The sequence below is a fragment of the Haliotis rufescens genome, unplaced genomic scaffold, assembly GCF_023055435.1.
Source record: "Haliotis rufescens isolate VD_foot unplaced genomic scaffold, xgHalRufe1.0.p SCAF_1, whole genome shotgun sequence".
In the NCBI taxonomy this organism is placed as follows: domain Eukaryota; kingdom Metazoa; phylum Mollusca; class Gastropoda; order Lepetellida; family Haliotidae; genus Haliotis; species Haliotis rufescens.
Genome location: NW_025963779.1, coordinates 63,954,176 through 64,015,123, shown reverse-complemented (window position 1 = coordinate 64,015,123; position 60,948 = coordinate 63,954,176). Strand labels below are relative to the sequence as shown.

Below are 60,948 nucleotides of genomic sequence, written 5' to 3'. Positions count from 1 at the left end.
GACATGGGACAATCTATTTTTTCGATAAAACCACAGGGGTCAACCCGTCCCTAGAATATCAAATGGTTGGACCCTAAGTGTTAATACACTCTTCAAGTGCTGTTTTATGTGTTGTTGGCAATGCACCTAAATGCAATCAGTGTGTCCTATCATTTATTTATTTACTGTTACGAGTGTGTACTTAACAATCTTTGACAATTACAAGTCGTTTCTCTGTGGGTGAGGCATCGAAATCGTTTGTACAGCACCGGGACAACTGTAAGTTAATGATGGGTTATTGATCAATCTACTCTAATATATCATTAGCAATGGTGGTTTGCCGACCTTTTTTAACAACTTGTTTTATTGTTGCCATTCAAATGAGGCAGGAGGAATGTAATGAACAATTACTGTTTTGTGGTTAATGAAGGCCTGATACACCCATTTCCAGGTTTTGAACCAAGTATTAATATTTTAACATGTCTTATAGTATTTAATTCTTGTAGAATATATGTTACTGTTCAGCCACTCCTTGTTTCTTACACAATCATTTCAGTGCTAAACAAGTGTGTTGGAATTGACTATTGATCATTCTGAGAGAAGGTTATATGTTTAAGCAATTAAATTCTAAAAAAAACGTGGAAAACATTGTTATCATTAAAATTAGACACATCATTATTTGCCCGAAGTTACCTGCAAAGTAATAAGCATTGATCCGACAATGAAGGTCTATACTATGACTTAACAAACACATGACGGTTTAATTGCTTTATAAAATTTAAATGTGATGGATGAACACAACAAAAGCGAGTATTTCTCATACCTAAACCTGCTTCACCACACATCTGCCGTATCCGAACAGCTACTCTCCGGTTTGTAAGTAATATTATAGATATACACTTGGACGTACTTGTACATGACTGACACTTGAACCAGAGTGTACATAAAACACTAACTGCAATATGTGTTTACTCATGTAGAGATAGGTATTTGAATTATACAGAGGTTGAACAGAGGTAGTAATCAAACTTTGCATGTTCTACTGTATTTACTATACTCTTCTTGGTAGAAACAGGTAACATGTTCAGTTGTACGTACAGAACGTGTCTGTTTCAAGAACGTAGGCGTATCTGAATACCATGCACGAGTTCAGCACGAAACATGTCATAGAGCAAGGGGAATATGAAATCTGCTGATTGCTTTGTTTATGTTATTGATTTTGAAACATGGATGCATAGAGACTCGATATTTAAATATGGAACTACATCAGTTGGCTATTTTCCGTCTAGGCTACATGAAGCAATGATAGGTTTGCTCTTTCCCGCGCGGACGTTCTTCTTAAAACCTAACCTTTATCACTGTAAATGACAAAATATTTAAAAACAGTATATGCTTATGCTTACTACATTTTCATCGTGTTCGTTGAATTCCGGGTGCATTCTGACATATGAAAGAAACAGAACCCAAACAAAGTGAAATATAATATAATGTCAGGTGTGGGATTCGTGGAGAAAAGCAAATAACATATTTTTACTTCTATTAATTTCATGTTGACCAACATGAATACACTCGACATAAATAGGATTGTGTTGGTTAGTATGAACGTTAATATGCTAAATCGATTAGAATTATATGTCAACATAATCTACTCGAAATTGCTAAATTCTTCCAACATGGTTTATTGAGCCTAGCCTTTAGTATATGATGGAAGAACACTGCTTATATCACAGCAGGCTGACGTCAGATATCCATAAACCAGTTACCCTCAATTTAGTATCTCGTTTTATATTTACGCATGATAGGCGGTTCAATATAAACGGTTAAAAGAACAGGAAATTGAATCCAAATTTTTTGTATGGTAGAGATAATTATACAAAAGATCACCATTTTAATATATTAAATGATCAGCGAAGCTCCAACCTATAGTATGCAGTATTCAGAGAGAAAAGAACGTTTCTGAAAACGATATATATTGATATATTGATAAGAGCCTACATATGTCATCTGAAACTCATAATCTGTCACTTTTCTCAATACAGCCTGAGATTTTGAAAATATAATGAACAACAAAAGTTCCTGTAACATTGAATAAGATTTAATCCAAAGTAATGTTTTTTACCAAATCTGAAACAATTTCGGTTTGCAACAGATGAAAGACTCTTGTAAGTGTTCAAATGGTTTAATTTGCAATACTGACTTCAGAAAATGCCCCATTTCATAAAAAAAACACCATGAACATGCCAAAATGTCAATTTACAAATAAATAGCGTGTGTGACCACCTCTGGTTGCGATGCAAGGAACACATCTTCGTCTCATGGAATGGACCAGGCGTCGCACAATGTTCTGAGGGTTATCTGTCCATATCTGCTGGGGCATGTTTCGAAGTTCCTGGAGTGTCTGTGGAACACGTGGTTGACGTCGAAGGCGCCGATCAATCTCATTCCACATGTGCTGGAGTGGTGAGAGATCAGGGGAGCGAGCCGGCCAGGGGATGACATTCACGTTGTTTTGTTGAAGAGAATCCTGAACAAGTCGAGCAATATGAGGTCGGGCGTTGTCATGTTGAAAGGTAATGCCTTTGCCATGACGATGCAAAAACGGTAAAACAACAGGGCCGATGATCTCGTCGCGGTAGCGCTGTCCATTGATATTTCCCTCTACCACCAACAAACGGGTCCTCTAACCTGCTGTAATCCCACCCCATACCATAAGGCTGCCGCCCCCGAACCGATCTTCTTCCATGACACAATGATTGACGCAACGTTCACCTCGACGTCGGTACACTCGAATCCGTCCATCGCTGTGGCTGAGGTGAAAACGAGACTCGTCAGTGAATAGAACTTGTCCCCACTGAATGGCCGTCCAGCGTAGACGCTGTCTGCACCACTGTAGACGTGCTTGACGGTGGTTTCCTGTCAAAATGGGACGTCTGGCGGGTCTTCTGGTGACAATCCCTGCCCATCTGAGGCGACGACGTACGGTTTGTGAAGGTATTCGTAGAAGGCCAGGGATGCTTCTTGCAGTCACTGTTGCTGGCTGGAATCGATTTCGTAGGTGTGTAGTTCGAATCTAGTTGTCTTTTTGTCGATTATTGGTTGCGCGTGGCCTACCACTCCGAGGATGGTCTCTGACTTCATTCCTCTGTTGCCAACGTTGCCATAAACACAAAATGGTGTTTCTGTGGACGTTAAATTGTCTTGCAACATCACGTTGACTCGATCCTGCTTCAAGCATACCAATGGCTCGCAGACGCTAATTTTCGGACAGGCGTGGCATTTCGTAATGTTGAATAATTGCGTAATTGTGTTGTTTTTCTGAGTGGTGGTTGTCAGCACGATGCTAAACAATGCATATGGAATCCCATTAACGCACATGTCTTTTTACCCATTCTTGGGTAGTGAAATGCATGGGGCTTGCATAAAAGTCAACTTTTGCATGGAATGCATGCTTTTCTGTAGCAGTTGCGTTTTTGTGACTTGATTCCATACATGTACTACATAATGAAAACCAAACTTTACTTGTTTGAAAAATACACTAAAATAGTGGTGTCAGAGGAACTGTTGTTGTTGAGTTTATAAATACTGTTTTGAGCTAACATATTTCCTCTGAAACTCAAAGCCTGCCACCTTTGTCCAAACAGCCTGATATTGCTTCATGGCGCTCGTGAGACTTCAGCTGCATCTGTCTCTGCTGCACTTCCTCCCCTCGGACATATCCCCGCCAGGAAGTGTGGAGAATGTGCTTGACTGCTTCAACTCCTGTCTGAAAAACCAGGAGTGTGTCTCCCTGATTTACGACAGGTACAACAAACAGTGCTACGCCTACCCAGGCAGGCTTGAGGTTCCCTTCTGGGGAAGTGACACCAATGCCGACCTCGACATCTACAACACCGACAGAGGTAAGTTGGAAATTGTTTTGTCTTAGCAATCATAAGGTCAAGGACAATCTTACGCTTGACCGTCTCATGTTGAAGTAACACACATCCACATGTTAAGAGTAACGCCACCTAATGGACTGCGTTATATCTAATTCTACTGTGCCACTAAAGAACGCTCGCTTCTGACTTGTCAACAAAAATAAAAAATCAGGTCTCTCATTCCATTAGATATATCATAATTAACAAGACTTTTCACACGAACATCTTGTGTGCGAATAGCAGGTTATAACATCATTTTGACCAAACAGCATCGATATCGACAATGTCATGGTAGACTATTGATTAATCCGGATTTCACTGGAAACGGTACTGCCTGGGTTAAAAGCCACACGCACTAAGTGTGTCATTTCCTTTTGTGAAATAAATTTGTTTCGGAAGGTTGTGGCCACTTAATGTTTCCTTATGAAAACATTGGTTGGTTGGTTTGTTGTTTAACGCCGCACTCAGCAATATTCCAGCTATATGACGGCGGTCTGTAAATAATCGAGTCTGGACCAGACAATCCAGTGATTAATGTCATGAGCATCGATCCACGCAATTGGGATCGATGACATGCATCAACCAAATCAGTGAGCCTGACCACCCGATCCCGTTATTCGCCTTTTACGACAAGCATAGTCACCTATTACGGCAAGCATGGGTTGCTAAAGACCTATTCTACCCCGGAATCTTCACGGGTCTCTTATGAAAAAAGATGAGAGTACGATTTGAGAGTATGTTAACACATGTTATGTTTCAATCACATTTCCATTCAGGCGTGCCTATTTCGAGTTGCCATAGCTGTAGAGAATGTTTATTTCAGATGGATATGGCTGTCCAAGTCATCTTGGATATAATTATAATTCCACGGTGAATGTGTGTTTCAAAATACACGGTGACACCTACACGTCTCACAATGAAGCTGCAAGCACCTGTGTCTCCGAGGGAGGTCATCTTATCAGAATCACTTCAAGTGCAAAGGATGAATTTGTGTCTGTCATTTTGCCAAAGAGTTCCTCCAGTAAGTAGTCACACGAAAAGTCTCGCATAAGTAGTTGTCCTTTGCCTTTATTTTCCTCCTTTGAATGCATACATCATCTCCAATATATACACAAAGAAAAAAGTATCGCAACACGCAGATATGTAAGCTGTCAAGTGACCGTGTTGACATATATATACAGAGGCAATCTTGAAATGAAAATTATGGCATGTCATGACCTCCATACCAGTCATGATGAGATGCATGTCGAGCACGTGTCCGGTCTACGGCACAAGGAAAGCATGCACCCCTTCCAACGTGAAAATCATGTTTTGGAGATCTGTCACTGTATTGAGTAAAGGTTACAAGTCATTGTTTCCTCTGTCAGAATTTAGCAATGGGTCCTCGACAACTCAGTTCGGAAAAAAGATGGCAAGTTATTGGCATGAGCAATGCCGGTATGTCAATGAGAGAGATTGCAAGGCAGTTGGGTCACCATCCTTCAACCATTAGTCGATTGTTACGAAAGCATCATCAGACTAATGATGTCAAGGATCGCCATCGTCCTGGTAGACCTCGCTGTACGTCAGCAAGAGAGGATGCAGCTCTTATAAGGATTGTACGGCGGTTTCCGTTTGCACCAAGCTCTGTTCTGAAAAGGGAGTGGTTACCTCACCGTCGCATATGCCACAGAACTGTCCGTAATCGACTTAAAGATGCTGGCTATCGTGCCAGGAGACCTGTCAGAAGACCTCTGTTGTCACGTGAACACAAGGCAGCTCGATTGGCATGGTGTCGAACACGTAATCACTGGAATATTGCGTCATGGCGGAAAATCCATTGGTCTGACGAGAGTCGCTTTCTGTTGTTCAAGTCAGGTGGTAGAGCACGTGTTTGGCGACGTAATAAGATGGCATATGCTGAGAGGAAAATTCTGAAACATGTTCCATTTGGCGGCGGCTCTGTTATGATCTGGGGTTGCTTGTCATATGACTGCAAGCTGCCACTGGTAACAGTGAGAGGCAACCTTAATGGCCAACGATACCAAACAGAAATCCTTGACAGGGTTGTAGTGCCTCATTTTGACAATCATGCTCTAAACACAAGGCCAGTCTTCATGGATGATAACGCGCGACCACACCGTGCGCGTGCTTTTGTGGATTTTCGGCGTCAAGAGGCTGTCACTACCCTACCTTGGCCAGCCAGAAGCCCAGACCTCAATCCCATCGAGCATATCTGGGGCATTCTTTGACGTAAAATCCGCCAGAGGGGGCCACCAGTGCAGAATGTTGATGAATTGGAACAGGCACTACACCAGGACTGGAACATTCTCACACAGGAACAGATCAGACGAGTCATTAGTTGCGAGTTGCGATACTTATTTCTCTGTGTATATTATATGTCTACACATTTGTCACTTGTTGCGAGTCACTGAGCCTGTATTATCTGTATTACCACATGATGCATGTGATGAATAATTACCAATAAACTAACTACATTAAATAGCATACTCTTAAAAAAATGAAACACACGGCCAGATTTGTGTGAGGTAGAAAAATACAATGTATTGAGCCAAAGTGTTGTGGAGAGAACGTCAGTCATCTCAGTTATCGGTACAAAGGAAAAGTCCACGGTGAAGGTCAGCTACCATCAATAACGTGTATGTCCCCCGTTGGAATCGATAGCGGCCTGACATCTTCTGCCCATGGAAGAGACGAATATGCGAATCACATCCTGGGGAATGGTAGCCCACTCGGCCTGCAACGCAAAAGCCAACTGCTGTAACGTCTGGGGTTGTGGTTGACCTCGGCGAAGCCATCTATTCAATTCATCCCACAGGTGTTCTATCGGTTTTAAATCCGGGGAGCTTGAGGGCTAGGGGAGAACATCAACGTTGTCGTTGTGTAGACAGGCTCTTGTGATCCCTGATCCTTTTAATACCGACCATAGTGCTGCTGCGCGTGCAGTACTTGCAGCTCCAGTACCTTTTTGTTAATGCAATGGGTGCGTTTTTCCGAATGGTGCGTGTTTCCCAACTAATGGTCCTTGTTGTGATCATTTTGATCCGGGAAGATTGTCACTGACACTACAACACATTAATCCTCTTCATTCTGCACCTCTTGGTCAGCTAATTTTGATTTTATGGCCAAAAATATCCGTATTGCGTTTCTTTTCTTGAAGAGTATATTTAATCGAAGCCACTCAGCAACACATTCAGCCACGATACATCCATGATCTTCTAGCAGCAAATTATAACCTTACAGCAGATTAGGGCAGATGTTATAGTATCAATACGATACACCAAGAAGTGTACATATTGTAATAATCCTCTCTTTTCCATCTTTCTCTATGACAACTTTCAGATATTACATTCATTAAACGCGACAAAACACATTTCCATAATCGTAAGAAATCTTTACTTGAAGCTGAGTCCATTGCACGATTCCGACTATATAATACACATGTGTTTATAAATCACGACACAATAGTGGTGGTGCCAGGTGTTCACGAAGAGATCAGCATATCCTGTCCCACCAGTAACACCCGTCACAAACAGTTGTTCACCTTACTAGAAAATGTTCAAAATTGTCTGAATCTGTCTACGTTATTGAATTTAGAATTGTGCAGAAAGCTCAAGGCTGTTTCCAAATAGATTATCAAAACCGAACTCGGCAAGTAGATCAGAAGCAAGTCATGTCGAAAAGGGCCCCGAATTGCCACCTTGGCCTTACAGAAACTGTCCAATCCCGAAACGTGTAGAAGGATCAATGAAAGCTCCATTCGTTTCTGTTGACTGCTGTTCTAATCTGGCCATGAAAGCACATACCCAAGTAGTTCAATCACCTTTTGTCACTGACAATTACGATGAATATATTTACAACAGTTTCTTCTGCCACTACACATACTTACACATACCAATGTAGAGAATAGTTATCAATATAAAATCGCCATTGAGGCATATGGGGTTGATGTAAATATGAAACCCCATCGAATGTAATAGTATTTATCCTCACTTTGTCATCTGTCTCTTTGATACATTTTCGTATTACTCAACCCACTGATAGAAATTCAAAGCCACAAAAACATTTCCATAATAATTAGAAATCTTTACGAAAAGCATGGTCAATTTTACGATTCCGACTATATCATAAGCCTTTCTTTATAAATCACTATTAAATAGACTAGGGGCGATCATACAAGATATTCCCGAAAAGGTCCACCACATGTCTACCACAGAACTTTCTTTGAAAGCTCTATAAAGACCCTAACTACTGTAACCCTGATAAGATTCATTTATTGTTTTTTGAAATCTTCGTAATACACGTTTGATATCTTTCCACAAAAATGTGTCTAAGTCGCTATGAATGGCAAAACTATACATTATGTATCAACTGCCCACACCCAATTCAAATAAACGTCATGTAACCATTTAACAGGTGGAGTGAAAGAGCGAAAATAACGTTACCATCTTGGTACAATCTAATCGTCTGACCCATAACTCGTACTCCAGTAGCCTGATGAAAATTTCCAGCAATTTGATTCGCCGTTTGAGCTCGATTTCGCATAGCCTGGTTTCGGATCAATCGATCTTGTACTCTTTTCGTTGACCAGGGACGCCCTGAACGGGGGAAGATCGTTAACGTTTTGGTTTGTTGGCACCTTTTGCGATTGTCACAGACTGTGAAGCATTGGACGTTTTGGCCATTGCATGCCTCCTTCCAGCATGCTAACAGCAGGAAGTGGCTCAGCGCGTTGCAGACGCAGCATTGCTAGTTCACACACAAACAATGAAGAAAATGAAGTAAATCTCATCTGTATCATAAGCAGAATCAGTACGATTGACAGAAATCATGGTCAACAGAGACTAATCGACCTTCCTTGAAAGTGTCAAAATCAGGAATGACACCCTACAGACAGCGTTCTTGAGAAGGATGTTTGTCGTCAACCCTTTTCTGTGTTCTCATACATAGTCTTAACATTTATATTTCATTATCCCCTATTTGTGTAAGAGTATATATTCCGTATAGCCTTTTTAGAGTAATTTTTTTCAGATCCATAACTGTACGGGTACAGCACTACAATGTACGATGGTATATAATGATTGGAAATGTTTTTTGAGGAAATGTTTTCTTTTTTTTGCAGAACCAGAAATCTTATAAAAGTAGATGTAAAAATGATATATGTCATATTATATTGGAGAAAGCTAAAATAGACGACCTAATTGACTCATAATTTCAGTTCACACCGATGGCACGTGTAATGTGGTAGGCGGCTGGAAGTACTCGAATGGAGACAATGTAACCTACTTCAGATGGATGCCGAATCAACCCAACAGCAACTGTGGGAATGGATGGGGAAAGTGTCTCGTCACAGCTGTGTCTGGGTGTAACGACATCGTCTGCTGGTATCGACTTCCCTTCATATGTGAATTCGATATATAAAGCCGCGCAAAGCAAAAAATAAAGAACGTTTCTTGGGAGTGGTAAATACCCTGTTTTAGGAATAAACATTGTTTTTCTTGTGTTCATTCCTAATACAGGATATTAACCATCCTACATCACACAAGAGTGATGACGTCTTTAAATGTCATTCGTAAATCTGCCGTCGTAAAACCTGTTCTTAAAAACAATACCTAAACATTGCAGGTTTTCCTGGAATGTGCGCATTAATATATACTTTCACGCAAAAGAAACGCAAGTGGTTTTAAGCAAATAGGTAACAAACACGGAACCATAAATTGATACGAGTTTTAGCATGTAGTGAAGCCTGATGGTGTTATCAATAATTTTGGTTGCAATTTGGAAGCCCCGAGTAAAAACGCAACATAAAAAACGAATCCCTAAAACGCACCATTTCAATGAGTATGTGGGTATCATGCATCCATTTCTCGCGAAATCGAAAATGCACGAACTGTCACGAACTGTAGTGGGTATAATACTGTGGCCGATTCTTGGACCTACCACTCCTTGGTCAATCGGACGTTTGGAAGCTGGAGAGTCTGTCCAAGATGTTGCCCGTCATTTCAACGTTAACATAACAACAATTTACCGTCCCCTGCATCGATACAATGCTCCACAGACCACAGATGACCTTCCTTGGAGCGGTCGTCCTAGGGTCACCACACCTCGACAAGATCGGCAGATTACCCGTCAACACCAGCGACATCCCTTCCTAACTGCAAGTGAAAGTGCTCGACAGACCATAGCACACATAATCGACACATTAGCCGGGACACTGGGATCCGACGTCTCCGTTCCAACAACCTCAGCTGTCGCCGACCAGCACGTCGTCCTGTTCTCCAACCACGGCATCGACAAGCACGACTTCAGTGGGCACAGGGTCATCACAATTGGCGTCATCGTGAGTGGAGGCTTGTCATCTTCTCTGATGAAAATTGCTTTTGTGTCTCCCATGCAGACGGAAGAGTCAGAATTTCGTTTCGCTGACAGAAACGTTGTGGAAAGGGATCCATGGGGTGGACCTAGCGCCATGATATGGGCAGGGATTGGACTTAATGCGAGACTTGGACCCATGTGCTTTCTGAATGTTGGTCAAGGTCGGGGACACAGCGTCTTTGCTCAGCGGTACATCGACCAAGTGACCAGACCCCACGTTGTTCCATTTTTTGCAAAACATCAACAACACATTTTCCAGCAGGACAACGCTCGTCCCCATGTTGCCAGAGCTACCATGGCCTTTCTGCAACAACACAACATCCGTGTTCTACCGTGGCCAGCCCTCAGCCCCGATCTGAACCCCATCGAGCACTTGTGGGATGAGGTTCAAAGGTGTCTGCACAATGTGCGCCCAGTCCCTACAACTGCCGATGAACTACGCACAGCTGCTCTGGATGTGTGCAGGAGGATCCCTAGGGCCTTCACAAATCGTCTCATCCACTCAATGTACAGGAGATGTGTGGCAGTGACCAATGCTAATGGTGGTCACACCAGGTATTGTCTGACATTTTGGGTATTGACCCGACACTGTGTAAACCCTTAACATTTGGAAAAACAATTATGTCATCTGCCTTTTAATCAATTAAATTGTCTTCAGTCAATTTTTTGTCAATCTTGCCCTATTAGAATTTCTTGTCTTTACTGTTGAAAATAAATAACATGTATACTGCATACTCGACCTGCGTTTCTTTTGCGTGTGAGTATATATTACGTCAGACGATCGGCTATTAACATTTTTTGTCAGACGGCCACTGACAACAGTCAATATAGTTCCAACTGAAACCTGTTTCCTAGACAGGGGCGCAACTACATATAGGCAAAATAACAATTGCCTTCACATATTGTTTCTACTTGCCTTTCACAACCATCCATCGTTTCTCCCGTTAGAGTAACTGCACTTTATTAAAGTGAAGCTAATCTAACACAAGTCTATGAAACGTCAAGTTTGCTGAGTGTCTGCCTAATAGTGTTATAACGTTAGGAAGTGAAGAGTTAGATGTACACACAATTCGGACACATTTCGGCCAAATCCAACTTCTTAAAGTAACGGAAAGGGCCCCAAGCCGCAAAAGTGGAACAGATATGGAAACTGATCCCGCCAGGCTGGTGTGTTCACTAAATTGTTTCGCAATTTATATTTCCAAAGTTGTCATAACTTGTAAAATACCTAAGCTTTGTCCCAGTAGAAACAGGTTTTCAGTATCTGAGACTATTTTTTTGATAATGATAACAATGATCCCAGAAGCTTTTCCACATCCCCGATGGTTTATTCTGACTCGATCGCCGATTGACAACAACGCCATGTTTGTTTGTAAACACTGAAAGTAGTATCTAACTGACCTTTCACATTTGCATCTTTATCCATATAGGACCCTAACGCACATCGTTTAAATCCTTTGGCTTTATCCTGCCAGGAAACCTTTACATTATATGATAAGTATATGTTTCTTAGTTGTGAGTTATTTACATCATTATGAGCATCGAATATATCACCTTCTGTCATCCGATACAAATGTAATCATACTAGTAAATTCAATGAAACCCACAATCGATTACAAATGCATTTGTTATTTCAAAGAGCAATGAAGTTAGTTGTCCGGATGTTCTCGTCAATAGATTTCAATTGCTTTGGTGTATTTTTCCCATGTCAGATTTTCTTGTACGCAAAGTTTTCTTTAGATTCAATAAAGAATAAAACAAATTGCTACTTACTTATTTGCAATTCTTCAGGTCGAAGATATCGCATGGTATAAAAAGCCCGGTAAGTGCACTGTGAAATCGAGCTGTAAATGTGTGACGTAATAGTATACTTTTTATTTTTATATAACTTCTTCATGGGTATATACATTAACAGATTCTTATACTAACTCTCATTTATAAACTGTTTACATAATTCCTTTACAGTCCCTTTCTGTATAAAGTGAATATTTCTTACACTAAAATTGTTGTATTGTTATTACACATACTTCATTAATTAAGTGGATCATTTACGTGACGACAAACGTGACGGCAAACGTGACGGCGGTGTTGTAGCACTAACCTACCTACCACGTGGACTACGAACACGATGTGCTATATACAATAATGGAAAAACTTGAACAAAGGCGTTCTCCCCCATATTCAACCCTAACACGTGCACACAGTAGACGCACCTGCTGAAGCTAGGGTCTAAACACACGGAACTGGTATAAGATGAAATAGTACAGGACGTTTGCGACAGAAACAGTTGTCATCAAAGTCCGATTATTATTATTTTTTTGAAAGTGAAACTTACTTTTAGGCATATCCTTTTGGGTGTATACAGGCAGGTATTTACACAACTCACATGTTGTTATGTCACTGTCAACTTGATGATTGATGTTGGTCGCATAATAGGCATTGATCATGAATGTTCATTACACAGTTGTTTCACTCGATTCACTATTGATTATAATGACAATGAACAGTCAACGGAAACATACATTCGAAATATTATTCTATGCTAGCACTGGAATCATTTGTAAGACAGTTGCCAATGTTTTTCGATATTTAATATTTGCATTTAAATAACAGAGACAAAAACCATTTCGTTAACTACATAATGACACCCGTCAATGATAATTTCCATAGTTACATGGTCACCAATGATAATGTCCATATGTATGCACAAACTGTAACACATTCAATAGAGTCTTTTTATCATATGTGTCCTTGGCATATTTTACTTGATAAACTATGTATCTAGTTAAGTACCTATTTTCCATATCCATATTGAGATTTGCTTTGATAACAATTGAGGCTCAAGGACTATTTTTCTACTCATACAATGTTCAAAGTGGTCAGTGGTCAAAGTTCTTAGTGACCACATATTTGTATTTTTTTTACATTTCTCAGTATAATTAAGTTCTGCCATTGTTTCCATATCCACAAATTCTATTTTAAATAATTCAATTTTACTTGTGAAAATTTAGTTTCACGACTCCATGGTCTAGTGGTAGATTGTCCGCCAGGAGAGTGGAAGGTCCGGGGTTCGATCCCCGGCCGCATCAAACCAAAAGACGTTAAAACATGGTACTTGTTGTTACCCTGCCTGGCGCTCGACATTAAGGGGCTAAAACAAGGACTGGTCTGCTCTGAGTGGGGTATTCATGTTAAACTGCGACATGGTATCTCAGTGGGCTAGCACTATACATCGGCATCAGTCCGGACTAGTACAAGCACACACACGTGCATGCAGTAGGAGTTGTAAGTAGTTCACGGGACTTCGCGAGACCTTACGTTATTTGGTACTTCCGGTGACAAACAACGTCTCGCGGCAAACGCGCCAGCAGTGTTACGTCGGACAGGGCCCGGCGAATCATATTCGGAACACGCTGGTGTAACTTAGGAAAACATGACATTGTCACAGTCATTAAAACACTCGAGTCAGGTAGCATGAATAGCAAGTGTTGGCTTGTCAAAGCAGTTGCAGTGTTGTCAAGACGTCCAATGGTCGATGTCAAACTGGCCGCTACCCATTCATTAATATTGAGGTACGTTTTCACTTTTCGCACACTTCTTATAAGCTGGTATAATTGTCAGTGTAAATAAGTCAATACTGATCGGTTAATCATCACACGTACAGTGATGATGGCGTTGAAATATGAACATGAACAGTCGTGCTGTGACTCGTTTCATTGAATTTGTTATTTATTGTCAAAAAGACAGAGGGTACTTGCAATTGTAATCTGCTCCCGGTTTATGCATCATACAATGTTATGGCAAATTTCCATTACATCTATCCTGAGCCTTTTCCAATAATAAATGTTCAGCACTGATAAGGAACGTCACAGAATTATATTTGTAGGGGAGATTACACAAACTATAGTCATAAGAAGGCCTATTATGTGCATGTTGGCAATGTAATTTGAAATTGTTGTGAATTTTTGTCAAAACTTGTAATATCAAGTCTTTGAAAGGCATTAAGAAGTGATACACATGAGGTAGAGAATATATGGATGTCAACTTATTAATTGTGAAGTTATAATAATAAAGAAGTTGACATCCATATATTCTCTTCCTTACTTGTAATATCACTGAGTAATAATGTTGTGCAAAGAGACTTATGGGGGGGGGGGGGGGGGGGGGGGGGCTGTGTTTATGAATGAGGATATGTGCCAATATCATAATGATAATGTTATGTGCACTGAAAAATCAGGTTTTATTCACACACAAAATATTAATCTAATTTGTAAATAATGATGATTAAGTGACCTCACTTAAAAATATTCTGTATGATGTGAATAGACTGGATCATTACAACCCCATTTAGCATTTGTTTAACATATTCAATTGAAGATACATTGCACATGCTTAATTAATTAATTATATCTTGATGTAGGCATTGTAAGAAATTGTTGGTATTTTAGAAGTATATATTATATGTTCTCATTAGTGTTATTTATCTTTTGCAGTTGGACCAGATTTCCGCGTTTGAGGGGAGAAAGATTTCCTAATGATACTGACGAGTAGATCCATATGTATCACCAGAATTACCTTTGATGCCAAGCATAACTGCTCCTCAAGAGCATCTCGGACTGTAACAGATCTTCAGATTTCTTGGCATTACATTGCCTATCAAAGAGTGAGTGAGTGAGTGAGTGAGTATGGTTTTACGCCGCTTTTAGCAATATTCCAGAAATATCACGGCGGGGGACACCGTAAATGGGCTTGCCACGTTGTACCCATGTCGGGAATCGAACCCGGGTCTTCGGCGTGACGAGCGAACGCTTTAACCACTAGGCTACCCGACCGCCCCGCCTATCAAAGAACAACTCTTGTTATACAGTTGTTAACATATTAAAGTCCTATCTGAAGTACTTGTTCTGTAATGATGTCTGTGACAATCAGAATACACTTGCTGGAATACGACCTGATTGTCATCAACGTGGTGTTGCATAAAGTCCAGTGGGAATCCAGATACTGACACCTGTCAGTGCAGGCTGTAGGAAATATTCCAGTTCACACTGGCACAGTTATTTGTTCAGGCTTAGCATTTGGGAATATTTTCCATTAATATTTAATATTTTGAGAGTTATCATGACTTTGGAAAAAAATTACTGAATAAATCTGAAGCTAATTTATGTTTTTTTGTCTGGGGTAATGCCATACAAAAGAAAGTTTTTTAAAAATATTTCTTGTATCAGCCTTGATACTGAATTGATATTGAATATAATATCATAACAATGCACATTGAATGTATGATAACAGATTTTCAGTTTATGGGTCAAAAGTTTCCTAGAAAATAAAACAGATGCTTACCGATGAGAACTTAACCTAAGCAATGGCATAGCAGTTGTAGCTTTATGAAATTAATTCTTTGTTGACATATCAACATGTCTTGCTTTAAATTTGCATCCCTGTTTTAGAGTTCAGCATGCAAATACACTGATTCAAAGGACAATAGCCAATAAACATATACAACATATATTCATTGGTTTGGAAGATCCGGGGTAGAATAGATCTTCAGCAACCCATGCATGCCGTAAATGGCGTCTATGCTTGTCCTAAGAGGAGACTTAACGGGATCGGGTGGTCAGGCTCGCTGACTTGGTTGATGCATGTCATCGTATCCCAAATGCGTGGATCGATGGGCAAGATATCAATCACTGGATTGTCTGGTCCAGACTCGATTATTTACAGACTTCCGTCATATAGCTGGAGTGCGGCGTTAAATAACAAATAAACAAACACAATTTTCTTGGAGGCAACATTTCGTGAAATATCTCTTAATCGCTATTGTTTAATCTTTTACCACGCCCGACTGAATAAATATACACACACACACATGTTTATACGTAAATACGTAAATCTTGTTTGTAGTATTGTTTCAAATCGCATTACTTTAACTGTTTGCGCACATAAAATTTAACGCCGTTTCATATGTTGACTAATAGCATTGTGACATGCAGTTCATTCCGAAATAATTTTGCAGAAATTATTGTAAATACTTCCTACACGAAGATGTAGTGGAAGAAACATCTGTACACAAGTTGCTCTTCGAGGATATCAGTTTCATTCTTTACAGTGATAGCTGGTGTTACACTACAACCTGATATTGTCTTGGGGTGTATGGTCTTCATTGTCAACAAATGTGATGTATCTATTAGGGCCTGTGTCACCGGGTCCTAAAACTAGTCTAGTGACAACCTGGTGACCGCACCGGTCCCCCGCTTTAACTTTCTGGCGATCGTCTTGTACAGTGTCTCTGACTCTTTGTTAAAGAATCAGTGACCCGACTGTTTCATTTTCTTGTGATTTAATAGCACACTCTTTCCATGTATGGACTTGATGTATATTATCTCATATTTGTTTTCTACCTTAATCATGTATTGAAAATGTTTTAATGATTTTCATTAGACGCCAAAGAGCGAAATTACCAAGTACGTTCAGATATTTGTGATGTATTTTCTATGGCTTTTCCCTCGTCCATAACTGGACATTTAGCTTGTTTTAAATCGTTATTGATACCGTTGGATAGCTCTGATAGCTCTGATTGTATTAAGCTTAACTTAGTAGTTAGGGTTTGCAATCTAGTAATTTTTTTCTAGTAATCCGTGGATAACCAACCTTCCCCTGATTGTATAATTTTAGTATTTCGTTGCTCAGCCAAAGTGGCTGAGTCTTTATTCTATTAGACTACTTTGATATTCTGAAGTTCTTGTCTATTTTACTGTCAAAGGGACTTATTTAAGGTATAGATCCTCTGTGTTTATTTCCCGTTGATGAACCCAGGCGAGGTTATTCACTCATTAGAGTGTTGAGTTAACTAACTCCGGTGTTAATTGGTCACAGCCGACCTAATTGGCTGTCTACGCATCAATTTATTACTGAAATACAGTTGCTCAGCTGGGGCGCTTGTGTATTTTCCCTGATTTATTTAATCAGAGATCATTATCAGTATTGACTGTTTTTTATCTTTTCTTTCATCTATTGGTACTGTAAACTGCTTGTAATAAACCTGTGAAACTTTTACAACGTTTACGTTATCACTTTATTTTTGTTTAATGACACCCCTGATCATTGGATCACAGTTTCGTGACAGCCTGATTACCTTGTAAATTATAGTGACTTGATCATCCTACTTCATAGGACAAGCATTTAAACAGTACATTCACCGCTAAATGAGATAGAATAGTGACCGATGTTTTTTTCTGGCCATACTGAGGGCAGTGTTTTCACAGCAAGAATATTCCTTCCAGCACATGTATCACATTGATTTGAAGGTTGCATAATCTACTGACCTCCTTTTGTTGATGTTAGACTCTCTGCATGACAAAGGCTAATGTTGCCATTTCATCAGAATCAGTGAAACCTGGCCATAAGTGCAACCACAAATAAAGGTCCAGCAATATGTCATTATATTTACAATATGTTTTATCAGTTATTCCCAGAACTTAGAGTACATAAAACAACCTTGATAGACCATGTTTTCACAGGAGACACCTAGTGGAACCAGACTGTTTGTACAAACTTACACAGAAGGAGTGAACGATCGCGTTTGTGGCCGTGATGATTTTCTTTTACTTTGAATAGACAATGTTGAGACGAAAACTGTTTGAGCACATACACGATTATCAATATGAAGAACGTGCCTGTCTATTTGACATGAAAACAGACAAACGTGTATCCATGGTGGTTCGTACTTTTGAACTCCTGACTGTGATAACCTATTCAAATTGTCCTTTTCATTGCCACTGGCAACCTCTACATCAACAATGTTTTGAATCAGTTTGTGTTGAAGAAAACCTTGATAAAATTATACCAGTATTGTCAAGTCCGAAATAGTTACCAAACCGAGATTGTGTATTCATCTCCTGTAAACGCTGATGACTGGAACAGGAAAATGATTGAAATATCTTAAATGGCACAAATGCGTGAATGCTTTTAGTTTTTTAAATGTCTCAACAGACTATATCTATCGTAGGCACAGAGGTGATCGGACCCAATATCCTGACTATGTCGATGATTTGCACAAATTATTTTTGATCTCAAGAGTTATCACAGCTGTGTTAAACTCAACTGTTGAAAGCACAACTGAATACTTCAATATATTTCAGGCTGTTAAAATGACAGGAGACAAAATTGGTTCAGAGCTATCCAGAACGATTCGTTCAAGTATGATCATTGCCATCTGGTGTAGTTGCCACTTCTGTTGGCTTCACGGACGGTCGGCTTGGCAAGATACTATTCTTAATGACGTTGTTAGTGGATGTTCAGGGTGTAAGGAATGCATTGTTGTTTGCCTTGTACCATCGACTTATGATAGCACATTGAAACTAAATTTGTGAAAGTGTTTGCACGGAATATCTATGAAACAGATGACCCTGCTTTATTCATGTTCGGGGAATCAAAGCATTGTGTGTTACTGCATCATTCACATGTAAGCGAGAGACAGTACTTGCAAGGCTCTTGTGTGCCAGGCCTATTTGTAATGCATCAAACACGTCTGCCAAGATGAAAATGCCAGACCACATTGTGCCCTTGCGTCACCGATTATCTCCAATGAAAAGGCATACGGAAATTAGACTGGCTTAGTCCTCTGACATGTCCCCAATAGAGCATCTGCGGGATGTTGTCGGGCGGAGAAAGTTCGTGAAAGGCATTATAACGTATCTCAACATCGTCCTTAAGTTTGGAAATGTACCTCGCCTGCTTGTCCTTGGCCCCGGCGATTGTGGCCTGGACTTCTTTAGGCGACCTTGGCCTTGCTGTCTCCCTTGGCTTTGAGATCTGCCCTGACTGATGTTGGTTGTTCTTCGTCCTCGGAAGTTTGTGTTTCTTCTGAATGCACAGTTCTGTGTTCAAGGACCTCTGCTCCAGTGTGAACTTGCGCGAGTTATTTTCACAGAATGCGGTTCCCATCAGTTCTTGGATTTTTATAAGTAAGGATTTTCTACTTTTGAGTTGACTTTTAAGGCAGAGTTTGTATGCCATTTCTTGATTCTCAAGTCGCTTGTTAGAGATTTCCCTTCAATCTGGCATACTCTGTCCCATTCAACAAATCAAGATTTTTCCCCTCTGTAGTTTTCACAAGTATTTCAATGATATCTGCATCCATTTGTTTGAATTATAGTTAATGGGACTCAGTAGTAAATGTTCAATTTCAGTTTTCATGGAGAATCTGATTATTATTATTATAATAAGTGCAAAATGAACAGGCAAACTTTATTGCACCCTTAGTGAACACACCAACGTGGTAAGCTAAACATTAAAGCCTAAATATTATATGAACGTTATGTAATCAAACAGTTCACAAAAAGATTCCAAGGCAGATATTTGAGTTGTTCGTTAAAGTAAGCCTTACACACGTTCGTGTTCATTTGCATTTGACGCACAGCGTTTCGTTCATAATATTTCTTCGTCACATGATCCACTGTCATAATCTTACAAACAAGCAAAGGCTTTATCTTCCCTTTGGCCACTTGCAATTAAATATTCCTTGCTTATGTACTGAGCATCATTTGTCCAACTTAGCGAGCTGTGACGTTATTTGCATACTCTGCAGGGATACCGAACGCCTGACGAGACGGAATTATTTAATTGCCCTTATATTTCCAATGTATTTAATTAGGTTTGATTGAACATAGATGCCTGTACATATGGTCATGAAAGGAAACAAAATGACACATAAATAATTGATTCGGCTTGTATTTCTATCTAAAAAAGGCCAAACGTGCGTACCATCTATGAAATTGTACAATTTCATAACAATTTCCGTACCAGTAAATTTCTAACGTCTGAAAAAATATTTGAAATTGTAAACTGTCCACACATTCCAAAAGCAGGCATACATGTAAATATAGCCAAATGATTTGGAATCCTTGAAAATGTGTGCATTTACATGAATACCAACGCTATTCCAAATAGGAAATGGGCGTTTTGTGTCGTGAGCCAGGGTGGGAGAACATGGCTTTTATAAAAACTGACTTTCATGAGAAAGTATACGGATCAGTTTTTCAAAATTGCAAAAAAACAAACACAAATCACAAACTTTGATGAAAATGTTGTGTTACGAAAGTATAAATAAACTGAAAAACACACCATTGACCACCAAGTGTCAACATCACAGATCCCACTCCAGCACGAGGGATAAAATGGGCGATTTCACAGGTTACACCCAGGACATATGCGTTACCATGATCATTACTGTCACTAATGTGTATGTCTCCATGTGCAAACATGCACACGACGTCCGACAGCGATCGTTAGGCCTCTAATGACGTCTTCAGAAATCACCCTCCATTCCTCTCTCAGTGCGTGTACCATCTGATTTCTGTTCATTGGAGGATTGGGATTGCGTCGAATGTTTTGATGAGTATGATCCCAAAGATGTACTGTTGGTGACATGGCAAAACATTGACCTTGTTCTTAGCCAGAAACTGTACAACACAAGCTGTGTGAGGTCTTGCATTGACCTGTTGAAACAAGATCCGGTGGTTGCCCTGCAAGAACGGTAACATGACCGAACATGATTGAACACGGGGTCAGTTCACCACAGTGCATTACAATACATCACAGTAAACCATAACACACAACAATACCCTGCAGTTCACCATAGTGCATTACAATACATCACAGTAAACCATAACACACCACAATACACTACAGTTCACCACAGTGCATTACATCACACCACAGTAAACCATAACACACCACAGTACACTACAGTTCACCACAGTGCATTACATCACACCACAGTAAACCATAACACACCACAGTACACTACAGTTCACCACAGTGCATTACATCACACCACAGTAAACCATAACACACCACAGTGCACTACAGTTCACCACAGTGCATTACATCACACCACAGTAAACCATAACACACCACAGTACACTACAGTTCACCACAGTGCATTACATCACACCACAGTAAACCATAACACACCACAATACCCTACAGTTCACCACAGTGCATTACAATACATCACAGTAAACCATAATACACCACAATACCCTACAGTTTACCACAGTGCATTACAATACTTCATGGTAGACCATAACACACGGTCGGTCAAGTTATTTAAGCTGGCTTTAATACCCTTTGTTTATTTAGCATATTAATTTTTTTCAAAATAATTCGGGGACAGTTTTTATTTGGATAAAATCCCAGGCCTCACCCTTCCACAGAATATCAGGTAGTCAGTCCCTCAGTGTTAATAAATTCTTAAACTTCACTTTGGTGTATCGTTGCCAATACACACCTTCGGTGTGTCTGTTTATATTGTTTTTCACTGACACGAGTGTGGACTTGTGCGTAGGCTATTAATCACCTTAATCACCAATTACGAGTCGTTTCTCTTCGGGTGAAGCGTTGCCCGTTTGTTCACCACGGCGACAACCCTAAGATAATGATGTGTAAATGACGAATCTGCTGTTAATATATCATTAGGATTGTTGGCTTGCCGTCTTCTTTGTTCTGCTTGTGAGGCAGGATGAATTTAATAAACAACTACGGTCTTGTGGTTCATGAAGGTCTGATACACCCTATTCCAAGTTTCGAACTTATTATTCATATGTATATGTAGAATATGTATATAATATTCATAAGTGTTCAACAACCTTGGTTTTGTATTTCTAAATGAAAAACTTCAGTGCTGAACAAGTGCGTTGGAAATGTCTATTGAACTTTCTGGGAGAAGCGTTTATTTAAAACCATTGTAACTATTGGAATAAATTGTAATCATTAAACGCACCTTAAAAAGGCCGAAGTTACCTACAAAATCATTAGCGTTGACAAGACAACGAAGGTATATTATATGGCTCAACAAATCCACGCCGGATAAATTTCTTGATAAAAGTTAAATGTGACGGATAAACGCAACGACAACGTGTTTCGATTCAAATAGAAAGTATCTTTCATACCATAACCTGCTACACCATCATCTGCCGTATCGGAAATTCACCAGTTTGTAAGTAATATTATAGAGATGCACTTTGTACATTATTGCGCATGACTTTCACTTGAAATACAGTTTTTGTACATAAAGCACCAGATGTAATGTATGCTCAATAATATAGAAATAGGTATTGGAATTATACAGAGATTGAACAGAGGTAATAACATGTTCTGCTGTATTAACTATACCCTTCTTGCTAGAAGTAACGTGAGCAGTTATGTTGTACGTATAGAAAGTTTCTGTTTCAATGGCTTATCTGAATACCATGCACGAGTTCTGTACGAAAAATGTCAGAGAGCAAGGTGGATAAAAAAATGGAATCTGCTGATTGCTTTTGTTAATATTGTTGGGTTGGAAGTATGAATGCATACAGTATCTATATTTTAACATGGACTCACATCAAGCGGTCGTTTGTCCGTCCTGGCTACATGAAGCAATGATAGTTTTGCTCCTTCTCTCCTGAACATACTCTCGTGTCACTAGATTTCGTGGTTCATTGATGGCTTGATTGTCTGGTTTGTTTTCAGACTGATGTCGCATGGCAGGAGTACTGCTGTGCTGCGTCAGGCGAAAACCTGGTCTCATCACTGATTTGCAGTGGTCGACTCCATTCATATAATGTCCACAACTATTTGCCCTTTGCGCGAAGTGGAATCGGTCTCGGTAGAAAATCTAGTCCGGTTATTCTCTTGCATTGCCAATTCATATATCTAGAAATGTGTCACTGTCATCGACAACATATGCTAAAGCAGTGTATGCTAAATACGTACTTAATTTTAGGGTTGTCCTTTGGCTTCCAAGTGCATTATGACATATGAAAGAAACTGAGACCAAACAAAATGAAATATAATACAATGTCAGGTGTCAAGTGTGGGCTTCATATGACCTCTGGAGACCATAACTAAAATGTGGAGAAAAGCAAATAACTTTTTTAACTTCTATTTATTACAACGCTCCACATATATGGGATTTGTGTTGGTTAGTATGAACGTTAAGGTGCATAATGGATTAGAATATATGTCAATATAATCAGGTGGAAACTGCTAACGTTTGTCAACATGGTTTATTGAGCCTAGCCTTTAGTATATGGTGGAAGAACAGTGCCAACACGGCACAAGGCTGACTTAAGACATACATAAGCTACCTTAGTTTAGTTTCTCGTTTTGTATTAATGGGTAACAGGAGGTTAAAAGAACAGGAAATAGAACATTGGTAATTGAGTCCATTCTTTTTGCATGGAAGAGATAATTATATAAAAAGTCATAATTGCTTTTTATATTGAATGATTCGCAAAACCCTAGCCTATAGCGAGCAGTTTTCAGAAAGAATGGAATGTGTTTAAAAAAAATACATATCCTGTTATGAGCTAAGATATTTCCCCTGAAACTCAAAGCCTGCCACGTTTCTTCATACAGCCTGAGATTGCTCCATGGCGCTCGTAAAACTTCAGCTACACCTCTCTCTGCTGCACTTCCTCCCCTCGGACATAGCCCCGCCAGGAAGTGTTGAGAATGTGCTTGACTGCTTCAACTCTTGTCTGAAAAACCAGGAGTGTGTCTCCCTGATTTACGACAGATACAACAAACAGTGCTACGCCTACCCAGGGAGGCTTGAGGTTCCCTTCTGGGGAACTGACCTCAATACCGACCTCGGCATCTACAATACCAACAGAGGTAAGTGAACCTGTCTGGTCTTAGCAATAATAAGTTTAAACAGCTTCGTGGCTTGCCTTAGACCAAATCATGTCTCAAATGCCATCAGAAAGCTCAAAATAAACACGCCTTTCACACGAAAACCGTGTGTGTGAATGCATCGATCTACCGATAACCTACGTTTCGACGCATAGCACAATGGCTATCGATAACAAATTAGCGTTGTTGATCTCAGCAATTACTGGATGATTTCGTCATTCACTGGTATACTGCACATGCACTTGGTCGTACCAGATTATCAAACACGATGGAATCTATTTCAGAACAATTCAGTAAAACAAAGAGATAGTCATTCTGAATATGTGAGACTGTAACTGGGGAGCTGGTGCAAACAAACTGGCATATATAGTTTCATAAACATTGAAATACATCAGTTCAGAGTATTCTTACTATTTCTACAATGGAACATTTGAATTTTATAATGAACGACTTTGTTGAATACAGGCAGAACATATATACAAAAGGATGGGTTGTCGAGCTGAATTAAGGAACATCGATACTAGCCATTTATCAAAGGTTGTTTCTGTATATGCTCAAACATTGTTTTTCAACATCATCATTGCTTACTCGCATACACAACCGGCATCGCAAGTGCGTACCTTAGCAACTTCCTAAGTCAAGGTGAAGTGGACACCCCAAACTAAATTTAGCAAGCACAACACAACACTATCTCCAAATCGCAACGCAGAAGATCTGAAGTCACCGTCAGCTTTTGAAAAATGGAAAATTCCAAACTCTCTATCGTCGTGAAAAAAATCTCTCACGTGTATTACGCCCGAAATGTATTGCGACGCATTACTGAACACAAATCCTGAGCGCCTGGCCTGTTTTATACGTTAACACGTGTTGTGTATATGTGGTCTTATCTCATGGACACGATCTGAAGGTAGCAGAGCAAAACACAGTGTTGTTTATGTATAATATAAAAGATTTGAAGGCGACAGGAATAATTATACATTGAATTTGAAACTGAATGGTATTATGTTTAAGCGATATATTCTGTATATTTATTTGCATGTAGGATCATTTATACAATGACAAAGCGTACTGATACAGGGAATATGTACCTTTCCCTCATATTATGAACTAAACATATAAACACACTCGGAAGGGTAATGTATATTTTAGAATCATTTCCTTTTAGAACTTGGAAAACAAAGTCTTATACTATGACTATTGTCATAATAATAATCTATTGCGTATCATATCTGATATTGGTGTAAATGACTTTCAGCAGTCTGTCCTTAAACATTCGTACAATGAATATATGTAAATATTGTTTCGGAAGATTGTGACACTTAATGTTTCCTTGTGGAAAAAAGACGAGAGCATGACTGGTACATGATTAATATCACATGCTTCGTTTGAGCAACATTTCCAGTTTGACGTTACCATTTCGAGTTGCCGTAGCTGTAATAGAGAATTTATATTTCAGATGGATATGGCTGTCCAAGTCATCGTGGATATGATTATAATTCCACGGTGAATGTGTGTTTCAAAATACACGGTAACGCTAAACTGAGCAACATTAAAGCTGCCAGGATCTGTAACTCCGAGGGTGGCCATCTTATCAGAATCACGTCAAGTGCGAAGGATGAATTTGTGTCTGCCGTTTGGCCACAGAACCCCAGTAAGCAGTCACATAAAACGTCAACAACTGTCTCCCTATTATGTTGTCAGAAGTGCTAGTCCAGTGCCTAGATTTTCCAATGTTTTTCCATCCTGCTATTTCACATCATCTGATATTGATATCATAAATTCCAATATCATTATGTATACAATTTACATATTTGTCACTTGCTGCACGATGAATTGATGAGTCAAAGTCGATATTATCTGTTACCATATGCTGAATGTGATGAATAATTATCAATCAACTTAATGCATAAATAAAAGGTTTAATTGAAGTCCCATATTAGCTCATTCAGCCATGATAAATCCAATTTGTCTTAACACTAAACTATATATGAATACATTTGTACAAGGGAGATTCGTAATTTGTGTGTAGGGAGTACGATACACAACGGATTTGATGATTGTTTTATCGTCTCCTTTCTCTCTCCCCAACGATTCTGTCTGCATCCCATGTAGAAGAAACCAGAAAAAGTCTTGCCCCACCGGTGGCGTTCAACTTCTTGGAAGAAAGCGCATGCTCGATTGTACGATAAAAGATGTAGAACGTAGACACCAAACACTGAAGCTGACCGAATAGTTTAATAACCTGTCATGAAATATGATTTGATAATTTATAATTTCAATGTGTGTATTTTTGTCACTTACTGACCAAGAAAGTAGATGGCCTATGATGATAGTAGCTGTATTATCAAATACTGGCTTTTGTTTTGAAGTTGCGAAACCAAGAAATCGGTATGCTAATAACTAAATTGTGAAATCTGTAAATGAACAAATCAAATCAATAAATAATGAATTATTTATATTTAAACACAGTTTTAGGTTTAGAATAAATACGTAATACAAAGGGTGAAATAAGTAGCAGCAGCAATAAGTAACATGCCCTAGAATGAATGTTAGTGCACCTATGGATGTTCCGAATATTGTCATGTTGCACGCCTTGAACGAGACCTGTTTCCGTTGTGGAATCCAGAATAGTGTTAGACGCTGGCAAGTTCTCGGTGTTCTGAATAGATACCCAAACAGCACTCTGCAAATGGATTAGAAGCAAGGTCAGGTAAAAGAAGGCCTCGATTCGCCTTCTGTTGGATCTTAAATTGAGCATATATGGAATATTATCCACATGTCTACCATGAAACAATTTGAAAGCTTTATTGAGACCTTGAGTGAGTGAGTGAGTTGGGTTTAACGCCGCTTTTAACAGTAATCCAGTTATATCACGGCGTGTCAGCTAAATGTGGGAGGAAAGCCCGAAGTGATGCAGGACTCAGACGTTTACCACTTCGGTGAAACCCACGAGCACATGTATGGTGCTGACAAACCTAGAAACATAATCGGGGCGAATCGGGATTCGAACCCAAAATCATAGGTTTCTGGCGTGTCAAAGGGACGCAACTATGTACAGCAAATAGCGGCTCCTAAGACGACTATGCCACCCGTGCCCCAATTAAGGCATTGAATACTGTACCCATCTCAAGATGTATAATGCTCTTTAAGATCTTCGTTCGTAATATACGTTTGGTATCTAAATACACAAATGTGTCCAATTGACTATGGAGGCCTCGAATCTGCAATTGTATCTACTGCTCTTGCTCGTTCGTTGTTTACTTGTCAGTATCATGAGGATTGGATTGAAACTCCTATCGTACTAACTCGTATGTTAACCCGACAAACGACACACCCTGGCCAGAAAAAAATAAACGTCGTGTAAACATTTACCAGGTAGAGTTAAAGACGGAAAATAGCGTTACAGTCTTTACATTTTCGTCCCGTATAAAATGACCTGTGAAATCACGAATGTTCAAACTTTGAATCAAGACGTCTATAGTCTTTCAGCGATATTCTGTATGGCCTTGTTAGAGTTGAGTGCCCATATATGTAAGCGTTTTGAGAAAAGGTGGCGCATTTTCTTGCTTTTGTGCATCAGCAGAAAACAGATAAAAGATGATGGAAATTGATTGTTAAGTATAAGATGTCACATTATATTGGAGAAAGCTAAAATAAACGACAAAATTTACTCATAATTTCAGTTCTCATCGATGGCAGGTGCACTGTGGACGGCGGCTGGAAGTACTCGACTGGAGATAATTTTACCTACTTCAGATGGAACATAAATAAACCTAGCGCTAACTGTCCTACTTCGAGGGAGTGTCTGGAAACAGCTGTGTCTGGGTTCAACGACATCGCCTGTTGGTATGACCGCCCATTCATATGCGAATTCGATATATAAGCCGCGCAACGCAAAAGATATAGAATGTGTTTTTGGATGGTAAATATCCTTTATTAGGAATAAACATTGTATTTAGAGAGACCTTTCGAGCTAAATACATTGATATAAACGCGGCTTTAATCCCAACTCACTCACTCACTACTTGTTTGTAATGCTTCAGGTTGAAGATAATAAATGTTTTTTAAAGTGCACTGTGAAATTTGTCTGTGGATGTGTTTAAAGTGTTGCCGTGATAGTATACTCTACACCTTCAAATGTAAAGGTGAAAGTTCTGTTTTAATTCGTGTGCTAAATAATTTATAAACATAACTTCTTTGTAGACCCATTCTGCATTAAATGCACATTTCTAACGTTGAAAATTGTAATATCGTCATTACACATACTTCATTAGATCAGTGAATCATGTTCACTTTTCGTATTTTATGTTGATGATGTCACTTACCTAAACATACTGTCCACGCATTCAAGAACTCTAACCTGAATTTTGGCAACTGTTTGAGTTAACAGCATAGGTAGGATCAGCAAACTATATCCTGTCTTGAATAGAAATATTTAGAGAATATTCATCGTCTTTATCATAGGATTATGTGAGATATGGCTGCACAGAGCTGCAGGCTGCAGTGATTTTGTATCTGCAGCCCATAAACTGTTCCATAGTTTATACGATAAGTAAACGCAGATGGAGTAAGAGGCAGCTGAACGGCAGCTGTGTCGGATAAGGAGAGGGTCCGAGCACAGCTGTGTCTGGGTTCAACGCCATCAACTGTGACAATCATACGCCAATTCAATATAAAAAGCCGTGCACAGCTAACTTTTTGTATTGTATGTAATTGTTAATTATCCAGATCAGTCTGATGAGTGTATCCATCACTACCCGTCATCCGATACCAATATAATCACACAAGGAAATTCAAGTGATGAATTAACTCACAAAACGATGGGCCACATCTGTCACTCCTTTATCAAAAACAACTAAACTTTTGTGTGTGTACTGGCATCAGCAGTGACGTTAAATGTCAGTCGTTACAATGATAAACAGCACATTATTTGTATAATTTTGTAAATATAAGAGAGAAAACCCTTCCAATAATCATAAGAAAGCGACGGGAATGTAAATATTTACAGTAAACGTAAACAGTTTGTTAAGCATCGATCCACGCAGTTGGGATCGATGACATGCATCAGTCGCCTTTTACGGCAAGCATGGGTTCCTGAAGACCTGTTCTGCCCGGACCTTCGTATGTTGTTACATTTTGATTACTGTCCAAGGGAACATTTCTGTTTTGGGGCAAACATGCATAAACAAAAGACTTTATCCATTAAAATGTATTTTCTATTTCGTTGAAGGGACTGATGTACTCGTCTTTAGCTTACCCTAATTTTGATGTCCGTTTTCCCATGTTAGAGTTCCTTATTTCGTGTATTCATATTCTCTTTTGATTCAATAAAGTTTGATAAACTGTTCTACTTATGTATTTGTAATTCTTCAGGTTGAAGATACACATAGTATAAACAGCGTGGTAAGTTCCGTGTGAAACCTAGTTTCTGTGTAAAGATTTAAAACTATGCAGTAACAGTGTTCTTTACACCTTGAAATGTGGGGTATGTTTAAATTCAGTATATTTATATAAAATCATCATAGGTATATGCGTTTCCAGATTCGTATAATGAATAATTTATAAAAATTACTCTTATAAGTTCTTATGTTGATAATGAAATACTGTTATTACGCCTATTTCATCAGTTCAGTGGATCATATTTTCGTATTATATTTTGTTTAAGATACAAGTCACGAATTTTGGAAAATTTTTGGAAAATTTTGGAAAAATAAATCATTTATAAACACCCATCCATCAACCCATCCTGCATCAAATGCAGAGTTCTTATGTTGAAAATGAAATATTGTTATTACGCCTATTACATTGGTTCAGTGGATCATGTTTTCCTATTATATTTTGTTGAGATAAAGATACCAGTCACGAATTTTGGCAACACTTGGAGTAATTTTACCAACTTATATTCTAACAACATAAGTAGGATCTGCGAACCATATCCCGTCATTCATAGAAAGATTTAAAGAATACAATATCTCGTCGTCCGTTTAGAGTTTTATGCACACGACAGCAGCTTGCATTGAATTCCTGTCGTCAACCCATGGATCGTTCCTTGATGAAGGTCAAAGCATGATGGCAGAAGTGTGTGGGGATCTTCTAATTCCAAAGATGTTACAAGAATGGTGTGACATTTACGTGTTTGTTTGCTGCTTGACAAGTATAACTGAAATGGTATTGGGACTGTACATACATGTGTATCCCAGAAGATTTAGCCTTTTGTCATGAGAAAAAGGGGTGAGTGAGTGAGTGAGTATGTTTTTACAGAAATGGGCTTCACACATTGTACCCATGTCGGGAATCGAACCCGGGTCTTCGGCGTGACGAGCGAACGCTTTAACCACTAGGCTACCCGACCGCCCCTGAGAAAAAGGAAGGATGACATGCTTTGATTATACATCACAAACAATGTGGTAGAATTGACAGGAATACATGAGTGGGAAACGTTTCTTTCAAAGCACACATCAGTTATCTTCACGATTCATCTATTATTCTCTTTTCAATTTTGAAACTTAAGACTTCCTGTTGTGTGTATAGGCAGACGGTTTGTGGTTGTCACAACAGATTGACGTTGGTCAATAGCTATTGATCAAGAATGTAGATTACACAATCCTGGACTCGGTTATGATTATTGTGCTATATCATGAAAAGGAGATTATAAATACTATTCTACGCAAGCACTTAAATCCATGGTGAGATGAATGCTCAAAATCAAGAGACAATTGTCATTTTGTCTACACACATGTATGTAATTTTAGCAGTTTAATAAACACGTGCATATTCATGATGCTTTGATGTTTGGTTACATCCTATTGCTATGCATATAACATATATTCCACGTATCAATACAAGGGTGTAATGTCGCCATGAAACGTTACCCACTTTTATATTACTTTGTCCAAATCCAAAACAATTTTAAATATAATTTTTAGCCATTGCAATCAGGACTAGTAGTTCTGATATATCATATCTTTCAATGTATTAATCTTTTTACCTCCCTGTGTATCTAATGGCTATGGCCCTTTTTTATCTGCATGTATATAATATTAGTTCCGTGTACGTTAATTACGTCAACATAAGTTGAAGAGTTTATACAATTTACAGTTTGGTCATACCTTTTGGAAATTGTCAGAAGCCATTGTCGGCCTTTTTAACGTGTCATTATTCCTAAAACTGTCCAAATGTCTTCATGGACGAGTTAACATTCTCAAGATAATGGCATATTCTCATGTTAACGTTTTACCTCAAGCACTGAAAATTGGTCCTTCAAGTCTTCTCTGGTTTATATTTTTAAAGATATGATTTAGTTTCGAGTAATATTTTTTTATTCATTTTTAATTTTTTACCCATCATTCGTGTGTAGGTAAGTCCCCATGGTCCCCAATGAGGTAGCCTAGCTTTGGTTACCGGTGGTCTCTAGCCCGTTTTGAAACAGTTGTAAAAAATATTATCATCCCCAAAAATGTTTGGTTAAATTTGGTTATAGATATAACTTTGTATTCATGTTCTCGTCACTTTATGGCTGAAATAGTGCCGATGTGACGTTAAATTTGAAGTCACTCGTTTGCAGTTTTGTGATAGATTTGTTTAAATTGATTATTTGAAGAAAGTCAAACAAGCTTATGTCATGGCCTGCTTTTTTTCGGCGTGCATCGTTGTCGTCGCCTGTAAACATCATCTCCTCAAACAGCACTCCACCAATTAAGCTGAAACTAAACACAGTTTTTCCCCATCAATGATAACACCTGAATGTGCTGACAAAGAAATATCCGAATTTAAAGCTAATATGTGCATAATCCAGTCACTGTCACACCATAAATTTACAACAAAAACTGATTTTGTACGTGTATTTGGTCAACATTTGACTTTGATTTGACCACACCGAAAGCTCATGCTTCTTATAGATGGTACTCATTTTCAAAATGTAATGAAATTTCGATATGTGTAGATAGTAGTGGGACTCCACACTTACGTTCCGTTTTTCGCGACATTTTGAATTTTAACCTTAATTTGACCTTTGCAGTTTGTACTTTGAGCAAGATTTAAAATTCGTTTAAATGCATTTCGTTGCAGTATAACCATCAATCATCAGAAACAATTGGACCAATAAGGATGAAACCTTTCAATAACGCCACCACATGTACAGCAACCATGCTATAAAAACTGTGGCCATTCCCCAGGTATTTGTGTTTCAGATGTATTGTTATTTTGTATATCTGCAGTAAGTAGCGTGGCTTAACCGTTTTGTGTGACATTATATATTCTGAACTTGATTTGACCCCTTTGCACTTCAACCATGATCCTAGATTCTAGGCTCTGTAAACATCTTCTCAGAAAACCTCACAGTCTAGTTCCCACCAGTGATGACACATCAATTCAAGGGGTTAAAATCCGATATAAATATGATTGCAACAGAAGCTAAAACGAAAACACAATGTATGGCCACTGCTTAGCCATATATGCTCTTACATTCTCTCAAAATGCATTGTTGGCTCTGAATGACGATTTTTCCACTTATCAATACAAGGGTGTAATATCGCCATAAAACGTTACCCACTTTTGTATTACTTTGTCCAAATCCAAAACAATTATTAATATAATCTTTAGCCATTGCCATCAGGATTAGTAGTTCTGATTTATTATATCTTTCAATGCATTAATCTGTTAACCTCCATGTGTATCTAATGGTTATGGCCCTTTTTGATCTGCATGATTAATATTAGCTCATGTACGTTAATTGCGTCGGAATAAGTTGAGTAGTTTATAGAATATACAGTTTGGTAATACCTTTTGGAAATTGTCAGAAGCCATTCTAGGTGTTTTTAACGTGTCATTATTCCTAAAACTGTCGAAATGTCTTCATGAAGGAGTTAACATTCTAAAGATAATGGCATATTCTCATGTTAACGTTTTACCTCAAGCAACGAAAATTGATCCTTCAAGTCTTCTCTGGTTCATTCTTTTTAATAATATGCTTTAGTTTCTAGTAATTTTGTTTTATTCATTTTTAATTTTTGACCCATCATTCGTTTGTAGGTCTCCTCTAATTCTCGATCAGGTTGGCAGTACAAATCAATATCAAATGTGACGTGGTATTATTATGATTTCGAAGTGTGGCACGGGCTGTGAGAGTTGCTGTCTGGAAACTTTATCGATGATGCGTCGTTCGAATCCATATGTCGTGTGGATGGGTTGTCCCCCGGGAAGAGTTGGAGGGGGCCAACTACGGGGACGGTCGGTGACGTAAATGTTCTGTTGATAACGTCCCAATTTATGCCATTGGGTGTTCCTGTGAAGGTTGAATTGAAGTGCGACGTCGTGGTGTGACGTAACGAATTCAAAACTTAATATTACTGTGGCTCGTCATCTGTCATTTTCACTTCAAGGTAAAATCTCACCAAACAGTCAAGGTGGATATTTGGCCTTTTATAGAGAACATGATGCATTTCCTCCCGAATATTCGTTATGTTTTCCAAAAGACATGCATATTATATGGTTTGCTGCGTTTCCTTTAGCTTTTTCAGAATTATTTTCTCTGTTTCAAATCCGAACATTCTTTTTGAAGGTTCTTCACAAACAGTATCCAGCGTGGTGAGTTGAGTATGTGCTGTGTGTACATGTAATACATTATGACAATCGACTGATTCTAAAAAAGGGTTCAAGTACAGCAACATGAAAGAATAGATAACAAAACAAAGGGCAAATAGTTAATATTGAATTGGGTCTATTTACTCCATGTATTCGCTTGGTAGATACACAAACCGAATTGACCAGGACTACTTCATTGCATTTAGAGAAGTTTCAATGTTGATTTTTACACCGTTATCAGGGTGGGCAACGCCATAACCCTTCATGTTGCAGAATTTATTGTAAATGCCTTTTACACGAAGATGTAGTGGTAGAAACATCTGTACACAAGTTGCTCTTCGGGGATATCAGTTTCATTCTTCACAGAGATAGCTGGTGTTTCTCTACAACCAAAGATTGTCTTGGTGTGTATGGTCTTCATTGTCAACATATGTGATGTATCTATTAGGGCCTGTGTCACCGGGTCCTAAAACTAGTCTAGTGACAACCTGGTGACCGCACCGGTCCCCCGCTTTAATTGTCCGGCGATCGTCGTCGTACAGTGTCATTACACTCTTAGATAATTAGTGAACCCATTATTTCATTCTCTTGTGATTTAATGACACACTCTTACCATGTATGTTATCTCATATATGTTTTCTACCTTATTCATGTATTGAAAGTGCTTGTGTGACTTCAATTTTACGCTGTAGAGCGACACTTCCAAGTACGTTCAGACATTTTTAATGTATTTACGATCGTTTCTACCTCCTTAATTACTGTACAAAGCTTCTTGAAGACCTTTAATGATACCGTTGGATAGGTTATGTTCAGCGCTCTATTGGATAAATACATCTTCCGTATCGATAGAGTAGTAAGTTTGCTATTCATGTTTTCCCCATGTTAAGAAACACACTTTGGCTAAGCACCCCAACTATTGTATTCTCTGGTTGTCAGCGCGCAGTGTATATAAACTGTGTCAGGATCAGGCCGTTTTACGAGTTGGCTCGCTACTGGGTGGTCTCGCGAAACACAGGTATCGTTAGTCAGTGATTACGGGGCACTGACTTACTCTGGTTGTATTGAGCTAAATTTAGTTGTTAGGGTTTGCAATACTCCGTGTTTCTATTAATCCGCTGATAAACAACCTTCCCGTGATTGTCTAGCTTTTGGGGAATTTTAGTATTTCCCCGCTCAGTCAAAGTGGCTGAGTCTTTAGTCTATTCAACTGGTTTGATATTCAGACGTTCTCGTCTATTATATTATCCAAAGGACTTGTCTTAGGGATTGACCTACTGTGTTTATTTCCCAGTATTGAACCCAGGCGAATTCGAGGTTAATGACACCCCTGATCATTGGAGCACAGCTCCGTGACAGCCTGATTACCTGATCTAGTAAGGATATTCCTTCCAGCACATGTCTCACATTGATTTGAAGGTTGCATAATCTACTGACCTCCTTGTATTGGTGTTAGTCTCTCTGCGGGACAAAGGCTATTGTTCTCATTTGATCACAATCAGTGAAACTTTGCCATAAGTGCAACAAGAAACAAATAATCAGCAATCTGGCATTACATTTACGATATGTTTCATCAATTATTGCCAGAACTTAGAGTACATAAAACAACCCTGATAAACTAACTTTTCACAGCAGACATTGATAATGACAAGCCCACATCAACAATGTGTTGAATCAGTTTGTGTTCAAGAAAACCTTGATTGAATTATACTGGTATTGTCAGTCCCAAATAGTCACAAAGCTGAGATTGTATATCAGCTCCTGTAAACTTTAATTACTGGAACAGGAAAATGATGGAAAAATCTTAAATAGCGCAAATGCGTGAATGCTTTTAGGTTTTCTGATGTCTCAAATAAGACACATTTGGTTCAGAGATATCCAGAATGATTCGTTCAAGTATACTCATTGTCAACTGGTGTGGTATTGCCACTTCTGTTGACTTGACTGACGATCGGCTAAGAAGGCTACTATTCTTAAGTGAACGCAGACGATGTAAAGAAAGCATTGTTGTTTGCCCCTGTACTGAGTAACCATCGACTAAAGATTCCACTTTTGGAACTAAATTTGTGAAATTGTTTGCACAGAATATCTATGAAACAGATGACCCTGCTTTATGCATGTCTGTTCTAGGAATCAAAGCATAGTGTGTTACTGCATCATTCACATATAAGCGAGAGACAGTACTTGCAAGGCTCTTAGGGGCAGGCCTATTTGTAATGCATCAAACACGTCTGCCAAGATGAAAATGCCAGACCACATCGTGCCCTGGCGTCACCGATTATCTCCAACGAAAAGGCATACGGAAATTAGACTGGCTGAGCCCCCTGACATGTCCCCAATAGAGCTTCTGCGGGATGTTGTCGGGCGGAGAAAGTTCGTGAAAGGCATTATGACGTCAAAAACATAAATAAGTATTGTAGTGGCAGGAAAATGTACAATAATTGTTTAACATATTTCTATTATTTGAGGCCATTTAATTATGATTTGAAAGTAGTGATGAAAAAACTTTCATTTGTCTTTCTCAGAGCATCATTTTCAAAATTGAAAGACGGGAATATCACAATATTTGGTGCTTTATTCCCGGCACATTGATCATTGTGTTGACTGAAGGGGAAGAGGGGTCCCATATTTGTTGTCGGTGGACTCTCACTCTCGCTCTTAGGGTATCCCATATCTGTCCAATGTGTTCGGCTTTGCATACAGCACATTGTATGACATACATCAAGTTCTTGGAAGCACAAATTTATATTTTCACGGACATAGAAAGTTTTCCGTCTTTAAATGTGAAAGAACAACATTGTAAACATTGCAAGTACAACAATTAGGTCTGTTTTACATTTGTACTGTTTTACATTCTTGTTTTCCTTTTGAGAAAGAAGCCCTTGTATGGCTCTGTCTTTACCTTTTAATAAGTTTATTTAGTGACATTTTCATTTTTAGTTCTTTTAACTTGTTTACAGAATACAATGTCTCCCGAACATTTCCTGGCTTTAGGGATTAATTTATTTTGATTTATTTAGCCTTGTTTATTGCGTCTTCTACTATTTTTCTGGGGCAGTTTCTTTCTTATAGTGACTCCCTTAGGTCATTGAGTCTATATTGTGCACGATCTAATTTAGATAGTATTGCGCAGATTCAAGGTGCTAAAATATAAGGAGTAAAGGACACTGTTTTTAGAATAAACGTAAAACTATTGATAATCTATTCCTTGGTAATGTCTTCCGATGATTTCTGAACGGTGTTTTTTTTTATCCAGTAATCAATAGCTACTATGCCAAGAGGGGCGGTCGGGTAGCCTAATGATTAAATCGTTCGCTCGTCACGCCGAAGACCCGGGTTCGATTCCCGACATGGGTACAATGTGTGAAGCCCATTTCTGGTGCCCCCCGCCGTGATATTCCTGGAATATTGCTAAAAGCGGCGTAAAACCATACTCAGTCAGTCAGTTCTATGCCAAGACCATGAGGGATGTTTGAATATAAACTAACCACATCAAAACTGACTAACGTTGTACCATTTTCGACTGAGGCGGGCAGTTCAGAAAATCAGTGGAATCTTTTTTTGTAGTTTTTGACATAGTGATTGGTTTTAGCACTTTATCCATAAGAACACTGATTCTGTGTGTAGCACATTTTGGTCCAGCAACTATTGTATTAGCGCTTTTTATGAACTTTAGGGAGGCCAAACAAATTACTTTCTTGCAATTCAAAATTAACTGTATAATCCCCTTCGTTTTCAGTCAGTGAATGTGAATATACTAATCTTTTAAGATTAAGTAACACAGATTTCTCCGAACTGTCTGAAAGCTTTCTAACACAATTCATCTTTTATAATATCTGAAATAATGAAAGTTCTTTGTAATAATAACTGGCCATAATTATTATAGCGCCTTTAATTATCAGCATCTTTAATAACAATTGAATCGATATTTTGATGATCTGTTTAGAGCCGCCCGTTCGTTTTTGTAATGTTTGATTTACCTCTTTGAGGGTTTACAGTAAAAAGTAAATCTTTGAGGTGGTTAATAACTGTATCTAGACTTTGTTACTACCAGGTGTCGGAGTGAAGGTGTTTTTGTTTCTAAATGATGAAGTACCTTAAGTTTGTTACTGGCATCAATATCAAAATAACGAAAATCAGACATATCCGTTTCTAGTTCATGTAAATCCTGTTTCATTGGAGTACGGGTGAACGTCATACCTTTGAGTAATACAGAAAATCTCCTCCTCCATTACATCTACACCAGATAAGTTAATTACCTTTGGTTCTATTGTTGAGCTTCCCGTACATGGGGGAACCCCGCTGTCACTAAAAAGAACTATAGCCTTGTTGATTAAAGTGTTGATATCCATCTTCATCTCGATCTCGACCACGTCCTAAGTTTGGAAATGTCCTTTCCTGTTATCACGGGCTTGTCCTTGGCCCCGGCGATTGTGGCTTGGACTTCTTTGGCGACCTTGGCCTTGTTGTGCCTCTGGGTCAAAACCACAAGCATGGCGAAGACGGTAATAATATGAGCTACACCATCATGTCGTTTAAGATAGTGTGTTTGTGACAAAGCTGGGCATCCACTGACAATGTGTTGGACAATCTCATTCAATTCATTACATAATCTACATTTAATATTCACATTTTGATGCAAAATCACACATTGACGGTTTCGAGTGGGAAGTGACTGGTCCTGAGCAGCAAACAGAAAGCCTTCTGTTTCACTTTTCAGGCCAGATGACATCATCCAAGCGAAGGACTCTGCAGGATTGCTGATCTTCTTAACACACATCACCTCGATACAGTGGTCGTTTAGAAAACCTCTCCTTGAAAAACTGAGTCTGGGCCGACTTGATATGACACTTCGCTTGGTTGACACTCATTTCTGTACCGTCCAGCAGTACAGAACCATCAACAAAATCAACACCGACATTTAGACTATGTCCCACATCCTTGGCTCGTTTTAGAAAACTGTGGAATGCCTTAATTTCATCATGAGTCTTGACATGCTTCACAAGAGGATCATCAGACAAATAAATGTGTGCAAAAGTGCACAAATCAATTCTATCATGAAAGGCCCCAACGTTAATTAAACCACGTCCTCCCATAATGATTGGTAAATATAAGCGATTGAGGGAAGAGCGAGGGTGGTGGGATCTGACATGATTCTTCGTGTGAGGGTGTCAATACCCTGAATGTCTTGTTTCGTTCAGTCAGCAACACCAAAAGGATATGAAAGGACGGGTACAGAATAAGTATTTGTGGCTTTGACTTTATTGCGAGCGTTCAGCTCTGAACTCCAGATTTTCCTTAAGTCTACATTTGTACTCTGCCCGAAGTTTTTCCTTGATATAGACATTCTGTCCCTAATCTGGATCACTTAGTATGTATAGGCCTGACCTTCCACGATATTATTTTTGTTTTTATTATTATTATTATTATTATTTTTTAAATTATTATTATTATTATTTTTTTTTGCACCCTTAGTGAACACACCAACATGGTAAGCTAAACATGGTAGCCTAAATATTATAAGAACGTTATATAATCAAAACACTTCACAAAAAGATGCCAAGGCAGATATTTGGGTTGTTCGTTTAAGTAAACACGTTCGTGGTTACATGTATTTGTGGGACAACGTTTCTTTAATAAAAAGTCTCAGTCACATGATCCACTGTCATAATCTAACAAACAAGCTAAAGCTTTATCTTCCCCATGGCCACATGCAATTGCATATCCCTTGCTTATGTACTGAGCATCATTTGTCCAACTTAGCGAGCTGTGACGTTATTTGCATACTCTGCAGGGATACCGAACGCATGACGAGATGGAATTATTTGATTGCCCTTATATTTCCAATGTATTTCATGAGGTTTGATTGAATATTGATGCCTGTATATGGTCATGAACGGGAATCAAATACACGAGTGTGTACTTGTGCGTAGGCTATTAATAGCCTGAATCACCAATTACGAGTCGTTTCTCTACGGGTGAGGCGTTGCTCATTTGTTTAGCACCGCGACAACCCTAAGATAATGATGTGTAAATGACGAATCTGCTGTTAATATATCATTAGGATTGTTGGCTTGCCGACTTTTTTGTTCAACTTGTTTTATTGTTGCCATTACCAAATGAGGCAGGATGAATTTAATAAACAACTACGACCTCGTGGTTCATGAAGGCTTGACACAACCTATTCCAAGTTTCGAACTTATCATTAATATATATGTTATATGTAGAATATATATATAATATTTATAACTGTTCAACAACTCCTTGGTTTAGTATTTCTAAATGAAAAACTTCAGTGCTGAACAAGTGCGTTAGAAATGTCTATTGATCTTTCGGGGAAGCTTTTATTTAAAACCATTATAACTATTGGAATAAATTGTAATCATTAGACGCACCTTGAAAGGACCGAAGTTACCTACAAAATCATTAGCGTTGACTAGACAACGAAGGATCAACAAATCCACACCAGATAAATTTCTTGATAAAAGTTTAATGCGACGGATAAACGCAACGACAAGGTGTTTCGATTCAAATAGAAAGTATCTTTCATAACTAAACCTGCTACACCATCATCTGCCGTATCGGACATTCACCAGTTTGTAAGTAATATTATAGAGATTCACTTTGTACATTATTGTACATGACTTTCACTTGAAATACAGTTTTTGTACATAAAGCACCAGATGTAATGTATGCTCAATAATATAGAAATAGGTATTGGAATTATACAGAGATTGAACAGAGGTAATAACATGTTCTGCTGTATTAACTATACCCTTCTTGCTAGAAGTAACGTGAGCAGCAATGTTGTACGTATAGAAAGTGTCTGTTTCAATGACTTATCTGAATACCATGCACGAGTTCTGCACGAATCATGTCAGAGAGCAGGGTGAATATGGAATCTGCTGATTGCTTTTGTTAATATTGTTGGGTTGGAAGTATGAATGCATACAGTATCTATATTTTAACATGGACTCACATCAAGCGGTCGTTTGTCCGTCTCGGCTACATGAAGCAATGATAGTTTTGCTCCTTCTCGCCTGAACATACTCTCGTGTCACTAGATTTCGTGGTTCATTGATGACTTGATTGTCTGGTTTGTTTTCAGACTGACGTCGCATGGCAGGAGTACTGCTGTGCTGCGTCGGGCGAAAACCTGGTCTCATCACTGATTTTCAGTGGTCGAATCCATTCATATAATGTCCACAGCTATTTGCCCTTTGCGAGAAGTGGAATCGGTCTCGGTAGAAAATCTAGTCCGGTTATTCTCTTGCATTGCCAATTCATATATCTTGAAATGTGTCATTGTCATCGACAACATATGCTAAAGCAGTGTATGCTAAATACGTACTAAATATTAGGGTTGTCCTTTGGATTCCAAGTGCATTATGACATATGAAAGAAACTGAGACCAAACAAAGTGAAATATAATACAATGTCAGGTGTCAAGTGTGGGCTTCATATGACCTCTGGAGACCATAACTAAAATGTGGAGAAAAGCAAATAACTTTTTTTACTTCTATTAATTACAACGCTCCACATATATGGGATTTGTGTTGGTTAGTAGGAACGTTAAGATGCATAATGGATTAGAATATATGTCAATATAATCAGGTGGAAACTGCTAATGTTTGTCAACATGGTTTATTGAGCCTAGCTTTTAGTATATGGTGGAAGAACAGTGCCAACACGGCACAAGGCTGACTTAAGACATACATAAGCTACCTTAGTTTAGTTTCTCGTTTTGTATTAATGGGTAACAGGAGGTTAAAAGAACAGGAAATAGAACATTGGTAATTGAGTCCATTCTTTTTGCATGGAAGAGATAATTATATAAAAAGTCATAATTGCTTTTTATATTGAATGATTCTCGAAACCCTAGCCTATAGCGAGCAGTTTTCAGAAAGAATGGAATGTGTTTTAAAAAAATTACATATCCTGTTATGAGCTAAGATATTTCCCCTGAAACTCAAAGCCTGCCACGTTTCTTCATACAGCCTGAGATTGCACCATGGCGCTCGTGAAACTTCAGCTACACCTCTCTCTGCTGCACTTCCTCCCCTCGGACATAGCCCCGCCAGGAAGTGTGGAGAATGTGCTTGACTGCTTCAACGCTTGCTTGAAAAACCTGCAGTGCGTCTCCCTGATTTACGACAGATACAACAAACAGTGCTACGCCTACCCAGGCAGGCTTGAGGTTCCCTTCTGGGGAACTGACCTCAATACCGACCTCGACATCTACAATACCAACAGAGGTAAGTGAACCTGTCTCGTCTTAGCAATCATAATGTGAAACAGCTTCCTGGCATGCGTTTGACCAAATCACTGCACATGCACACGGTCGTACCAGATTATCAAACAAGATAGAATCTATTTCAGAACAATTCAGTGAAACAAAGAGATAGTCATTCTGAATATGTAAGACTGTAACTGGGGAGCTGGTGCAAACAAACTGGCACATATAGTTTCATAAACTTTGAAATACATCAGTTCAGAGTTTTCTCACTTATTCCACAATGGAATATTTCATGTTGAATTTTATAATAAGCGACTTTGTTGAATACAGGCAGAACATATATAAAAAAGGATGGGTTGTCGAGCTGAATTAAGGAAACATGGATACGAGCCATTTATCAAAGGTTGCTTTTGTATATGTTCAAACATTGTCTTTTAACATCATCATTGTTTACCCACATACACACCCGGCATCGCAAGTGCGTACCTTAGCACTTTCCTGTATGTAAAAATTCAAACTCACTATCGTCGTGAAATACACTCTCCCGCGTGTGTCCCGCCCGAAATAATTGCCACGCATTATTGAACATAAATCCTAAGCGCCTAGCCTGTTTTATACGTTAACACGTGTTGTGTATATATTGTCTTATCTTATGGACACGATCTGCAGGTAGCAGTGCAAAACACAGTGTTGTTTATGTATACTATAAAAGATTTGAAGGTGACAGGAATAATTATACATTGAATTTGAAACTGAATGGTATTATGTTTAAGCGATATATTCTGTATATTTATTCGCATGTAGGATCGTTTATGCAATGACAAGGAGTATTGATTGATACAGGGAACATGTACCTTTCCCTCATATTATGAACCAAACATATAAACACACTAGGAAGGGTAATGTATATTTTAGAATCATTTCCTTTAAGAACTTGGAAAACAAAGTCTTATACTATGGCGCGAGCGTGCGTGCGTGCGTGCGTGTGCGTGTGTGTGTGTGTGTGTGTGTGTGTGTGTGTGTGTGTGTGTAGTTCGGACTGATGCCGAGTTATAGTCCAAGCCCACTGAGATACCATGCCGCAGTTTATTAGAGAATACCACAATCATTCTCGCTATATACCACTTTTATGAAACGAGTGGGCTTTCTATGGTATCTGACCGAACGAAGGGCAAGGTCACCATCGGAATAAGACAAGACATACGTGACCAATTCACAGCGTTTTACGGACTGATGCCGTTTTACGTTTTTTTTCACATTTGGGTTGTTTGAGCCACAAAGCAGAATTCAGGCACACTTTCAAGGAGTTTCCGAATGCTTTGGATCGGAATTGTTCACTTTGAGTGATCTGGTCGTGCAGTTGTGTATGTTCATTGAATGCGGACACTGATTGCACAACCGGAGCAACCAACGGAAGTCTAGATATCTGTCCAGATAGTTTAAACTGACTTAATTTCACCACGCTCAACCTTTTACGTTAAATCAAATTGAAAGTCGCGAAAGTGCTCGGGTGCGTCACGCTCATTGGGACCCAGGATCTATCGGTCGTGGTACATTGCATAATGAGATAGCTTGATTATATATAATGTCTGTAGTAGCTCTTTGCATAACTAAAATAGAATGCAAAGCGAATTCGATGCGTGTGACGATCATGTTTGGTTTTATAAAGTGTGTGTAAATGTCTCTCGCTTCCGTAGTTGCCTTGTAATTGTATTAATGAATGATGATACTTGACGTCGGTATGGTATCTCAGTGGGCGAGCATTATAAGACCGGCAAGCAGTCTCGCTCCCACATCACCCACCCAAAACACACACACACACACACACACACACACACACACACACACACACACACACACACACACACACACACACACACACACACACACACCCAAAACACACACACACACACACACACACACACACACACACACACACACACACACACACACACACACACACACACACACAACCACGCATGCATGCATGCACGCACGCAAAAACGCATAAACGCGACTTTATAACCCATTCCTTCTCACCTCATCTTGTACAATGAAACAAAATATCGTCAATGTATTTGGTATATTCACACCGTACTGCCACTGCTGCTACGTCTACTTAACCTTTCACCATTAAGTAGTAACTTAATCATAGAAGGATTGTGTCTGGAACGTAATATGGCTACATAGGTACACTATTCTTTTATGCCATGACGGGGCGGTGGGGTACCCTGGTGGTTAAAGCGTTTGAGCCCAGGAGCGATTCCCCACATAGCTACAATGTGTGAAGCCCATTTCCGCCGAGATATTGTTGGAATATTGCAAAAAGCTAACTCACTCACTCACTTTATGCCATGAGAAAATTTATTTATTAGTTATACTTGTCACTTTCCTCCTACATATACTTATAATTCATTTGTTGTTCTTACTTGTTAATACCAGAACACCAAGTCATACCGGACCGTACGCCTTTTGTTGTATAAGTTAGAAACATTAAATTTGTGAATGAAGAGTTACAAAACCTTAATACGATATTGAACATACTTCATAGAAATTATGCACATGCAGTAGCATTTAATATTTCTGGCTTATTTCTGAAGGCACTTATTGTGACGTAACCACAAACTTCATTTCCCCAGCATCATTCAAAGGACAGGGCAGTTTTTGTGCATAAAATTATTTTGGACAGTGTGTAACTTCATAAACAGTTAAAAACATTTCGTACACACCTGTGGGTGAGAAACCCATTTGAGGTAACTGGTATCAAACATATGTGTGAGATCGAATTCCAGGCCCTTTATTGGCTACTCAATGGTGATGACCTGAAGTCAGTTTATGACGGACTACTTTCCTGAACGTAGTCATTGATAAGTTGCTCGTGCTTCAGTCGAATGTTCACAACGTCTGTGTTGAACCACAGGACCGTATAATTAATTAATTTATTATTATTATTGATGATGATGATGATGATGATGATAATAAACTCGTCCTCGTATACGAGTTTGTTTGTTATCATTATCAGTTACATTGTCTGTTGTTATGTCAATGTTATACATTTTTTAGAGTGTAGCCCCCCCCTGGTTGCAACAGCGACATATATGTACCTCATCTTCAACCCTCACTTCGAAGTAGAAAAAACGCAATATTAATCTAATACACTTCATAGTTTTGAATTCCCTGTTCTGTTTATCATTTACTGTCATTTTAGGCAACATATAATTACTGAAAGTGACTTCTGAAATTCACAACGATATTTTCCTGTGTGTTCACAAATATAAATATCGGGTATTTACTCGAAGAAAAAGTAGCATATCAGTGTTTTTCATCAAATCACCAATGATAATTCTGAAACGTCGCTGATAAGCCTAAAATCGTTTAGAATGTTTTGGATAATAGGCATACACGAACGCCGAAGTGTACCTTCCGCCATATTGTTTACAAAATGACGGTTAAGAGACGCCTATTAGATCACGTATATTTCAAACTCAGCTGGGAAACATGCATCGCTGAATTCCTCATACATTTTAGAATCAAATGACAAATGATCTTTGTCACCAATACAAATTATTTAGATGAAATCAAGCGAAATAAATTTGGTGTGGAAACGAACACTGTGCTCGGAAAACTGTACTTGCTGAAATGTAAAAATTCAGATTTTACACTATGTAGCCCTTTTAGAGGTACTTTCGTCTAATTGGTGCATACATTAGCTCGATCACGCGTTTGAGAATATTAATGAGAAGAGTATCGTTGCACGAATTATAGAATTGCAAATATATACATTACATTGATGGTAAATTCAAAGAAATCGTAAAGGTTTCCGTCTTGTGTGACGCCATGACCGACGCTAAATCAAGCACAACGACGAGGGTAGTTATCTGGACTTCTGAATGATTCTCTTGGTTACATTGGAAAACTCAAAACAAGTAAAAGTACGCAGATTGTCAGAATGTCTCTGATTACTTACGTGACACATTTATGTATATACGATCCCTCAATCAACGAAACTCCTCCTCTGGAAATCCCGCGCACTGTTGTCATTTAACACGCCATTTTATAAAAACGTATAGATACGTTTTGAAACAACTCGTTGTAGGATAAATGGTATCCAACAGACACTCGTGTTGTAATCTCTATGTCAGAGAGCTTTGACTACTATACCTTATCCATTCTTATGGGATGTGTGAGCATTATGGAAAATGAGCCTTTGTAAACTCAGAAAAAGAGGGTCTATAATTGCGAACGATGATGAGCACAATAGTCCCTATAGGAATTGTGATTAAGGAAGTCGGGGGAAGGCAATAGACACCTATGTGCTGGTTCATTTATAGGTCTAACAACTGAGTGTGTCCAACAGAGATTTAGATATGTATACACCATGCAATTAAGAAAGTGGTCAACTGTAACAGACTGTATTTCCTACATCGAAAACACGCTGCGCTTATCAAAGCTGATGACTTTCTAAATCTCTGTAACAAATGTTTTATTTGGGATAACACTTTCTTAGTAAAGTACAGATCCTTGTACATTTTTTGGTTGAGTCCCGTCCGGGATTCGAACCCAGACCTGCCAGGGTGAGGCACCTAATAGCAGCACACAAAATGTCAGCGATCTAACCAACTCAGCCACCGAGGCTTCCACACTTAGATCGCAAACAAGTACAAGAATCTGTACTTTACTAAGAAAGTGTTATCCCAAATAAAACATTTGTTACAGAGATTTAGAAAGTCATCAGCTTTGATTAGCGCAGCGTGTTTTCGATGGAGGAAATACAGTCTCTGTCTGCACAAATCTTTGTTTTATGAAACACACATTGACCAATGTTCAGTGGGATAACTAATTAAGATATTAAACCTTGTGTTTAAAGCGGCATTTGCGGTAGGAACACACACACACACACACACACACACACACACACACACACACACACACACACACACACACACACACACACACACACACACACACACACACACACACACACACACACACACACACACACACACACACACACACATGCGCTTGTATTCACGGCACTAAACGTATTCCTGTAGTGTACGGTCGGTGTATTTGCAGTTTATGAATAGCATTTTTTTAAATATCCAAGGCTATCGATGATTTTTTAAGTTTGTTTTCGTCGTGTTCGTCTTGCATACTGCTGGAATCTGGATGACAATGATCGTGAAAACCCTGGTATTGGTCGAAAATATTTCCAAAGGATGAAAATAGTTTTTTGGTCGTTTCAGTCACATGTTGTCATTGCCCAGTAACAATGTATTTTGGCAGAGTTCACATTTGTCCGGAAGTACCCCGTGCCGAAGTCACTCCTAGAAACTTCGCGGGTCCCGTGACCCAGATTTATATTTTGTTGTTTCGTTGTGTGGCATGCCAAGTATCATTAAAATAAGACCATCCCTATTTTTTATATGTGTTTCTTATCTCCAACCTCAACTTACAAGAGAGTAAGTTATTTTGTGACAATATTATAAATATTTTTTAGCGACTAGCTACTAGTCTATAAATTAATTTATGACGTAGATCGAGTCGCGTTGCTTCGGAAATGAATTTGTAATGAACAGCTGAAGAAAGATAAAGTTGACCTGTTATTTTATGACGGTGCAATGAAATTAGTATTTCATCGGTGCACAATTTTTGAGATTATTTATAGCGCAACCCTGTGCGCCCACGGTGATTGAGGCAGACGCTCAAACACGAACGATTCGATTTTTAATCAGGGTTGGGCTTTAACAAATACATATGAATACATAAGCTGCCTCATCTAGATGCATCTTTAATAATAGACTTCTACAAGCTTGATGTATAATGCGTGATACGTGACAAAACAGATGCATGTTCTTAGATCACTTTCTTATGGGATTCAAATGAACCCTAAACATAATAAATTTTGTTTGTTCTAAGTATGTATCCATGTCACACACACTGAGAACGTGTACACGTAATTGAATATTAACAATAATAGTATTACATGAATGTCAGGCAGGATAAGTCGCGTTTATGTTAATTAAGTTTCACATTTTTGCCCAATGCTCCATAAAACCGTACGTGTGACATCTCGTTTATGTAAATATTGTTTCGGAAGATTGTGACACTTACTGTTTCCTTGTGGAAAGAAGATGAGAGCATGACTGGTACATGATATGTTATCACATGTTTCGTTTGAACAACATTGACAGTTTGACGTTCCCATTTCGAGTTGCAATAGCTGTAATAGAGAATGTTTATTTCAGATGGATATGGCTGTCCAAGTCATCGTGGATATGATTATAATTCCACGGTGAATGTGTGTTTCAAAATACACGGTGGAACGAAAGTGACCCACATTAAAGCTACCAGGACCTGTAACTCCGAGGGTGGCCATCTTATCAGAATCACGTCAAGTGCGAAGGATGAATTTGTGTCTGCCGTTTGGCCACAGAACCCCAGTAAGCAGTCACATGAAACCTTAACAACTGTCTCCCTATTATGTTGTCAGAAGTGCTAGTCCAGTGCCTAGATTTTCTTTCGATGAATGTTTTGCATCCTGCTATTTCACATCATCTGATATTAATATCATAATTTCCAATATTATAATTATGTATATGTATTTGTCACTAGCTGCACGTCACTGAATTAATAAGACAAAATTGATATTATCTGTGTTACCATATGCTGAATGTGATGAATAATTATCAATTAACTAAATGCATAAATAAAAGATTTAATTGAAGTCCCATATCAGCTCATTCAGCCAAGATAAATCCAATGTGCCCTAACACTAAACTATATATGAATACATTTGTACAAGGGAGATTCTTTATTTGTATATATGGAGTACGATACACGACGGACGTGATTATTGTTTTATCGTCTCCTTTCTCTCTTTCCAACGAATCTGACTGTATCTTACGCGTGTGTTTTTAATCACTAACCTATATAGAAGAAACCAGAAAAGGTCAGCGCATCTTGCCCCACCGGTGGCGTTCAAATTTTTGGAAGAAAGAGCATGCTCGAGTGTACGTTAAAAGATGTGGAATGTGGACACCAAACACTGAAGCTGACCGAATAGCTTAATAACCTCTCATGAAATATGATTTGATAATTTATTATTTCAATGTGTGTATTTTTGTCACTTATTGACCAAGAAAGTAGATGGGCCTATGATGATAGTAGCTGTATTATCAAATACTTGCTTTTGTTTTGAAGTTGCGGAAGCAGGAAATCGGTATGCTAATAACTAAATTGTGAAATCTGTAAATGAACACATCAAATCAATAAATAATCAATAATTTATATTTAAACATAGTTTTAGGTTTAGAATAAATTACTTATACAATGGGTGATATAAGTAGCAGCTGCAATGAGTAACATGCCCTATCATGAATGTTAGTGCACCTATGGATGTTCCGAATAGTGTCATGTTGCACGCCTTGAACGAGACCTGCCTCCGTTGTGGAATCCAGAATAGTTGGAAGCTGGCAGGTTCTCGGTGTTTCGTAATAGATACCCAAACAGCACTCTGCAAATGGATTAGAAGCAAGGCAGGTAAAAGAAGGCCTCGAATAGGGCCTCGATTGCATATATATGGAGTGTTATCCACATGTCTACCATTAAACAATTTGAAAGGTTTATTAAGGCCTTAAGTGTGTGAGTGAGTGAGTGAGTTGGGTTTAACGCCGCTGTTAACAGTATTCCAGTAATATCACGGCGTGTCAGCTTAATGTTGGGGGAAAGCCCGAAGTGATGCAGGTTTCGGACGTTTACTTCTTCGATGAAACCCACGAGCACGGGTATGGTGCTGACAAACCTAGAACATAATCGGGGCGAATCGGGATTCAAACCCACAATCATAGGTTTCTGGCGTGTATAAGGGACGCAACTCTGCACTGCCAATCGCGGCGCCTCAGACGACTGGGTCACCCGTGCCCTATTAAGAACTTGAATACTGTACCTATCTCAAGACGTATAATGCTCTTTAAAATCTTAGTTCGTAATACACGTTTGGTATCTAATTACACAAGAGTGTCCAATTGGCTACGGGGGTCTCGACTCTTCACATGTATCTACTGCTCTCGCTCGTTCGTTGTTTACTTATCAGTATCATGAGGATTGGATTGAAACTCCTATCGTAACAACTCGTACGTTAACCCTAAAAACGACACACCCAGAAAACATAAACGTCGTGTAACCATTTACCAAGTTTGAATCAAGATGTCAAAAGTCTTTCAACGATATGCTGTATAGCTTGTTAGAGTGGAGTGTCCATATACTAGTATTTAGGTGTATTCGTACATCAATAACAAATGGAAACGTTTTGAGAAAAGGTGGCGCATTTTCTTGCTTTTGTGCATCAGCAGGAAAAACAGATACAAGATGATGTAAAAATTGATTGTTAAGTATAAGATGTCACATTACATTGGATAAAGCTGAAATAAACGACTAAATTTACTCATAATTTCAGTTCTCATCGATGGCAGGTGCACTGTGGACGGCGGCTGGAAGTACTCGACTGGAGATAATTTTACCTACTTCAGATGGAACATAAATAAACCTAGCGCTAACTGTCCTACTTCGAGCGAGTGTCTGGAAACAGCTGTGTCTGGGTTCAACGACATCTCCTGTTGGTATGACCGTCCCTTCATGTGCGAATTCGATATATAAGCCGCGCAAAGCAAAATATATTGAATGTGTTTTTGGATGGTAAATATCCTGTATTAGGAATAAACATTGTATTTAGAGAGACCTTTCGAGCTTAATACGTTGTGTTTATTAGTAATACAGAATATTTACCAATTTAGCATCCTACAACACACAAGCGTGATAACCTCTTTATGATAATGTCGTTCTTAAATCTGTCGTCGAAAAACCTGTTCTCATCTCTCACAAACAATACCTAAACATTGCAAGTTTACCTGGAATGTGAGCAGTAATATATATTACGTCAAAAGATCGGTTATTTGGCAGTCGGTCAGTGACAACAATCAATATAGTTCCAACTGAAACCTGTTTTCTAAACAGTGGGTTAACTACATATAGGCAAAATAACAGCTGACACGCCGTGATATAACTGGAATAATGTTAAAAGTTGCGTTAAACCCAACTCACTCACTACTTGTTTGTAATTCTTCAGGTTGAAGATAATACAAGTGCACTGTGAAATCTGTTTGTGAATGTGTTTAAAGTGTTGCCGTAAAAGTATACTTTACACCTTCAAATGTAAAGGTGAAAGTTCTGTTTTAATTCAATATTTTTATATAACCTCTTCATGGGTATATGCATTTCCAGATTCGTATACTAAATCATTTATAAACATAACTTCTTTATAGACCCATTCTGCATTAAATGCACATTTCTTACGTTGAAAATTGTAATATTACCTTTACACCTACTTCATAAGTTCAGTGGATCATGTTCACTTTTCGTATTTTATGTTGATGATGTCACTTACCAAAATAGTGACCACGCTTTCAAGAACTCTGACCCAAATTTTGAAAACTGTTTGAGTTAACAACATAAGTAGGATCTGCAAACTATATCCTATATAGATAAATATTTGGAGAATACTCATGGTCCTTATCATAAGATTATGTGAGATATGGCTGCACACGGCTGCAGGCTGCAGTGACTTTGTTTCTGCAGCCCATAAACTGTTCCATAGTGTAAAGGATTAGAAAACGAGGAAGGAGGAAGGATCAGCTAAACGGCAACTGTGTCGGTTAAGGAGAGCACAGCTGTGTCTGGGTTCAAAGTCATCAAACTGTGACAATCATACGCGAATTCAATATGAAAAGCCGTCCACAGCAAACGTTTTGTAGTGTATGTAATTGTTAATTATCTAGATCAGTCTGGTGAGTGTATGCATTGCTACCCGTCATCCGTAACCAATATAATCACACAAGCATGGGTTGCCCAAGACCTGTTCTACCCGGATCTTCATAGGTTGTTTCATTTTGATTACTGTCCAAGGGAACATTTCTGTATTGGGGCAAACATGCAATAACAGAAGTCTTTGTCCATTAAAATGTATTTTCTATTTCGTTGAAGGGACAGATATACTTGTCTTTAGCTAACCCTAATTTTGATGTGCGTTCTCCATATTAGACTTCCACATTTCGTGTATTCTTTTGATTCAATAAAGTTTGATAAACTGTTCTACTTATGTATTTGTAATTCTTCAGGTTGAAGATACTCATGGTATAAACAGCGTGGTATGTTCCCTGTGAAACCTAGTTTCTGTGTAAAGGTTTTAAACTATGCAGTAACAGTATTCTTCACACCTTGAAATGTGAGTTTAATTTCAGTATCTTTACATAAACTCGTCATAGGTTTGTGCTTTTTCAGATTGGAAAAATAAATAATTTATAAACACCCATCCATCAACCCATCCTGCATCAAATGCAGAGTTCTTATGTTGAAAATGAAATATTGTTATTACGCCTATTACATTGGTTCAGTGGATCATGTTTTCCTATTATATTTTGTTTAGATAAAGATACCAGTCACGTATTTTGGCAACACTTGGAGTAATTTTACCAACTTATGTTATAACAACATAAGTAGGATCTGCGAACCATATCCCGTCTTTCATAGAAAGATTTAAAGAATACAATGTCTCGTCGTCCTTTTAAAGTTTTATGCACACGACAGCAGCTTGCATTGAATTCCTGTCATCAACCCATGGATCGTTCCTTGATGAAGGTAAAAGCATGATGGCAGAAGTGTGTGGGGATCTTCTCTTTCCAAAGATGTTACAAGAATAGTGTCATATTTACGTATTTGTTTGCTGCTTGACAAGTATAACTGAAATGGTATTGGGACTGTACATACATGTGTATCCCAGAAAGTTCAGCCTTTTGTCATGAGAAAAAGAAGGATGACATGCTTTGATTATACATCACAAACAATGTGGCAGAATTGACAGGAATACATGAGTGGGAAACGTTTCTTTCAAAGTACACAACATTTATCTTCAAGCTTCATTTATTATTCTCTTTTTTGTATAGGCAGACGGTTTGTGGTTGTCACAACAGTTTGACGTAGGTCGATAGCTATTGATCAAGAATGTAGATTACACAATCCTGGACTCGGTATTGATTATTGTGATATATCATGAAAAGGAGATTATAAATATTATTCTACGAAGCACTGGAATCCTTGGTAAGATGAATGCTCAACATCAAGAGACAATTGTCATTTTGTCTACATATGTATGTAATTTTAGCAGTTTAATGAACACGTGCATATTCATGATGCTTTGATGTTGGGTTACATCCTATTGCTATGCATATAACATATATTCCACTTATCAATATAAGGGTGTAATGTCGCAATAGAATGTTACCCACTTTTGTATGACTTGGTCCAAATCCAAAACAATTATAAATATAAATTGTAGCCATTGCAATCAGGATTAGTAGTTCTGATTTATCATATCTTTCAATGTATTAATGTTTTTATCCCCCCTGTGTATCTAATGCTTATGGCCCTTTTTGATCAGCATGTATAATATAAGCTCGTGTACGTTAATTGCGTCGGCATAAGTTGAAGAGTTTATACAATTTACAGTTTGGTAATACCTTTTGGAAATTATCAGAAGCCATTCTAGTCGTTTTTAACGTGTCATTATTCCTAAAACTGTCGAAATGTCTTCATGGACGAGTTAACATTCTAAAGATAATGGTATATTCTCATGTAAACGTTTTACCTCAAGCACCGAAAATTTATCCTTCAAGTCTTCTCTGGTTTATACTTTTTAATATGCTTTAGTTTCTAGTAATATTTTTTTATTCATTTTTAATTTTTGACCCATCATTCGTGTGTAGGTAAGTCCCCATGGTCCCCAATGAGGTGGCCTAGCTTTGGTTATCGGTGGCCTCTAGCCCGTTTTGAAACAGTTGTAAATAATATTATTATGCCCAAAAATGTTTGACAAATTTGGTTATAAATATAACTTTGTATTCATGTTCTCGTCACTATATGGCTGAAATAGTGCCTATGTGACGTCAAATTTAAAGTCACTCGTTTGCAGTTTTGTGATAGATTTGTTTAAATTGATTATTTGAAGAACGTCAAAGAAGCTTATGTCATGGCCTGCTTTTTCGGCGTCTTTCATTGTCGTCGCCTGTAAACATCATCTCCTCAAAAAGCACTCCACCAATTAAGCTGAAACTAAACACAGTTATTCCCCATCAATGATAACACCTGAATGTGCTGACAAAGAAATATCCGAATTCAAAGCTAATATGTGCATAATCCAGTCACTGTCACACCATAATTTACAACAAAAACTGATTTTCAACATTAGACTTTGATTTGACCACACTGAAAGCTGATTCTTCTTACAGATGGTACTCATTTTCAAAATGTAATGAAATTTCGATATGTGTAGATAGTAGTGGGACTCCACACTTACGTTCCGTTTTTCACGACATTTTGAATTTTGACCTTATTTTGACCTTTGCAGTTTGTACTTTGAGCAAGATTAAAAATTCGTTTAAATGGATTTCTTTGCACTATAACCATCATCTCATCAGAAACAATTGGACCAATGAAGATGAAACCTTTCAATAACGCCACCACATGTACAGCAACCATGTTATAAAAACTGTGGCGATTACCCAGCTATTTGTGTTTCAGATGTATTGTTATTTGGTATATCTGGAGTAAGTAGCGTGGCTTAACCGTTTTGTGTGACATTATATATTCTGAACTTGATTTGACCCCTTTGCACTTTAACCATGATCCTAGATTCTAGGCTCTGTAAACATCTTCTCAGAAAACTTCACAGTCTAGTTCCCACCAGTGATGACACCTCAATTCAAGGGGTTAAAATCCGATATAAATATGACCGCAACAGAGGCTAACACGAAAACACTATGTATGGCCACTGCTTAGCCATATATGCTCTTACATTCTCTCAAAATGCTTTGTTGGCTCTGAATGACGATTGTTCCACTTACCAATACAAGGGTGTAATATCGCCATAAAACGTTACCCACTTTTGTATTACTTTGTCCAAATCCAAAACAATTATTAATATAATTTTTAGCCATTGGAATCAAGTTAGTAGTTCTGATTTATCATATCTTTCAATCAATTAATCTTTTTACCTCTATGTGTATCTAATGGTTATGGCCCTTTTTGATCAGCATGTTTAATATTAGCTCGTGTACGTTAATTGCGTCGGCATAAGTTGAGGACTTTATAGAATAAACAGTTTGGTAATACCTTTTGGAAATTGTCAGAAGCCATTCTAGGTGTTTTTAACGTGTCATTATTCCTAAAACTGTCCAAATGTCTTCATGAAGGAGTTAACATTCTAAAGATAATGGCATATTCTCATGTTAACGTTTTACCTCAAGCACCGAAAATTTATCCTTCAAGTCTTCTCTGGTTTATACTTTTTAATAATATGCTTTAGTTTCTAGTAATATTTTTTTTATTCATTTTTGATTTTTGACCCATCATTCGTTTGTAGGTCTCCTCTAATTCTCGTTCAGGTGGGCAGTACAGATCAATATCAAATGTTACGTGGAAATATTATGATTTCGAAGTATGGCACGGGCTGTGAGAGTTGCTGTCTGGAAACTTTATCGATGATGCGTCGTTCGAATCCATATGTCGTGTGGATGGGTTGTCCCCCGGGGAGAGGGGGCCAACTACGGGGACGGTCGGTGACGCAAATGTTCTGTTGATAACGTCCCAATTAATGCCATTGGGTGTTCCTGTGAAGGTTGAATTGAAGTGCGACGTCGTGGTGTGACGTAACGGATTCAAAACTTAAAATTGCTGTGGCTTGTCATCTGTCATTTTCACTTCAAGGTAAAATCTCAACAAACAGTCAAGGTGGATATTTGGCCTTTAATAGAGAACATGAAGCATTTCCTCCCGAATATTCGTTATTTTTTGCAAAAGACATGTATATTATATGGTTTGCTGCGTTTCCTTTAGCTTTTTCAAAATTATATTCTCTGTTTCAAATCCGAACATTCATTTGAAGGTTCTTCACAAACAGTATCCAGCATGGTGAGTTGACTGTGTGCTGTGTGTACATGTAATACATTATATTATGACAATCGACTGATTGTAAAAAAGTGTTCAAGTATAGGAACATGAAAGAATAGATAACAAAACAAAGGGCAAATAGTTAATATTGAATTGGGTCTATTTACTCCATGTATTCGCTTGGTAGATACACAAACCGAATTGACCAGGACTTCTTCATTGCATTTAGAGAAGTTTCAATGTTGATTTTTACACCGTTATCAGGGTGGGCAACGCCATAACCCTTCATGTTGCAGAATTTATTGTAAATGCTTTTTACACGAAGATGTAGTGGTAGAAACATCTGTACACAAGTTGCTCTTCGGGGATATCAGTTTCATTCTTCACAGAGATAGCTGGTGTTCTCTACAACCAAAGATTGTCTTGGTGTGTATGGTCTTCATTGTCAACAATTGTGACGTATCTATTAGGGCCTGTGTCACCGGGTCCTAAAACTAGTCTAGTGACAACCTGGTGACCGCACCGGTCCCCCGCTTTGATTGTCCGGCGATCGTCGTTGTACAGCGTCATTACACTCTTAGAGAATTAGTGACCCGACTGTTTCATTCTCTTGTGATTTAATGACACATCTTACCATGTATGTTATCTCATATATGTTTTCTACCTTATACATCTTCCGTATGGATATAGTAGTAAGTTTGCTATTCATGTTCTCCCCATGTTAAGAAACACACTTTGGCTAAGCACCCCAAACTATTGTATTCTCCGGTTGTCCTCGCGCAGTATATATAAACTGTGTCAGGGTCAGGCCGTTTTACGAGTCGGTTCGCAACTGAGTGGTCGCTCGAAACACAGGTATCGTTAGTCAGTGATTACGGGGCACTGACTTACTCTGGTTGTATTGAGCTGAATTTAGTAGTAAGGGTTTGCAATTAATACTCCGTGTTTCGATTAATCCGCGGATAAACAACCTTCCCGTGATTGTCTAGCTTTTGGGGAATTTTAGTATTTCCTTGCTCAGTCAAAGTGGTTGAATCTTCAGTCTATTCGACTAGTTTGATATTCAGACGATCTCGTCTATTATATTATCGAAGGGACTTATTTTAGGGATAGACCCTCTGTGTTCATTTCTCGGTATTGAACCCAGGCGAATTCGAGGTTAATGACACCCCTGATCATTGGAGCACAGCTCCGTGACAGCCTGATTACCTGATCTGGTAAGGATATTCCTTCCAGCACATGTATCACGTTGATTAGAATGTTGCATAATCTACTAACCTCCTTGTAGTGGTGTTAGTTTCTCTGCGGGACAAAGGCTATTGTTCCCATTTGATCACAATCAGTGAAACTTTGCCATAAGTGCAGCAACAAACAAAAAATCAGAGATCTGACATTACATTAACGATATGTTTCATCAATTATTGCCAGAACTTAGAGTACATAAAACAACCCTGATAAACTAACTTTTCACAGTAGACATTGATAATGACAGCCCCCACATCAACAATGTGTTGAATCAGTTTGTGTTGAAGAAAACCTTGATTAAATTATACTAGTATTGTCAGTCCCAAATAGTCACAAAGCTGAGTTTGTGTATTCAGCTCCTGTAAACTTTAATTGCTGGAACAGGAAAATGATGGAAAAATCTTAAATAGAGCAAATGCGTGAATGCTTTTAGGTTTTCTGATGTTTCAAATGAGACAAATTTGGTTCAGAGATATCCAGAATGATTCGTTCAAGTATACTCATTGCCAACTGGTGAGGTATTGCCACTTCTGTTGACTTGACTGACGATCGGCTAAGAAGGCTACTATTCTTAAGTGGACGCACAAGGTATAAAGAAATCATTGTTGTTTGCCTGAGTACTCTGTAACCAGCGACTTATGATACCACTTTTGGAACTAAGTTTGTGAAAGTGTGTGCACAGAATATCTACAAAACAGATGACCCTGCTATATTCATGTCTGTTCAGGGAATTGAACATCGTGTGTTGCTGCATCATTGACATACAGGCGAGAGCCTTGCAAGGCCAGTACATCCAGTACTACAGATTGCGAAATATGGCGAGATTAGTAAAGAGGTTACCGCGCTTCTCGACCATTTTCTGCCATGTTGAACTTCATGCGAATGACGGCAAACTTCATGCGAATGACGGCGAATTTTCATTATGCACCCATGTTACATACTGGTAACTATTTTAGTAACTGACAGCAATTTGAAAAGGAAATCTGACCAAACTAGCCAGAAAGCTTTACTTTTCCCCACTACACAGTTATTGGCGTATGACTACTAACATTTATTCCGCAACGGACGTTTTGTGTTCAAGTATTGCATATGTTTATTGACTGTCATGGCGATTTGGCGAAACGACAGAGTGCAGGTTGTCGTTCTGTTTATGATGCTGATTTACAGGAAATATTCAAATCTAAGATATCGAAAGATAGCTATGATCGGTAATATTAAGGTGGTATAGTGTATATTTAAGGGCAGGAAGTTCATGATCAAAACGTAAGCATTGAATGGCCAAGCCCGAAGTGATCGACAGGACACGTTCACATCACAGCTGTGCCGCGATTTCTTATCTACCAGTTGTCCTACATGCTCGCCCGTTTCGACATATAACTGCAGCTTTTTTCCTATGAAATGACTGAGAGTCATGTGTGATTGCTCAAACTACCTGACCGTATGAATGAATTGCCCTAACCGTTTTAAATTTTGTCGCAAAAGGAGATTTCAAAAGTGTGGCCACGACGCCTAACGTGAGTCAACGCCATATTGTCAACAATTTGTGTCAAGGTCAGTTTCACAGGTGATAGCTCGGCCCCCGTTTCTGTCCATGGTACACGAGATACAGACATAATACAACTATTGAAAACATCACCATAACATGAATTTATGACAGCAATTCCTTTTTGCATTTGGGTTAACCGCTTATGGATACGATGTGCTGTAAAGATCGATTTCGATTTGTTTTTCCTTTCTATTGAAACTGTGATAATGGCGCTATGATTGGTTTGCTGAAATAGTATTTTCCGTGAGTGTAATGTACATGGTGCCTGATGTGACAGTACAAGATAATTAATAAACAATTATGTATGTATATATATCATCAAATACACATTATAAATGTCCTCAGAAAATGGAATATATTATCATAACACCACAGCTAGTATTTCCAACATTCTTCCTTGGATATTAGATCTTATTAATATTAGATTTACAAATCATTGATGTAGACTGTTCTCTTGATTAACGTATGATAATCTATTGCAAATCTTCAATTCTTATTTAATATGCTATCTGAAATTTCAGCAATGAGTAAACGCTTTAATTTTTTTTCCTTCAATGACGTTACAATCTGATTTCCCGAATCTGTGAATTTCTCGTCTGGACAGTGGCGCTTGATTTAACCTGGCGTGTTGTGACGTGGATGGATCTAATATTGTGGTAGTAATGGATACACGTGGTTTCAGTTTCCAAAAAATAATATTCTCTTTTAATGAACTAGAAAGTAGATCTATGATTCACGATTGTGAAGATTTCCACGGCGACCGACGAGTGAATAAGACAGTTTATCACTTGACTAACACTGTTAGAATATTTGGCGCAGTTTTCAATTTTGGTATGTTGACATATATATGTGTTATTCATATGTGTTTGTAGGCTTGACATTGCAAGAAAATATTTCCATATAGTTGAGTAAGGGAATGGAATGTTTTACAGTGAGAAAGCTGTCAAAATGGATCCAATATTAAACCTTTTTTAATATTTTAGCTTCATATATTTGAATGTCGCATGGTTCAATTTATAACATAAACAGCAAAAAAAATGAGATCTACACACAACATATAGACACTCGATTTCTGAAAGACAAAATGTTTTCAGTGTAAATGTGATTTCGTTTTGATGTTTTTAATAGTTTAAAATTCATTATGTTTTTTTCACGGTGCATTATCTTAATTATCAAATACTTCGCTCAGTGACATACGTATTTTATAATAATTGCTTTGTTTTGTATCCATAGTGAGAAAAAGAATTTGTAAAAGAAGATTTTGTCTATGAGCAAAACGAATGCATTCTTGTGGTTCTTTTTCACAACTATAAATTGTATATGTTCCCTCCAAGCTGTAGTTTAGCTTGGCCATAAGAAAAAGGGAAAGACATAACAACTGAAAACTATTTACATTAAAGATTGTGCTGGTTATGATTTCGAAGTTCAACACCAAGAATACATTTTTCCTTTTAGGACAAATAATTCCATTACTTTTATTGACCTACAATCATTATCTATTTCAAACTATTCCTTTTGTAGATCAGGATGAAATGGGAAACGCCATGTTCGAAATACAAACTGATCATGAGACGAGGATGTATGTTCTCTAGTGAGTTTTGAGCACATGAACTGAATATGCATTGAATTATTTTTTTCGCAATTTTCTCTTTCATGTAATCTAGCTATTACTGATAATTGTACCGTAAAACAATAAATTGTTTTTTTTTACCTGTGCAAGTTATCGTTTCCTTGTATTAAATATTGCCTACTATACGCTTCTTGAGCTTTCAAATTCAAGTACCTTTATTAAAATTGTCCAATATTACATCTCATTTCAAAGTTTTACGAGTTAGATATAAACCATTAACAACACATCATAACACCCGAAGTATAATAAGCGTTCTGTGTGATTGCACAACGAAACATATGGCGCCCGAGATACGAGTGATCGAAAATGGGTTTGTTGAATAGATTTGCAGCCCATGAAAACGTTTTAACGATTTTGATTGAATCTACGTGCACTTACTCTTTGATGGCTGTACGTATACTTTAGTATAATCATGTTTATTATCAAATAATAATAATGATGTCCGATACTGAGCGATGTCAATCTGAATGTTGTCAGGGCTGTTTAGCGATCTTTCACATTGTGTCCGTTAAAAATGCCCGATGTCAAATACCCCAAAGTTATTTTATCGTTAATAAAAGAGCACGGCCACTAAAACATACAACAATATAACCGGGATTCCTTCAAGTAATACATTTAAAACTGTCATTCGTAGTGTGACATAATCTTTGAAACAGTCTGCGTATGAACTTATCACGACCACTTCCGTCAATTTTGTTTTGACGTCAAAAACACGGACAATTTTCGGCATTTTTTATCGGTAAATATAACTCACAGAAAATTC

General features: G+C 38.3%; 3 protein-coding genes across 4 annotated transcripts; all 3 read left to right on the top strand.

Moving 5' to 3' along the window:
- Positions 1–810: 810 nt before the first annotated feature.
- On the top strand, positions 811–9,608 carry LOC124142433 (hemolymph lipopolysaccharide-binding protein-like). The gene is made up of 4 exons (XM_046510898.2): positions 811–855; positions 3,621–3,878; positions 4,720–4,917; positions 9,115–9,608. Exons 2-4 carry the CDS (start codon positions 3,635–3,637, stop codon positions 9,315–9,317), a joined length of 645 nt encoding a protein of 214 aa, XP_046366854.1. The 5' UTR covers positions 811–855; positions 3,621–3,634; the 3' UTR covers positions 9,318–9,608.
- A 14,041-nt stretch (positions 9,609–23,649) lies between these two features.
- LOC124142434 lies at positions 23,650–29,295 on the top strand. The gene is made up of 3 exons (XM_046510899.2): positions 23,650–23,930; positions 25,405–25,599; positions 27,632–29,295. The coding sequence occupies exons 1-3, from the start codon at positions 23,687–23,689 to the stop codon at positions 27,829–27,831; spliced, it is 639 nt and encodes a 212-aa protein (XP_046366855.2). The 5' UTR covers positions 23,650–23,686; the 3' UTR covers positions 27,832–29,295.
- Positions 29,296–40,021: 10,726 nt separating this feature from the next.
- On the top strand, positions 40,022–51,912 carry LOC124142412 (aggrecan core protein-like). Of its 2 annotated transcripts, none has more exons than XM_046510870.2 (4): positions 40,022–40,126; positions 41,525–41,782; positions 48,012–48,206; positions 50,222–51,912. In XM_046510870.2, exons 2-4 carry the CDS (start codon positions 41,539–41,541, stop codon positions 50,419–50,421), a joined length of 639 nt encoding a protein of 212 aa, XP_046366826.2. In that variant the 5' UTR covers positions 40,022–40,126; positions 41,525–41,538; the 3' UTR covers positions 50,422–51,912. The 2 variants fall into 2 exon arrangements, with proteins under 2 accessions (XP_046366826.2, XP_046366824.2); XM_046510868.2 differs by lacking the exon at positions 40,022–40,126 and adding an exon at positions 41,183–41,320.
- Positions 51,913–60,948: the final 9,036 nt, after the last annotated feature.

Excerpts from the sequence above, each read along its gene's own strand:
- LOC124142412 (XM_046510870.2), top strand. The coding sequence starts at position 41,539 with ATGGCGCTCGTGAAACTTCAGCTACACCTCTCTCTGCTGCACTTCCTC. Across the intron at positions 41,783-48,011 it reads CATCTACAATACCAACAGAG|ATGGATATGGCTGTCCAAGT; the intron begins GTAAGTGAACCT and ends TGTTTATTTCAG. Across the intron at positions 48,207-50,221 it reads CGTTTGGCCACAGAACCCCA|TTCTCATCGATGGCAGGTGC; the intron begins GTAAGCAGTCAC and ends TCATAATTTCAG.
- LOC124142434 (XM_046510899.2), top strand. The coding sequence starts at position 23,687 with ATGGCGCTCGTAAAACTTCAGCTACACCTCTCTCTGCTGCACTTCCTC. Across the intron at positions 23,931-25,404 it reads CATCTACAATACCAACAGAG|ATGGATATGGCTGTCCAAGT; the intron begins GTAAGTGAACCT and ends TTTATATTTCAG. Across the intron at positions 25,600-27,631 it reads CGTTTGGCCACAGAACCCCA|TTCTCATCGATGGCAGGTGC; the intron begins GTAAGCAGTCAC and ends TCATAATTTCAG.
- LOC124142433 (XM_046510898.2), top strand. The coding sequence starts at position 3,635 with ATGGCGCTCGTGAGACTTCAGCTGCATCTGTCTCTGCTGCACTTCCTC. Across the intron at positions 3,879-4,719 it reads CATCTACAACACCGACAGAG|ATGGATATGGCTGTCCAAGT; the intron begins GTAAGTTGGAAA and ends TGTTTATTTCAG. Across the intron at positions 4,918-9,114 it reads TTTGCCAAAGAGTTCCTCCA|TTCACACCGATGGCACGTGT; the intron begins GTAAGTAGTCAC and ends TCATAATTTCAG.